The 72,089-nt window shown below is 41.9% G+C and overlaps 4 protein-coding genes across 13 annotated transcripts; 1 reads left to right on the top strand and 3 right to left on the bottom strand.

Moving 5' to 3' along the window:
* Positions 1-1,955: 1,955 nt before the first annotated feature.
* On the bottom strand, positions 1,956-8,001 carry LOC133899669 (protein PAF1 homolog). Its single transcript, XM_062340697.1, has 12 exons — positions 6,934-8,001; positions 6,100-6,168; positions 4,962-5,069; positions 4,686-4,872; positions 4,520-4,599; positions 4,286-4,405; positions 3,919-4,024; positions 3,574-3,660; positions 3,421-3,489; positions 3,262-3,336; positions 3,012-3,164; positions 1,956-2,478 (listed from the first exon to the last, which is right to left on the bottom strand). The coding sequence occupies exons 1-12, from the start codon at positions 7,674-7,676 to the stop codon at positions 2,368-2,370; spliced, it is 1,908 nt and encodes a 635-aa protein (XP_062196681.1). The 5' UTR covers positions 7,677-8,001; the 3' UTR covers positions 1,956-2,367.
* A 7,657-nt stretch (positions 8,002-15,658) lies between these two features.
* LOC133899746 (probable LRR receptor-like serine/threonine-protein kinase At1g56140) lies at positions 15,659-19,940 on the top strand. Of its 10 annotated transcripts, none has more exons than XM_062340804.1 (10): positions 15,659-16,248; positions 16,408-16,557; positions 17,349-17,554; positions 17,660-17,717; positions 18,383-18,486; positions 18,897-18,967; positions 19,077-19,148; positions 19,231-19,302; positions 19,588-19,659; positions 19,754-19,940. In XM_062340804.1, exons 5-10 carry the CDS (start codon positions 18,475-18,477, stop codon positions 19,866-19,868), a joined length of 414 nt encoding a protein of 137 aa, XP_062196788.1. In that variant the 5' UTR covers positions 15,659-16,248; positions 16,408-16,557; positions 17,349-17,554; positions 17,660-17,717; positions 18,383-18,474; the 3' UTR covers positions 19,869-19,940. The 10 variants fall into 10 exon arrangements, 2 of the variants coding, with proteins under 2 accessions (XP_062196788.1, XP_062196787.1); XM_062340803.1 differs by having other exon boundaries at positions 18,401-18,486; positions 19,754-19,924; XR_009906401.1 differs by lacking the exon at positions 18,897-18,967 and having other exon boundaries at positions 18,401-18,486; positions 19,754-19,910.
* A 7,499-nt stretch (positions 19,941-27,439) lies between these two features.
* On the bottom strand, positions 27,440-28,764 carry LOC133898342 (brassinosteroid-responsive RING protein 1-like). Its single transcript, XM_062339009.1, has one exon. The coding sequence runs from the start codon at positions 28,503-28,505 to the stop codon at positions 27,996-27,998; it is 510 nt and encodes a 169-aa protein (XP_062194993.1). The 5' UTR covers positions 28,506-28,764; the 3' UTR covers positions 27,440-27,995.
* Positions 28,765-59,017: 30,253 nt separating this feature from the next.
* LOC133898836 (caffeic acid 3-O-methyltransferase) lies at positions 59,018-62,410 on the bottom strand. The gene is made up of 2 exons (XM_062339609.1): positions 61,882-62,410; positions 59,018-59,982 (listed from the first exon to the last, which is right to left on the bottom strand). The coding sequence occupies exons 1-2, from the start codon at positions 62,307-62,309 to the stop codon at positions 59,310-59,312; spliced, it is 1,101 nt and encodes a 366-aa protein (XP_062195593.1). The 5' UTR covers positions 62,310-62,410; the 3' UTR covers positions 59,018-59,309.
* Positions 62,411-72,089: the final 9,679 nt, after the last annotated feature.

Here is a 72,089-nt window from a genome sequence, read left to right as displayed (position 1 = left end):
CCAGAATACAAAAGGGAGCGTGATACAAGTTATAGTTGATCAAACCTTTTGGATAGCATCAACGACCAGGAGACAGCAGGAACGCATTTGTGGAATTAGGGAGACGTTACATCAACCTTTCATTCCTAAAGAAAACTGACAGGAAGAACGAGAATGATTACACGTCTGATGATCCAACGGACCCAAAGCCATCACAACGCAATATTCCCAATAAAACTAATAAGGTTGCAGTGCCCCCAGAGTTGCATGGCCGTTCTAATCATCATGACGCTGTCCAAACAAAAAAGCATCATTATCTCTTGAGATCGAGATATTTTCCGGTTGTTTATACACCGCTTCTTGAAACTTCTGTGCATCTCGCTGCACAAGGGTCTGACACCAAAATGTTGCGGTGTGATATCACATATCCTGCCACAGATACAATTGGATTTTATCTAGACCATGTTAAAAAAAAAAGGCAACAACTTTGGGCCAACAAACAGAAAGGACAATAAGCAGTAGCATGATAAAGCTGCATTGAAACAATCCTGTATTTCAGACATTAATCCAAACGTAAATAAAATTAGATTCAACATCACACCCTAGTTTCGAATACCAAAAAAGCAAGAACTAAAGAGCATGTAAAATGAAATTGCTTGCAATCCAAATGCAGAAAGATGTAATTAGTAGCCTGCCACCTTGACCATGGCAATAAATTGAGACATATCAGCACAAACTAAGCTGCTTTTAGTTAATTAAGAAGCTAGTAAGTGGTAATACAAAATTTTCAATCAGACATGCACAAACATGAACATTGACAATGAAGTATCAGATGATTCTAAAAACTCAGAAAACCTAAGGTCCAGAATCAAATGTGCAGTATTTATGAACCTTCAATTCTAAGAACCATCAGCACAAATTGTGTGTTATCTACACACCTAAGTTAGCATACAGCGCAACAATGCGATCTGTATATCAAAAGACTGCAAAATGCAGAAAGCTTGCAAGAACCAGTAGAGAAAAACTAATGACATTATCTTAAAGAGCATATGGAACTCTTGTGTTATGTCTAATACCCTAATTATCTGCAATACCATCTGCAGGGATTTGAAATGGCATCTTCCTTTCTGTCCTATACATAGGGACGTGCAGGAGCCGCGCTCTGTCGTGTACGCATCGCTCCCTACGTAAATATTTACGGACTGATATGCCAATCCAAGTATCTTAAATGGCATGTGAGAACAGGATGTCAAACTTTCCAAATACCTTTCTGTCGTCTGAGTAGAACCCAATACCGTCACATCCATCAAACTGGTCAAACCTAATAGCAGGTGACAAGAATGCCATCATACAAAAATTACAAAAAAATATTTGATAATACTAGATGATGAACAAATGAATGAAATGATACCTGGTTGCCAGCACAGACACTGCCTGCTGACTACATAAGATGATGACCAGTAATCTTTGCAATTTGAATTGTTGAAGCTGAAGCAATCATAAAAACAGTCATCTCCTGCATATCAGCTGAAGCCTGAAGAAGTCACTGCTGTTATCACTGCAACTAAGGCATTATCAACAGCTAATACCTGGATAACATATAGTCACCATAGCATGGCCATTTTGTTCAGGAATAAAATTGCAACAAAGGAATCACAAAAAACTGTTTGCTCTCCCATCATCTCGTATACTTCTCCACCATTTTAGACAAAGGACTTACTAATAAACCATTCTATACTAGAAAAGAATATAATTCCTCTTACGTTACACTTGGCTACCATATCCATTTTCCAATTCTTTTTTTGCTTTAAAGTTGAAAAGAATACTATTATCCTGAAATCACATGTGGAGCAGCTGCAATTACTCTTCTCACCATGCTGCTCAATCTTCACTAGGTGTTCATAATGCATAACAATATGAACTTTCTAATTCTAATATGCAAATCATCATGCCCGCCAGAAATGAGACGGCTAGCATAGTACAATCTGTCCGTCCTAACATAAATAAATTGTTGTACTTACACAATCAAATGGGAAAGAAAAAGTAAAACAGATGCAAAAATGGTGTTCTTATCAAAACAAACAGTTGAGAACTCCAAGACTTCAAAGACTTGACTTCTTTACAATGATGTGACACTTCCTACCATCACTATGGAGACCAAAGTCTTTTAAGTCCGGTTCCACTTAGCTTTGCTTCACGTACTCTGCGCTTCAAAAACCTGTCCTTGCCCGAATGCACTCAGGTTGACAGGCATTCTCTTTCCTTTCATCAAGCATGCACCTTATAACCACTTATGAAGGCACCACAGCATATACATATGACATCTTTGGAGCTTCATTTGTGCTGATCAAATTTGTTGGTACAAGATAATAACGATTTATCAATTAATCACTCAGAATATTCTTCTCCGCTATATTGGTCAATATCTTCTACCCGAGAATGCTTTGGATGCTCATCAAGATCATCATCAACGGGAGATCTATGTCGCTTTAAATTCTCCTACAAGGAAGAAAGCCTTGAGTCAAAAGGTACAAGTAATGCATAAAACCAAATATTTCTCCATTCTTTTTTGTTTCATGTTTTCGGAGGTAGAAAGTGTTTTGACATTGTAGGGTTTTGACTCTTTAGGAGAGGGACAACCACATAACTACACCTTCCTAAAGTGCACTAAGATTAACGAAGGATGGTTTATAAGACAAACAAAATTAATGAGGAAGCAAGAGACTGATAATTAATAGCGGTGTGTGGTAACCTTGTGTTTCTTACAAGTATCCTCTAGTGTAAAACATGAAATAAAAAAGAAAGAGAACAAATAATTCTCTAATATAGTGATCACAAAACAGTGCTAATGATAAGAGTAACAATGCAAGTCATAGCACGAAGTCAGCAGTTACACACAGTCGCTGACAAGATTGTCCGCTTAAATAATTTATTAATTTTAACTAAAAGTAGCATGTTGTTTGAAGTGCTAATAACAATTGACTGCACAGCTAGCTTTCATTAAAGCATCTATAAGGAAGAACGAGCCATACATGCATGCCAGAAGATTCTCCATGTTCCATGATACCACCACGAGCTATCCTGCTCACAGTAATTTGAGAAGGCACTGGAAAATGCTCAATTTCATCCCCAGACCTCCCCTCTTTTGCTTTCTTCTTCTGCAAAACTAGCTTAGTAGGAAGAGGCTGCAAAAGGGCATAAAAATGGCATATGTTCACACTAATGTGCAATGAATCATTTCTCATATATCAAAATTAATTCAGTATGCACATAACAAGTTACCAAATATTTTGCACCCTCCTCCTCATCAAATGTGACAAGGTATGTTGTTGGATCATCTTTATCATCTCCTCTTACCTGAATCATGAAACAAGAATATGTATGTAGAATGGGTGAGTATTTTGCCACCAAAACCGCAAAAAGTAAGAAAGTAACACATACTTCCCAATGATATTCTCTAAGCCAGGAGTACTGGATATCATCATTTTCATCATCCAAGTCCCTGGCAAGCTGAAGAAACCATAATAGTTACAATAAAATTGATGTCTTATAGATCACCATTTGAATACAAATGTACCAGCGATGAAGAGATACCTCATGCGGTGATGGGGCCATGTATGCCAAAAATTTCTCTTGTTTTGTAGGATCCGAACCATTGACACTAAAACTTTTCATCACAGCCTGCCATGAAAACATAGAAACATCACAAATAAATGCAAGGGTATTATTTAGGTGGGATACCATTAACATATTGGAGGCATGTCCAGAAGTATACATGTCCAAATTTTACTTGAAATTGGCAAGGCATCAATATGAAATATCAGTATCGGCAGTACCCTACTAAACTGTAGATATACCAAAATCGGAAGGGCATATTAGCATATGTTGCAATTAAATTAGAAGACAAGGGAGAGGAAAATTTGAGGAAATATAACTCACCCGGGATTCACATTCATTACGTACGGGTCTCTCTAGCTTGTTGTACTGCTCAGAATCAGCAGTAGGATCTCCATCAAAATTCACCATAACAAATGGATCCTCGTACCTGTATAGGCGAACAAAAAGGTCAAGTTAAGATCAAATAAATTCTCTAACCTGCCTATATGCATCTAAAGGTAAACTTTTGTGCGGTGATACCTCGGAAAGTAATGGAAAATAGGAGAAATTTCACAAATTACTGTAAAAGATGCATTTTTCCAACCATAATGATTTTGTAGACTACATTATGAGATTATTGCCAGTACAGCATGTCTGATGTCAAGAGTGAAAAATGTACATACAAAAGCAACATCTGAGAAGTAAATACCTGTCGAAATCAGGTAGCAAAGGCATAACCCAGTCAAGTTGCATCCCATGTTTAGTCTGATGAACAGGCAGTGCTTTAGCTGCTCTGAAGGATTCTTCGATGGCTTTGATCTGTTTATCTCTGATATACACATGAACAGGAACATAGTGTCAACAACTGCACCAGGACACCATGTCTGCAACACAAGAAAACCTTTACAAACCAAAGAGGAACGTGAATGAAAGGAGTCCATACCTATCATTAAGATTGTCCAAGAAAGCATTGCGACCCTCCCTTGATTCTCGCCTTTCCTTCGCTTGCTTCTCAGTAAGGGACTGGAATAGCCAAGCGAATTTATTTAATATATATCATTGGAGGAATCAACTGCAACTAAGTTCACAGAAAACCCACTAGGCATTACCGTTTTGGCTGCATCAGTACTGAGTGGAGATATGTATTGTGTTTTGACCAGCCAAGAAACACCTTTGTCAGTGGGCCTCCCCTTTTTCCTTATACCTTCTGGTTTAATAGGGGTGAGGACCTCATCATCACGCAATAGCTCTTCATCTTCTGGAGCCATGGGTGGCTGAACAGAAGGAGGGCTAGGGCTTGTTTGGCATATAAGTTAGGGATGCTAGAAAGAATCTTCAGAGAGAGAGAGAGAGAGAGAGAGAACATATGGTAGTTTAACTCTTACTTGTATACACTCATATCAAGTAGATCAAGAGGTATCCCAAGATCCTCAGGGACAATCATTTTAGGCATGTAGTTTTTCTCCAATGAAGTGATCCTGTATTTAGTGTATCTGTAAAGGCAGTATGCAGCAAAACAGAGTGAGCACAGCTGCTTCCAGAAAAAATTTCAGAGCAAAATGCAGAGTGAAGCACAATCTAGAGAAATATAAAGAGTCAACACATTAATCTTCCGGTAAAATGCGAATAAAAGAAAAGGAGAGCAGAAGGCTATGGACAAACTACACACTAAGAGTAGTGCAAATCACATGGCAATGGCACAGGACCTATCTGTAACAAATAACAGTAAAGTTCTCATGCTATTGCACATGATTATGTTAGCTAAAATAATGGTCATATTTGTGACTTTATGTAAGGAACCAAATATCAACCAACTAATCAGATTCATTTCCTGTGAAGCTCTAGCTCATGATACCATCTATATACATAAGTACCAGAAATAATGTAAATACAAATTTCTCTTTTTAGTCAGGAGAACGATTAGTCCCTGACAGTGGCACCAAAGGACCCTCTGATAGTAAGAATGTTCACTTCATCCCTGTATGGATTTGCCCATATTAATCCAGTAACACCTATCTGGTTATAATTAATTCTTCACATCAATCTAGTAACCATCCCCACACAAAATTATATCAAGCGTAATAATGCAACAGGGATGAATGTGTGTTCTTTAACAATTCCATAGTGATAATATGTGGGGTCTCATGGAACTTTTCTTCAAATGTCATGCAATGACTGAAAAAATTGGCTATACTCTACAATAGCGAAAGGAAGACATTGCATTGTCAACAGAAAAAAAAAACAATGCTGACTTAGATCTACTTTATGCTTTTTGCTTATGATGTATAGGTAATTGATCTCTATCATTCAATAAAGTTTATCTTCAAATAAAAAACAATGGAGTATTAAGTCAGTTGAAATGATCTTCAAGCAAAAAAAAACATTTGTATAGGTAGATAGGCAACATTGAAATATGGTTTCTACTGCACCAAAGATGCCAATTACTAGTGGAGAAGTAGCAGCTGAACAGAGCAATCTGACAAAAAGAAAAGAAAAGGAGAGTACACAAATAGTAATGCATACCGGTCCTTATCCTTATTCAGTGGCAGCCATTTCAGCTGAGCACTTGGGTCTGGCAGTTCATTCCTAAACCTGCATTAACATAAAATAAAAGAAAAGAAAAGGAAACAGGATCATTCATGGTTACAATAACGAAATAGACAAAGAATGCCAAGAATTGAGCATTTGATGCAAATTAGTTTATGTTTAAGGCTCCACAAAACTTGTACCAATCTAGAAACATATGTTAGATACATTCTCGAAGGGAAACTGTCAATTGGTAATAGACTAATAGTGGAGTGATATTTTCAGGACCACTCTGCTAAGACTTGATGTGCCCATTTCAAGAAAGGGCTCCCCTTTCTAGGTCTTAACAAAGAAATAGGGCGATCTATATACACTATTCTCCATGACTGACCAGAACTAAGCAGAAGTGCTTATCTTTCAATGTACATTGAGCGGAGAAAACAGCATATATTTCCAAAGATGACATTAGAAAGCATCATTAATGAGCTCAAGCTACCAAGATTAACCAGTTACAGCACAAAACCCCCAGAACGTATGAAACGAATTCAAGAAAGACTGATCCTTGCATATTAATGCCGCTACAATTCCACCAATGATCTTGCACAAAGTTCTAATAGGCAGCCTGCCTCACTCATTAAACAAGGATTGAAGCATTTAGCTATTGTTCAGGTTGCCAAGTTTTACACACCTAAGGCGTACATGACCAATCAAAATGTTACCCAACAGCAGGCTGAGAATGAAAATTGTGCGCAGACACACACTTTTAAGACCTAAAGAACTGAAACTGTCTCCAATTAGAACTTGCAAAGTCCAAAACTTTGTTCTACTTACTTGTGCTTGCAGAGGAACGTTGTTGGCTTTTTGAGCCGATTCTCGAACCTCTCAACATTCGGCACTGAGGCTGGGCGAGACCCAGTTGCCGCTACCCGGGAGACACCCGGTGGCTGGTGGTGGCGGCTCTGTGGCTGCTGCGCGGCACGCACCTGCTGCGTTTTCTGCAGAATGGTGGCCTGGGTCTGGCGCATCATCTGCTGCTGCTTCCTGTCCTCCACCCGCTGCTTCTCAAACTCGCGCTTCTTCCGTGCGCGCCGCTCCTCATCCGTCTCCGCTCTGGGCAGCGAGGCCTTGGGCTGCTGCTCCTTCGGAGGTGGTGGGGCCTGGGCAGGCAGTGGCTGCACCGGCAGGGGTGGAGGCGGGGGCGGCGCCGAAGGGGGAGGGGACGGCGGTGGAGGCGGCGCTGAAGGGGGAGGAGGCGGCGGGTTGCTGTTCCCGCCGTATGGCGGCGGCGGGGGCTGGTAGTACATCTGCGGGGGAGGCGGCGGAGGCTGCTGCTGCGGGGGCCTGGGGCCGAAGTTGAACTGCGGTTGGTGCGGGGGCGGTGGACCGGGCGGCGGCGGCGGGGGCGCTGCCGCGTGGTACGGCGGCGCCGGTATCCGGCCGTAAGGCGTCTGCTGCTGCTGCTGCTGCGGCGGCGGCGGCGGCGGCGGTGCGAACGGGTTCATCTGCGGTGGGAACCCGCCCTGCGGCGGCGGTGGATGCTGCTGCTGCGGCGGGTACGGCCTGTACGACGCCATCCCACGGCGGCTAGGGTTTCCCCGAACCCTAACCCCCGCTCACGAATCCGACGGCCACCTCTCGCTCCCCCGTCTCCTCCTCCGCCGCCGGCGCGGGAGCTCCTAGAACCGCTCGTTGGAAGCCTACGACACCCACCCACCAGATCCACACGGCGGCGTGCAGGAGCGCACGAGGTGGTCGACGATTTGGCTAGGAGCAGATGCGGGGAGGAAGCAGGGGGGGAGCGATGGAAGTTCGTTTTGCCACAGGTGCTTCTGATTCTGCCCGGATTTTTTCCAAGTATGATTTAATTTGGCTGAATTTTGCTTGGATTGGCAAATCGACTTAGGTTTGGTATTCATTTAGTGTCAGTGTGAGCTGCAGAGGGGAAGGAGGCTTGGGGAGAAAGGGGTGGTCATGGTCCACATAGAGCCAGAATAAAAAAAGTATATATGATCATCCATACGGAGGCTCTTCATGTTAAGAGCACGACTATGAGCGGATTTGGTTGCATCCTAGTGACGGCGGCGCTGTGTCAGATGGATTTGGAACAATTTTGGGGCAACAACGAGATTTAAGATGGCAATGAAGACCTATTTGAGGATTTGAGGCGGTGATGACTGATTTGAGGCTGCAGCAACCGATTTGAGCGATGTCGTTGGGGTTCGATTGGAGGCGGTGATAGCAGCTTCGCCCGGTGTTGAAAGTGACGGTGTGCGGCTCATAGAGAGCGAAATCAAGGCTTGACAAAGCCGACGGCTTCAAATCCTCTCGGATTTGACTGAAACCAGCCGGATTTTTACCGGAAAGCGAGGTCAACAGCGGTCATAGGGGCGACAGTGGTCGGATGGAAAAGCGAGGGGAGAAGGGATTGTGGGGGAGAGGGAGAAAATGGGGAAGTGATGGGAGAGCGAGGAGAAAATTGGTATGTGTGGCTTGCATTGGGAGTGGTGGTGGTTTCGATGCATCATTCCTATGTGGATTGTAATTTTTTTCTATGGCTAAAGTTCATGTATGTCTGCGTTGGGTCTGCCCTAAGGGGTGGCGTGTGGTGACATCAGCTTTGCTTTTGAGAAGAAACTGAAGAAAACAAAAGGAGTGTGATATTTAACTTTGTGTTGGACAAGGTCAATCACTATACTACACTAATGCTAGTGTTAGTTCGAATTCAAACCGCTAATGGTTTGCATTAGAACTAGACAAATCTCTCGTTGTATAGGTTAAAACTTTGCTCTTATTTATGACTTCACCCTTCAACAACTGCCTCATGTGCCAACAACTCAGTGTAACGTCCTAAAATTTTGGAAAAAATTGGAAGTCATCGTTTCAGGTTTCCAGTGTTGAATTGCTCTCGCCGGAAAAGAAAAAAAGAAGGAATTGAAGCAAAATTGCAGTAGTGAATTTCTTTTTTAAAAAAATAACCTAGGGTAGGTCTAAACCGGTTAGCTCAGTCCCTCCCAAAAGGCCTAGCCCCCCCCCCCTCTTTTCCCCCTCCACACGGTAAAAACCAAGCCCTATGTTTCCTCTACTGTGCCACCCTCCCCTCTTTCCCCTGTGTTGTGGCGCCTCCCTACCCTGCCTTAGTGTTGTTGCTGCTTTTGGAATCCAACCAAAAGAGGAGAACAATAAGCAAGGGAAGAGTAGCAAGGAAAAGGAGGAACGGAAGAGAGGAATGGGGGATTGGGGCTTGGGATTTTTTTGCGGTTTGCTTGTTATGGTGCCCTAAGGTATGAATTCATATGTTTTTGTCTTCGGTTGATTGCAATTTGTGGTTTAGATCTTGGTTTAAGAAGGGTTTTAGTTGGAGGAATCATCGTTTCCCCGATTGCTCGTGTTTCTGGAAATCACAGATTGGGTAATGTCTATTTAATGTGGAATTAGTGCACGTTCCTGGTCTAATTAATTCTGGAAAATTATTAGGAGGTTGTAGAGGATTTCTCATTCTTTCCAGATTGGTAAAAAGCATAATTTTTGGTTGAGAACTCCATATATGGATTGTTGAGTTCGGTTGTCCATTTTTCTGTCATGCTTTAGGCCACATTATGATCTTTTCTGAGAAAAATTATTATACCAAAGTTGTAGCTAACTGTGAATCTAGCTTATGTATGAATTTCATATTATTATTATTTTTTGCCCGTGGGGTTTAGGAGATATAACTATCTGAAGTTGTCTGTCTGACATGTTGTTGTCATCAGAAAGTTTGGAGCTTGAGGCCATGATAATGACATTTCATGTAGATCCAAGTTATATAAAAGTTGAAGCTTGTCTTATGATCTACATGTCCACAAGAGTTTAGAATTTTTCAATGAGTATTTCTAGAAATAATCAGTTTTAAGTGATTGTTGTTTGAAATTGATGATAATGTTCCAGAGATGTTTTGATAGGCCGTTTAGGAGATCTTAGAGGTATGGAGAAATTATGTCGCCTCAATGAAAGTTGTAACCCACATTCTATAGTCTCCTAAAATGTATTTATTTGTTATCATATCTGTGGTGAAAAAATAAACACGAAGAAGAGAAGTATTGTTGCTCCTGTCGAACGAATATGTTTGTGCTGTTTTTTGTTGGTTTTGCTTGATTGAGGGTTTCAAGCGTAGGAGCACTCTGTATTCTGTATTTGCATGTTATGAGGAGTGTTGGTGCTGAGTTATGCTTGTGTTTAGGTGGTGGTGCTTCGTCACACTTGAAGTTCACCGTTATCACTGGTTGAAGGCAAGTAAACGTAGTTGTTGTGTTGCTTCTGTTTTAACTTGTTATTTTCATCACCTACACCTTTATTTCAGAACCATGACAAAATTAACTATGATCTGAACTCTGTACTATTCTTTACATTTAAACATGTTTAATCATTGCCTTATGTATATCTTTATATTGCTACAATTCTTGCTTAACTATGTTACTGTTTGATTTGAGAATGAAGTTGAGGTATTATTGGTGATATACTTTAATACAATTGCAGCATATTTCTACCATGTGCACTTGTATTTTCATATGCATTGGAAGTTATGTCGTGATCTTGGAGTCACGACCGTATTGGTACATATCGTATGTTGCCCGAAGAGGGATGCGATGTAAAAGAAGATGTGTCATTACATTCATATAGATTCATGGAAGTTAATAACATTTATATGCTATTGTGGATATGAAGTTATACATGTGGTTGTGACCTTTATTCGAAGTTATTCTTTAATGTTGTTGATATTATCTTAACCTTCTTTATGTATTGAGAAGTCATATATTCAATTGATGCTTAATCAACATGTGATATAAATAGCTTGTCAAAACAAGTTTGCTTACTGAGATTTTATATCTCACCCTTGCTTAATCATTCCAAGTATCTGATGCATGACATGAGGGGATAGGAGTAGCAGCACGTTGCACACTTCATAGTAATTTACTTTTATGTTATCATGCTATCATAAATAAGAAAGTTTCGTCCTTAGCGTAGTGTGCTTGTCGTCTTCTATGAGATAAATGTGTCAACTTATTCTTTATCTCTTTTCCTGTTAGTATGATTATGAATGCTAGAGTGTTATAATTTATATCTTGTTTTATATGTCGTTGCATCCGTGTTGCTCTAAATACAAAGGAGGTGCTGCTGGTTTTTTTTTTTAAGTTCAGCTGTAAGACATGTAGTTAGGTAGCATCCTAGGTTTTGTGGCGCCTGGGGTGTTACACTCAGAGCATAAACATAGAGGACATCTTCCTTCCCAAATGGCAAGTTACACTAAATGCATAAATTTATCTTGAATTTTCAGTAGAACTAGGGGTTGCAATATTATGATATAACAAAGCATTTTAGTGATTTTATCATAATATGAAAATATCCATGGTTTCCCCAGTTGGGGGAAAAGAAAAGGACCTAGATTGTCACCAGTATCTTGACTTTGCCCTACACCCAATTTGGTCCATGAGTGCATCGATGGTGCTTCCAAAAGTGGATCTCAAGTCTAAATAGGTACCCTTGAGGCAATCTTACATATCGCAAGTTATGTTCCTAGATGGGATATCGAAGGAAAAAATATGTAATCAAACTTTATATCCGACCTCAAGCAATAAAATAGCAGGAGAAGTTGAAATTTTGTCTACTTGTGGTTGCTCTTGCCACCATGGAGGTTAAGGAATCCAACATGGCCATCCAAAGAACCTTGAGAAGGGAGAGTTATCACCATGAACGGAAGTGCATGTATTGCTAGATCTATCGAGAAGAAGGAAGAGAAAGAAGAGCTATCGTCGCCTAGAGCTACTAAGATTGTTTGCGGGGAATAATATGGTGGCAACGAGTATGATTTTTTGCCAAGAATAAGCTGAGTTAGGAACATGGGTAGAATCGAGATGTTGTGATAGGGGCCTATATGGATTTGAGAGGTTGAGAGAGAGGAGTGAACCAAAGATAAGGAAAGGGATGACTGCTTTTATTCTCTTTACTATCATAAAAAGTATATTTGGTGGTGATGGTGTTTTTGCCTCCCACTCCTAGCTCATGCAGGTGGGTCCCATGTGTCACCGCTCTTGTCATGTCCCCGAACAAATCCCCTCTCCGACACGCCACCCATCTCCCTTGAGATGTAGCACGCCTCCATCAAATCTTCAAAGGCAGCTTGCTTGAACCATTTGCCTCTACTTCATGGGAATCATACTGATATTGAAGTTAGTAGCATGTGAGTTAGGAGTAAGCTTTGGTGGCAAAGGGGGATTATTTACTCGGTTTGAACTGCACTTATGATTGAGTCTATTGTATGTTAGTTGTTGCTCTTTTATTTGGTCACACACTATCACATAATCAGTGAAAACAGACGGTGTGTCATAGACAGTTTCTTAGGACTCGCCACTGACAAATATTCTCAGACGGTTGCTAAGAGAGGCGTGTCTATAACAAGGCCGTTGTCAGGGTGCGATTGAACTCACAGATGGTTTTTAAAAAATCTGTCTATTTCTATTATATAGACACAGACGACGTTTAGAAAAACATGTCTGTGATATTATCACATACGGTTTTTCGTAAGCTCCATCTATGTCTATACGACAAACACAGACGGATTTTATGAAAACTTGCATGTATTTAAAGACACGCGAACGTCAAATTTAACCGCTCATCTCCTTAGCCTTTTTTGGCTTCTCACACACACAATTCACTCATCTTCTCAGACTCTTTTGGCTTCCCACACACATAACCCACTCTTCTTCCCTCAATATAAAGCAACGAGGAGTGTTCTTCTTCCTCACTCGTCATCCTAGAGTCCATATCTTCCACTGCACTGAGAAGCACCATCCTCACTTGCCATCAGCATCAGAGAAACAAGATTTCGAGGCTAAATCCCTTTCACTGCACCGATGTGAGTATCATATGGTTCTCATCAAGACTTAGTTAGGGTTTATTAGATTTTAATTGCTTCGATATGTGTAACTGATGGCAAAACCTTATTTCTGTCTTAGAGGTGCAACGGCGTAGTTCACGGTAATCAGATGATGGCAAGATGTGGTTGTCCCTATGACTGCTTTGACGGTGCGGATGCTTGGCATCAATTTTGGCCGGATGAACTTTGTCTTCTTCACTGTTGTGAAGCCCACTCTGTGGATCCTGTGTGTTGTGAATCGCATTCTCTATTCTGTTCTTCTATATGGAAATTTTTTCATTATTGTTCGTCACAATAGAGTTATTTTTGTCAACTACAAGATATGCTTGAACGTGTATTTCTTGCTGAACCATGGTTGGTGGTTTAGCAGCAACACAGTCTGTTTCTAGCTCATGCGTAAGCTAGTTAAGGTGCAGCCTGATCCGGATGACTGTGAGCTGCTCATTGAAGATAATGCTTAGGTTGACGTTATTTTGAAACGCAGGAAGCTGATATGATGTCTATCATATCATCTTTTTGAAAGATGGTGTCAATTGACCTAAGTTTGCCGATCACTTTCCATCTTTTTGGAAGACGGCATCACCATGATATCTATCATCTCATCCTTTAAGATAGCGTCGATAATGATGTATAGCTAGTGTCGATGTAGAGAATAAGGGGGTCCCTTGTCAGGGCGGACTCATGCCGATAGATGCCAACTGACAGTTGATATTTTCAAGATCATGGCCCCACCGTGTGACCAGTCCCTTTGATCGTAGATGGAAATCCTACAATCAGCCCTTGCTAGTCGTGGGGTAGGTACATACCTAACAAGTCTAATCACATTTAATATCATTTACTCATGCGTTTTTCTTCCCTAGGTAGTTTTTCGGCGGACGAAGTCGTGGGCCTGTGCAGAGGCAAAGTGACCCATCTCATAGCATTTAATGTTATGGGACGACCTGATAGGCGAGTGTGATGGGCAAGCAGGCAGGCGTGACATCGTTTCGCAGATGTGACAGGGCGTGCAGAGCTACCAGGGGCAGGCCGAGCGTGCCCACTCCCTGTAATGATGACCTAGGAGTAGTTGGACATCCATCGTCTTTAGCACGGTCTGCTTATATGTACACCATACCTCCTGCTATATAAATGGGGAGGGTCAGGCTTGTAAAGAACACACTCTGGAAAAGTTGAACCAACTCCTAAGAAAATACATATGACGTAGGACTGTTATCTCACGGAAGGCTTAAAACTGAATAATTCCTGGTGTTCTTGAGTTCATTCGACACACACTAACAATCACTGAAAACATTGATCACGCAGCCATTGTTCGGCATATACCCCGGATACATTGTCAGAGATTAACTCTCGACACCTAGGGATTGTGTTTAGCTACCTAGGTTTATGCGTTCTGAACAATGTTGATGTGCATCTTTGTGATGCTCATAACCCTTGTGATATGTAAATTATTATGTTTTGAGTTATGTGTTATGAACAATATTTGATTAATGTTTTGAACAATGTGTCAATTTACTATTTGATTTGTGAATCATGAAATATATATACAATATCATGAGAGCAGTCAGTAAGTAAATTTGTTTATAGGGGAAATGATCATATAGATGTATTTTTTAAGAACTCTGTCTGTGATAGTTAATTCAAATGGGTTTAAACAAAAATCGTCAGTGATTCTAACTACTAATCCTTATTACGACAAACGATTTTATAGAAAATCCATATGTGTGTAACTCTATTTCAAACGGTTCTAAAACCGTATGTAATAAGGTCGATATCACATACACTTTTGCAGAGACGGAACATATTATCGCCTGTGATAGGGTTTTAAACCCATCTATAATAATATGATATGAGGTAGTGAAAACTTTGATTAGAATGGTTATGATTTATTTATTTATTAGAAAACACACATGCAAATTAGCTAGCTATCTTTTTGTTATACTTGATTGTGTGCGTAGGTACAGGGTAGGAGCTACTTTAGTACTAGATGTGGTCTCTATAATTGGGCGTAGAGCTCTAACCACCTCGTCATCTGAAAGTTGTTGTCTTGTGTCTTAGTATACCATTATGAATACTTAAGTAGAAAATCACTCTTGCATCCTCTCTCTGCTCCTCTTCTTCTTTTTTTATAAAAAATATCTTCTCTCTCTGCCCCCCTTTCAAAAGAGACAATCTCTCCTGCTTAAAAAAGTTATAATGCATATTGGTCTACCAAGAATATTCCTCTGTCACCCCTCAGATTCCTCTGCCCCTCCACACTCCGCTCGGCCGCACGATCGTCCGCTCGCGTCCTCTCCCACACGATCGCCCTCACGCCGCTCGTTCCACTCCCACATTCCGCTCCTCTCCCAATCTTGCGCTCCTCCAGCGCCGCTCGCGCCCGTGCTCACACTCCGCATCCGCATCCTGCGCGCCGCCACCGCCGCCTCCCGCGTCGCCCTCGCCGTCGGTCGCCTTCCCACCGACGAGTCACCGTCGACGACGTCCGCCGCCGAATATTCCTTCACTCCCCTCGCGATTCCTTCACCTCCCTCGCGATTCCTCTGCCGCGCCCGCGCCCGCGCTCACGCTCCACATCTTCATCCTCATCGCTCCCCGCCCCTTCCTCATCTTGCGCACCGCCGCCGTTGCCTCCCGCGTCGCCCTCGCCGACGAGTCACCGTCGACGACGTCCAGGACCCCACCTTCGAAGTTCCAGTGCCGCCGGCAGCCGTCCTTGCCGTTCGCGCGCTGTGCTCCACCGAAGGGAACCCATTCCTAGGGTTTGGCCACTGCCGCCAATCCGCGCCTTGATCTGCGCTGTTGCGCCGCCACCATCCCCGACTCCGATGACGCCGTCGGTTGCAGTCGCCGTTGCTGCTGCTGGGATAACAACACCGGAGGCAGGAGCGAGGAGGATGCAACAGTGGAGAACACCGGCGTGGGGAGCGTGTCGGCGGCATCGGGGGCTGGCTATGGCGCGGCGTTGTAGAGGAGGACGGGGTTCGGGTGGTGGGACTGGGGTAGACGGCAAGCTCGTCCCCACGCTGCCGTGTTCTGCAAGCGCCGCGTCGCCCTCCAGAACTCGCATGGCATCCCCACGCTGCCGTGTACTGCGAGCGCCACACCGCCCTCCACAACTCGCATGGCATTCACACGTGCCACCATTGCCAATCAGAGGCACCTCAATGGAGAACAACCATGATTCCATGGGCGCCATCCTCCACAACGAACAGAAGAACCTCCCCATCTCCAATAAGGTACGTCTCTAATTGATGCACGCCAGGCACTCGATGAAATCACCAAGAAGGGGTCGTTCATGCCCAAACAATGAGTACATCATCCCCCTTCATTTTTGAAATGCTTGTTAGGTTCTTACCAGTTACCAAAAGTAATGGTTGTTATGGGCATTGGCACAGACTGGGAGTAGCGAGCATTGGTGCTACTGTTGAGCACGGTGCAGCTCACTGTCACTGGTGTGGCTCAGTGGGTCGAGGTGCTTCTATTGTCTGCCTTACCTTAAATTTGGAGCTGGGTCTGCCATTTCCACCAATGTCGCCTCCCCCAAGGTTCGTCTTAACCATTGCCGTTGCCGCCTCCTTTGCTTGTATTGCTCTGGCCAGAGAAATGGTTGCTTGCAAGGTGTTCGATAAAATGTCCACCATGAATCAGCAACCAGATTCACTGCGCTCCACGTCTAACCATTTGCAAGGTGTTGATTAATCAATCAAATTTGTCCACTACTCTGTATGGACAGAGAAACAGAAATGGAACACAAGCTATCAATTGTCGTACAAGAAGTGCTATTTTTTTAAGTGGCTGTCATACTATTCATGCATTTGATTTTCAAAGTTTGTCATTTCCTTTGTGAGATTAGTTCAAACCAGAGAGTTGTCTTTAGTGTAGTCGTCAAAGTTCACAGTGGTAATTGGTTTTGATTTGCTGCTGTATTTCAGTTCATTTGCTATCACTCCCATTCTAATGGTTTAGAAGAAGAGTATCCTATGCTTGCGCACTTCTCTGATAACAAGTGCCTGTCTCAGTCTCTCATTAGCCTGAGGTGTCCACTCTCCCATAGTTTACTGCAACTGAGAAATATATTTTTGTTGTATTGCTTGTGAACAACTCTCCACTCTGTTGAACATAAATTCTTTATTATTGCTACCAAGTGGTAAGCATCACAAAACTATTACATTTGATTTCCATAATTTATTATGCACACAAACTAGAAGAACATTTGTACAGAAATACTGTTGCACTTTATATATCCTCCCAGTAGTACTACTTGAACTTGATTAAGACCCAGCTGGTGATAGGGTACACCACAAGTATTGTTTGTTACATTTTTTTATGTTTCCAGATCTCGACGAGAAATTTGTCTTGGCAGCATCATGCGTAGCCACGGCAAATGTGAGATCGCCGGTATTGGCATAGGAGATATGGATGTCAATAGAAGATGGCTTGATGATGGTGAAGATCTATCATGGTCACCCGCTGAAGGATACTAAGATATGGTAGGAAAATTGGCTGTTGCAAAAATGGTGCCAGACCTGCCAGCTAATTCAAGTACCATTTTTCCTTGTTACTACAATTTATTTGGTATTCTCCTGTTGCTAGGAAATTACTTAGAGCGTATATTTTTTGGCTGAAAATTTCAACCTTTCCATTCAGCTAGCATGTGGACGCTACTGAGTGTTGGAAATTAAATGGCGTCACTATACCCAAGAAGGTAATGGACTTTTTCCTTAATATTTTAAAATCCCTCTTGTTTTTATGAATCTTCTCTTTATTAGTGCTGATGTAAAAAAAGTTACAGTTCATGAAGGAGTTTTATCAGGTCCAAGATAATCTCTCCGATTCATGTTTCATAGGTCAAAAGATAATTACAATTATTTTGATTTTCTGGTTACTGAAAGCAGCATATGATTATGACCATAGTAGGCGGATATGGTCCAATGATTAGTTTCAAGCAGCATGGCAAATCATGTTTAATGTTTGGAACCAATCACTCAAATTAAGATAGCTTGGAGTGGTTCCTCTGCTGTCACTTCAGCAGAGCATGAGAGAAATGTTCTGCGATATTATTTGTGAAAAATGGTGAACTAATTGGAACAAAAGACACTTTGTAAGTATCTTACATATACGATTTAACATGTGGGACTATTAATTTTTTTTGAAAAATAATAATAAAAACAACTCTTTCTGAAAGAAATATTCTCATGACAACTTTAGACCTGACCACACCTCGCCACCAACTATTTTTTTCCCTAAATGTTCAAGCTGGAGGGCTGCACCGAGAGGAGCCTTCCATCTTTCCCTTTGCTATTTCCTCTGTATTGTTTGGTTGGTGTATAAATTTTGGCTGTGACAAGCGCTCTAATTTCTACTGTTCAGTTATTTAACCATGTACAGGATGAGGCTCTGAAGACGGAGATGACTGCCAGAAGAACAGACGCTCTAATTGTAGAAATCTGATCCAGTTATTCATGAAGGCAGAGGTGGCAACACTCCAATTTCTACTCTTATTCAGTTATTCAGGATGCATGTGAATCCCGATTCTTTTTCTTTTTTTTTTTGACAGGGGAAACAGTAGGGGAGGCCTCTACTGTGGTAAAAATATATTATAAAAGGAAAAGGTAACTGTATAGAAATAGGGGGAACCAAACTATACAAGGGCAAGGAAGCCCAAACCAGAGGGACAGCGAGAAGAAATAAATGCATAATCAACATTAAGAATGTCAGTGTTATTTCTCAATTCATATGGAGTTTCATATGTTCATATAAGTTCCAAAAAGTGACTCTTGTGGATTAGATGGCTCATTAAGGCAAAAATCTTGTCTCTTTTCTGCTAATAGCAGCACATGCATATGTGTAATCTCATTCTGAACTATTTACTTTTGCTTTCAAGGGCATTAGCTTGAACAATTTTACCGGCGCACTTCCTTCTGAACTGGGCAACTTGGCCAAACTGGAGCAACTGTAAAATGCATCTTTTGAACTGCCAAACCTCACTTCTGAAAGAACTTCAATTTTGGCAACAATCTTTGCATAGTTCAACTTGATGATTATTGCAATGTTTCAATTGTAGTTACTTTGATAGCTCTGGCTTCAGCGGTCCATTCCCTTCGACGTTCTCAAAGCTTAAGAACTTGAAGACCCTGTATGCTCATTACCACAGCTACAATTGTTATGTCCGATGTAATATCACAAACTTAATTTAATAGATTTTCCTGTGCTTTCAGGTGGGCAGCCGACAACGATTTCACAGGCAAAATGACTGATTTTATCGGGAGCTTGACTAAGTTGCAAGATCTGTAAGATTAATTATCAATTGCTTCACAATATATTCTTTTGTAGAAAGTTTTCCTAACCAGGAAATTGTGTAATCTAAGTTTTCTACATATGTTTTTTCCATATGTGTTAGCACAAGAACGTTTTTCACTTGTCACTCCTAACAGAAATGCAGCATATTTTCATATGGTCAAATGAAACTGATTGACACAACATCCTGAATGTAGAGCTGCTTTTTTGTCATGTTCAAATGACAAATGGACTTTGCATCACCCTGCTTAATAGGGGTTAAAATTATAAACTTGTAGGAGGTTCCAAGGAAATTTTTTTCAAGGCCCAATCCCAGCAAGTCTGTCCAATCTAACCAATTTGACAAGCTTGTAAGTACTTTGTTCTTTGGTACCACTGTTTCCTTGATGGCTGAGAAAGTCAAGCTTATCATGGAAACTGATATGTTAATATTCTCATGTGCAGACGGATTGGTGACTGTAACTTTGATATTACGTTGCGCATGACTTGTGTTTCCGTTGTAACGCACGGTCGCTCACCTATTCTATTGGAAGTTGGCAACCACAACACTTTTTTATAGTGGCCCGAGCTCATGTAGTTCATCCTGAGAAACTAAGAAAGAGAGAGAGAGTGATTTGCCAAACGCAATGATCACATCTGGATCGTATTCTTTATATAACTGCTGATGCAATACGATGTACAACGGATTCAAGATCCTAAGAAGAAGGGCGTGCCTATATACACGGCAACTAACTCACGCGAGAGTTCATGCTGACCACGCCATGCTATGCCAAGGATGCGGTCACCACGCCGCTGGCCAAACCATGATGCGCACCAGACGCACACACTACTTAGTCAGTGGACCACTAAATACAAATTCAATTTCTAACACGCCCCCTCAATCGCAACATGGTTCTCTCAGGTTGAGATTGTGACAGATTGTGTCAAACAGTGATCTTGACAGTGGCTTGGTAAATATGTCAGCAAGTTGGTCTTTAGATGAGATGAACCTCACTTCCAGAGCCTTGCGTCCCACTTGCTCTCGGACAAAATGGAAGTCTACTTCGATGTGCTTTGTGCGAGCATGAAAGACCGGGTTAACAGTGAGATACGTTGCTCCAAGGTTGTCACACCAGAGCAATGGTGGCTTGTGCTGAAAAATACCAAGCTCCTTCAGTAGAGACTGTATCCATATCATCTCAGCTGTGACATTTGCAATCGCCTTGTATTCAGCTTCGGTGCTTGATCTTGACACCGTAGGTTGCTTCCTAGAACTCCAAGACACAAGGTTCGACCCAAGGAAGACTGCAAACCCACTAGTCGAGCGTCGATCGTCCGGGCACCCAGCCCAGTCTGCGTCTGAAAATGCGCTGACTGTAGTTGTTGTAGATTTCAGCAGCTTCAGTCCACGATCAAGTGTTCCCTTGATGAACCTAAGCACTCTTTTTACTGCACCCCAATGAATATCAGTAGGAGACTGAATGTATTGACATGCTCGATTGACTGCAAAAGATAGGTCGGGTCGAGTGATAGTCAAGTATTGTAAGCCTCCAACAACGCTTCTATACTGAAATTGTTCCTTGTCTTTTAGAGTCACACCTTGATCCTTAACTAACTTCTCACCGGATGCCATTGGAGTTGAAATTGGCTTGCATTTCTCCATATTTGCTCTTTTTAAAAGGTCCAAAGCATAACCTCTCTGTGACAGCAGAATTCCATCCTTCTCTGGCTTAACTTCTATTCCCAAGAAATACTCAAGTGGACCGAGGTCCTTTACTGCAAACTCACTACTGAGTTGTTGAATCAACTTACTGGTAGCTGAAGGTGTAGAGCTGACAATTATGATATCATCAACATATATCAGCATATAAATAGTCACCCCTCCTTCATTGAATACAAACAGTGAGGCATCAGCTTTAGATGAATTGAAACCCAGCTGCTGCAGTTTTCCTATCAGTCGAGAATGCCAAGCTCGTGGAGCTTGCTTCAGTCCATATAGTGCTTTCTTCAGTTGACAGATATAGTTGTGTGGATGGTTTGAATCCTCAAAACCAGGTGGCTGCTTCATGTAGACCTCTTCTTCAAGCACTCTGTGGAGAAATGCATTTTGAATATCGATTTGGTGCATTGTCCAACCTTTGATGACTGCAAGTGACAAAATGATCCGAACAGTTGTAGGTTTGACAACAGGGCAAAAGGTGTCAAGATAGTCCACCCTATAACGCTGTTTAAACCCTTTGGCCACAAGACGTGCCTTGAACCTATCAACCGAGCCATCAGATTTTCTCTTTACTTTAAACACCTATCGGCTATCAATCAAATTTATTCCTTTCTTAGGTGGCACCAAATCCCAAGTATCATTTTTTATCAAGGCTGAATATTCAGTATCCATGGCTTCCTTCCACTTGGGTTGCTTCAATGCTTCTTGGAAGTCAGTAGGCTCAGAGACTGCAGACAGTGCTTTTGTCGGACAGCCTACAGTTACTATGTTATTGAAGCTGCGTGTGTTCTCTGAATAATGCACAGTTCCATCTCTGAATTCTTTGGGCTGCACTATGTTGTTGCGGAGCCTGGTTCTCATGGGATGCTGGACATGCTCAGAAGGTTGTGCCTCACCAGATTCGCCATTTTCTCTGTCAAGGTTCAGTTGGCGTGCCACTGGTTCTATGTCTGAACTAATTACTGCATGTTCTAAACTTTCTGAATTTTCTTCACTCCCAGCAGTTGTACCTGTTTGAGAAGCACTAGTACCAGAGACATCAAAGTTAGCATTAGGATCAGATATGCTACCACTCATGAGAGAATTATTCATTGCTAGACCACACACAACATCAGGGAATTGAATGAGCTCATGCTCTTGGTACTGCACAGGTTTTGCTGAAACTGGCAGGATGGTGGGATGATGTGTGGTCTTTGGTTGTTGGGTTTCTGTGGTAGGCTCATTTGCAAAGGGAAAAATGTTTTCGTCAAACACCACATCATGAGAAATGTACACACGACCAGTAGACCTATCAAAGCACTTGTAGCCTTTGTGAGCAGCACTATAGCCTAAGAACACGCATTGCTTTATTCTAAAGCTGAGTTTCTTTGTGTTGTACGCTCGTAGGTTGGGCCAACAGGCACAACCAAAGACACGAAGCAGGGTGTAATCAGGCTCAGAACCAAGCAACCGATGAAGAGGACTATCAAGATTGATTGTTTTACTGGGCATTCTATTGATTAGATAGCAGGCTGTCTGAAAAGCCTCATCCCAGAATCTAAGAGGCATATTGGATTGAGCTAGAAGAGTTAAGCCTGTTTCTACAACGTGCCGATGTTTTCTCTCTGCTGTGCCGTTCTGCTGGTGTGTGTGTGGACAAGAGATGCGATGGCTAATCCCTGTACGATTGAAATAATGGTGCAGTCTATTGTACTCTCCGCCCCAATCTGATTGAACCATACGAATTTTAGAATTAAGAAGAGTTTCTACATGCTTCTGAAACTGAAGAAAGACAGACTCAACCTCGGATTTGCATTTCAGGAAATAGATCCAAACAAATCTACTATAATCATCAACAAAGGAGACATAATATTTTGAATTGTTCACTGATGGGAGAGCTGGTCCCCAAACATCAGTGTGGATTATTTGTTGAGGAGCATTGGTTACATGTAAAGAAGAATCAAAAGGAAGTTGATGTGCTTTCCCTTGCTGACAAGCATTACAGAAAAAGGAAGAGGAAGTATCATGAGCAACATCAATTTTATTGTTCTGCAGAATCCGAGAGACAATTGGCATGGCTGGGTGTCCCAAGCGTCGATGCCACTGTTGTTGAGTCATCTTGGCCGAGAAAAGAGCCTGGCTGGGCCTTTTATTGGGAAGCATGTAAAGTCCATCCTTACACTTTCCTCTGAGCAGAATGGCCTTCGTTGCTTGATCCTTAACAAAGAAGGAATGTGGATGAAATTCAACAAAGGCTTTATTATCAATGGCTAGCTTTCGGACGGAGATCAAGTGTCTATTGATTTTAGGGGCATGCAGAACATGGTTTAAGTAAAGTGGTCGATGTAATCCAGCAATAAAGGAATTCCCAGCATGAGAGATAGACAAACCTGCACTTGATGCAACCTGAATTTGATCTCCTCCAGTGTAGCGTTCTCTTGTTGTTAGCCGCTCAAGATCACTTGTGATGTGATCTGTTGCGCCTGTGTCGACGTACCAGTTGGGGTCGACGGCGTAGCTGTTGGTGACGGCGGCTGCGACTTTGTTGTTGTTGTCGGTTTGGTAGCTGTGGTCGAAGCGATACCAGCAATGAAGGGCATCATGCCCAATCTTGGAGCAGACTTGGCACACGACATCACTGCGTCCTCCACGACTGGACTGTCCTCCACTGGACTGTCCTCCCTGACATTGGCGACCATTGCGGCCACTAGGGGAACGTCCACGATCTCCTCGGCCTCGGCCGTTCCGGCCACCATGACCGCCGCCGCGGCCCTGGTTCCTGCTTGCACTGTTAGCAGATGATGATACCTGGATGACCGTGTTGTTGTGTTCTTGGCGCATCTCGTAGCTGAGCATGTGCGCGTAGATGTCATTGATGCTGTAGGTGTCGGTGCGCGTGGTGATGCTGGTCACCAACGGGTCATAGTCGGAGCCAAGGCCGCGCAACATGTACGAGATAAGTTCTTCGTTTGTCAGCGGCTTGCCGATGGCGGCGAGGACGTCGGCGAGATTCTTCACCTTGCGAAAGTACGTGGCGATGTTGGAGTCGCCCTTCTGGATCGTAGCAAGCTGCATGCGGATCTGCATCACGTGTGCACGCGAGCTCGACCCGAAGTGGTTCTCCAAGGTGCGCCATGCATCTCGCGCCGTCGTCACACCAACCAGAAGCCCAAGCACCTCCTCGGTGACAGAGGAGAGGATGGAGCTCAGAACCAACTGGTCTTGATGATACCAGGTGATGTACTCGGGGTTGACGGCGATCCGGCGAGCACTGCCGGCGTTCTCGTCGATAGGGAGAGTGGTGGTCTGATTGGGACGCTCAATGGATCCATCAACATACCCGAGAAGGCCTTGGATCCTCAGATACGGGAGAACTTGTGTTTTCCACAGTAGGTGGTTCTCCTGGGTAAGCTTCACACTGATCATGTGGCTGAATGATGGCGTGGGCAATAGGCCGGATTGAGCATTGGTGGAGGGTGAGTTGTTGGTGGTGGCAGAGTTTGGAGATCCGGCCATGGCAGCGGGCGATCAGAGTTGAATCGTGGCTCTGATGACCATGAGAAACTAAGAAAGAGAGAGAGAGAGAGAGAGTGATTTGCCAAACGCAATGATCACATCTGGATCGTATTCTTTATATAACTGCTGATGCAATACGATGTACAACGGATTCAAGATCCTAAGAAGAAGGGCGTGCCTATATACACGGCAACTAACTCACGCAAGAGTTCATGCTGACCACGCCATGCTATGCCAAGGATGCGGTCACCACGCCGCTGGCCAAGCCATGATGCGCACCAGACGCACACACTACTTAGTCAGTGGACCACTAAATACAAATTCAATTTCTAACACATCCGACTTAAAAAAATTTAGCTTCTACTACCTGAAATGCTCCTCAAAATTTAGCTTCTACTCAAATTTTTTATGATGGCCCGAGTGGCCGTGTGTCATTTGTGTCTTACAGAACATGAATATTATGTGGTGCAAGATAGTCTTTTGTTGTAGCTCGTTGTATATCACTCAGTTAACTATAGTATCTCGTGAAAAATTTTGACTCCCGTCGTAACGCACGGGTAGATAACTAGTGAAGAGAAAAATGAAAAGCAATGTTTTGTAGGTAGGCTTGTAATGGCCTAATGGGCTGTCCTACGTAATGATATCAGGCCCAAAGAGGACCAAGATCTATTACAACAACTGCAAACAACCCAAAAGCACAGGGAGACCCATATACACAGCCTGCTTCGTAAACTATTTTACTGTTCTCTTATTCCGTTGCTACTTATTTCGCATACCGTTCCCAAAACTTATCAAACACACATATAGAAAAAACTTGTCAAACACAGGAAGGTCTCGTTTGCAACACAGGAATTTCTTGGTTCCCTACCAGAAATGCATTGTTTCCCATGGATTTCCATAAATATCATAGAACTCCTCCGTTTTAGATAATTAATCTATTTTTTAGATCTCTCCGCAATTTTCAATCCTACACCACAACTCACGAGGGTCCGAGCCCAAATGTGCTTTAGCCAAAAACCGGTCCGTCGATCGGCCCGTTTCAACAATCTTGAGTTACTTGTCGCTGTAAGTAGGGATACAATTAGATACCTAATGAATAGTTTTAGATCATTACTTAATTTATTTTTTCTTTCCTACCTTAGCTAAGTATAAGCTAGTTTATTTATTTTTTAGTTTTGGATCGATCTAATAATTCAAAAATACAAAACTTACACCTTTGCTGCAAGTCATCAAAGACGGAGAATTGAATTGATGAAGTACTGCCGGGCAAGAGAGGGCGAAAAGTCTATAAATTGGCTGGCCATTTTGTTTTCCATTTGCAGAGAGGCCAAGAAGACCGTGAAAGTCGCACGCCTGCTAAGAGGGACCCAACAAAACTCTGAAATTCTCTAGAATACTACTGCTACCTACCAGACCCTTGACTTTCAGTTCACTGCGCATCCAGCCCGATCGTGATTTTATCGAGAGATGCTAACCACACTGTTTGCAACTTTTTCTCTCGATCTCACGCAGTAGATTGCGGTTGATCGATGTCGGGAAACACATGAATTTTATTTTTACAGAATTTTTACAGCAAACAGTTGGACTCCCACATGAATCGAGAAGAAAATCTGGTATTTCAAAGATCCTGATTTTCGATAAGTCTCTAGGCAGACGTTTCAGTTGTTTTGATATCTCTAGAGCAAACTAGCATGATAAGTAACTACACATGGACAAAAATACTTCACTAATTGATCACAGAACGCAAGAACAACTAGCAAGAATAGAGAGCCCACCCACCTCTTGGTGTGGAGGTACGATAGCGGAGACATAAAGGTACAACTCTATTAACAGAATTTAAATTATAGTGCTTATGATTTACGTATATACGAATGCTTTTAGTATTATTACTTATAGATATATGATAGAGCCGTACTTATGTGTAGGAGTGAAGTGTGTGCCCACGTCACTTATAATAGGGAAAAAACAGAGGACCCAGTTCGTCGTCTCCCGTACGTCCGGCAGGAGCGTGATGACGCCATCGTCCGCGTGTAATTTGCCTACCGTGCTCGGCACTGTGGATCGAGGAGAGGAACTGGTCTTGGATCCACTTCAAAAACTGGAGAAAAACCCTAGCTTTGATGACACAGCGGCGCTGCCAGATTGCGGGTGTTAAATTGCGTGCATCCGTGGCCGGGCCCGCGGAAAATTGAAGGCACTGTACAAAATTAGGTGCCGGTACACACAGCAATCTCATGAACCAAATTCATTTCATCTCACAAGGACAAAAAATGGTTATTTTTCATTGTGAGGAGAAACAAGGAGAAACTACCAACATGAAGCATTATTGGACACCAAGCGAGGGGTATCATAGAACAGCTCAAAACTAGGTGCATAAATCCTGAAAGTCCTCTGAAATCTTCTCCAAGCTCCACCGCCGAGCATGCACGATCAGGGGACAATCCACCATGGCGGAAGAGGAGGCTCAAGCCCCCTACCATACCCTAGGCGCATCTGAGAGCCTCCAAAGCCCATCTTTCAATTTTCGGACATAGAAGAGAAAGAAGAAGAGAAGACGACGAGAAGAAGAAAGTAGAAAAAGCCTCTAATTGGTGGCTCTAGATCCGTCTCCATATGCGATAATTTTTTTTAGATCTCTGAAAAATAGACCCAGTTTCATCTGATATTTATGTGTGTTCCTGAGTAGTGTAAGGTAGGAGCCTAGCACTGCAAGATGACTGGACTACAAACTCATGCAAGAAGTGGCGAATAATTAAGCACTCGCACGTTGGTTAAGCAAAGCTCATCCTAATTGTCCCCCAACAAAGTACATAATGCCTAATAACCCCCTAATCACCAAACATGAGAGGAACATATCTGTTGGAAACCCCAACTGGAGATCCATACTTACATATATAATCGGCCACATTGCATGCATCACACAAGGAATGAATATATATAATAATATGCTCATGTCAAATTGTAGTACTATCAGATCAAGTTAAACTGGTGATGTGAGAGACAATCATTATTCTTCCAATACTGTCAAGTGGAGGCAGCTATGTACATCTCTCTCTTGCTTGATTCCCTCACTAATTAAGTTGACAATAATAAGGAGAACTCTCAAAGAAAAAAAAAGAAATTAAAAAAAAAGTGAATTGGAGTGGAGAAGAGATCAGCAGCATCTGGATGGTTGGATGCATGGATCTATGAGAGTGTGAGTGTGCATAGGGCTCAGCTCACTCACGCACCAGATCCAAAGCAGGTAGCCATCCCTGTCCTCCTCATAATTAGTGCCTCACTTACCAATAATACTGGATCCACCACCGCACACTGACACCATCCACCATTTCTCTCTCCTCCTCCCACCATTTCATTTTTGCTCCAAGAAAGCTTGGATCCATGGATGGATGGACGACAGGGTCGCAGTGGGCGAGCTAGCTATACTGACCTGGCCTCTCGAGCGAGCCGCGGCGGCTGGCTGGCTTCTTGATTAATTATTGGAGCGTGAGGTCAGAAGGAGAAGGACGAGGAGGAGGCGAGCTCGCCGGCGTTAGCATCGGCGGGGAGGAGGAGGGCGCGGCAGAGGGGGCAGGTGGCCTGGCCCTTGTCGACCCACTTGTCGATGCACGCCTTGTGGAAGGCGTGCGCACAGTTGCCGAGCTCGCGGACGCGGTGCCGCGCCTCGAGCGCGCCCAGGCACACGGCGCACACGGCCGGCGCCGGAGCGACCGCGCGCCGGGTCCGGAGGAGGTCGGCGTACCGGACGGCGGGTAGCCGGGCCTTGATGGCCGCCGGCGCGGGGACCGGTGCCACCGCGGCCGCCTGCAGGGACGGCGGCAGCGCCCACAGGTCCGGCGGCGGGGCCGCGTAGGCCGGGTGCTCGTCGGCGGCCGGCGGCGCCGCGAGGCCGAGCGAGGAGAGGCAGAGCAGGACGGCGTGCCGGAGGAGGTCGAGCAGCTGCAGCACCAGGATGAGCGGCTGCGGCAGGATCACGCAGTAGCACACCGAAGGGAACCCCATGGCCGGTCTCCTTCTTCCTCACTTCCTCTCCAGAGAGAGAATCAGAGAACAGAAGAGCTAGAGAGAGAATCAGAGAACAGAAGAGCTAGAGAGAGAAGGGGAGGGGGGATAATGGAGGAGGAAGAAGAGGGTGATGGAGTGGAGGTGTGGGGTCTATATATACAAGAGAGAAGGACTGAAGAAGGGTTTATTTTGGGGGCATCAAACAATGTTTGGAGGGGGCTACCTAATAAGAGCAATGCAGTGCTATGCGCACAGACAAGTGACAGCAGACGAGCGACGTGCTACATGCTGTTGCAGGAGATCCCAATCATGGTCGTGTTGCAAGCTGCATAAGAGCCGAGTATGAGACCGACATATAGAACAATTAACGTCTTCACTTAAATCGATCGAGTCTGGTTGGTTTTTAAGCCAGCAGAGGTGAGCTAATTAGCCTAGCTCACTCGAACTCAGATAGTTGCAACCATATATATTAGCAATTCTAGTTAACAAGGGTTCGTAAATAAAGTAAAACTTGTTAAGTATAGATAGATCTTTCGATTAAGGATAGATTCATTATGGTTCGGAGGGGTTCGATCCTCTTACCCTAGATGTATTAAGAGTCTTCTAAAACATGTTTTCAATTTTTTGATTTGGAAGAGAAAAAAAAAGAGAAAAAAAGAGGAGAGCTCTCTTAATGATCTTGGATTCGCTATTGCACTGCTTCCTATTTATATATGGATGACAGGTACCTAAACACATATGTCACCATGGTGGTAATAGAGATGAACTGCTACATGGCTTGTCTTACAATAGTTTGTGCTCTCGAGGAATTCTTGGGTACATGTAGTGTTTTCGGGTTTCTTTAAATGGGTTGCACGTACATGCACACATGTGTTGTCGTAGATCGATGAATTCCCCCTCCGTTAGCTGTTGTCGAGCACCGGTTCGTTGGCACTGGAACTGAAATGGCTGGGACTGGATCGAGCATGTGTGTGGGGAGGGGGGGGGGGTCTTCAGTATGTTTACGTGATAGAAAAAAATAGAAAAGTATATATTATACAATATGAAAATATATATTATAAAACAAGAAAACTTATGTCAGAGTGACCGAAAGATATATATTTACATGATTGAAAAAATGCATATTGTCGTAACAAAAAATATATATTGTGTAATCGGAAAATAGCTTGGCGTGACTAGAAATTCACTATTCAATGACCGAAAAATACGTTGATTTATTTTACAACAACGACATACATGAGTACAGATGAATAACATCCTGCAAGATTTTCTCTCTAAACAATAAACCATATTACACAATCATAAAATAATCTTTAGCTAATCAAAGAAAGAGGTAACAGTATGAAAGATTTTTTCTCTAAATAAAGAAACTAATCACGTAATCAGAGAAATAATCTCTATGTAATTAAGAAAAGGGAAAAGAGGTAAAATACTTAAGTAACCATACATGTGGTGCTTTTCTCAAGACGCTTATTATTTTATTATTATGGTCATATATATGATCCTTGAAGTCACTTGTTTTATTATTTTAATCTCGTGAAATCACTTGTATTATTACTATTTGCATTTTTTATTTCTGGTTACATCTTAGATTATTTTCGTAGACAACTGTTTCATTGTTTTTCGATTTTGATTATTATCTTTTTCGGTTGAGTAAAAGATGACTTCCGTGTTCAAAAAAAATATTTCATCATTTCCTCGATACTTTTCGGGTTCTAACAATTATTATTTTCAGTTGAGAAAAGAACAGGAAGATAAAAAATACGGGAAAAACATGAACTGAATTATGTATCCACTCAAAATTGAAGAAAAAAAGAACAATTGTCACCGTATATGATTCAATAGATCTCCTTCTATACTAGAAAAAATCAGAAAAATCACTTAACACATCACAAAACTCAAGATCAAAACTGTAAATAAAAGAAACCAAACTGTAAGACCCTTTTCCCAGGATCTATGCCTCTTGTATTAGTTCTTGATCAAGTAGATAATACTCATAGTACAATATTTTATGGTATCACAGTCATACATCATATATAAAAGATTAAGGTGAGTGCAGAAGATCTTAAATCATACGGTATATTTCAAACCTGGCCAACCGACTAAGAAAAGCATAGGGGAACAAAAATCCAAAGCTACATGCAGCTAGGGTGCAAATGTGACTGCTAACTCTACTCCCCATCCGCGCATTCGTCTCCCGCAAAGTCGGCATCCATCTCCCCATCTAAATAATAGCAATAATAAGTACGGAAGGTACTCAGTAAGTCCTATACTATTAAAGGGATTTGATATATGCATAAAATCTAACTTAAGGATAAGGATTTACGATTTAGTTTTAAGCGTAAAACAATTTATGTAGATATTTAGTTATATTCTATACTGATAAATTTGAAACAGTTTAAATAAGGTAATAAGGTATATCTAAGGTTTTTGGTCCTAGAATGGGCTACACCTCACTCCACGGTCCATATCATTATGTTTGGTGTAACTTTGGTACCATACAGCTCCTGATGAACCGAGCCAGTAACCTCATCATACAAACATCTAATCCACACACTCACTCATCAAAGATACACAAGCCCCGAATTTAACCATTGCTTTGCATGTCCATGATCGTTGTGTCACATCCCAAAAATAGGAAGGGAAAACGGGAATACTTAGAAAGATGCAGCACAAAAACTCCTCTTGCGGTCTGACCACCAGGTGGCAGCCACGTGGGCTTACCACGTGTGCTTGCTGCGATCTAACCGGCACCCTACGCAGTCCGACCACCAGCACACAGAGGCTCAACTTAAGGTGGTCGATTGCCTCTCTCACTCTCTCATTTGCTCTCTCTCTCACTCTCTCCACCCAACACCAGAAGGGAGAGAGATTCCTTTGTCATCGCATTCGAGGGCTAGAGATTGGAGGAGGGCACTGTCACGAGCTCCCAAAGGACTTCCCCAAGTGTCTCCCCCTCTTCTCTCTTACCGGAGACCCGCCGTTCACCTCAAGATCCACCACCACCCCGGGAGTCAATCCGCAAATCGAAGTCTTCCTGAAGAAAAGCCATCCGCTAGAAAGCTTCAATGCATTAAGGTGAGGCTTCCCCTATCTTTTTCCGTTGTTTCCAAGCTTGATTCGACCCCCCCTGGTGTCATTTAGGCCCAAAACTCAACCTAGCCTAGTTCCAATCCATAGGGCATTTTGAGTTTAGCTCGGTGAAGGCAATCCAAATCACTTCAGAAACACTCCAGTAGTCCTATGGAACATTTAGGTACCCTCCGTGATCGAGAGTCTCACCAGAGCTCTCGTCGGCAACCCCATAAGGGTGCTGCCGGTAATGCCTGGCGGTCTAACCATCGCTAGAGCCGGTCTGACCGCCAGTTGGGACCGGAAGGTCTAAAATGAGGGCTCTATACAGGGGTTAGATCGCCACTAGGGCCGGCCTGACCGTTGGTGGGCGGTCTGATCGCTAGATCAACATCAGTTCGATCGCCAGCCCCTAAAACTCTCTGATGGCTACTGGTCTGATCGCCAACCACTGAAGGCTTGGTGCACTTTAAGTTGGCTTATCCGGAGTTTCACGTTTTGAAGCCCAAGTCCCTTAGCGGTCTTTTGCGAATGTTTTCAAGTCTCAGCACTCCACTATTACTTGAGCATGCATTTTATGCATCCTTTTTGTATTGTTCATTTATTTATGCATTGCATCCGTGTTTCTTTTAGAGAGCGTTGATCCGACAGTTCAGGCGAGCGAGGGCAACACCGAGGCACCCCACTTCTGTGAATTCTGTGCAGGTAGCATCAGGTAGCCGGCAGAGCAGCAAGACAAGTATCTAAGCATATTGAACGCTTGTGTTGAATTGAATGAAGTCAAAATTTAATAAATTATGCTATGTATGTTTGCATGAGTAGCGAGTCGATGTCGGACAAAAATGGTACAACCTATGTTGTATTGCATATCCTCTATCTTGAATTATTGATTTTCCTTATCCTTGTCACCTCAATAATATTGTTGATGACTAGCCTAAGAGTTGTTTGATATGCTTAGCAATGCATAGGTCCTCGGTAGAAATCGAGCGATAGTGATACCGTTGTTCGCGAGCTTAGGGCTTACTTAAGGTTTCACACTATTGATTATGTTGTTAAGATGGTTAAGATGTGAGAATGAGACAAGATGTGGGCGGTGTTAGGGGTATCATCTACCCTAGAGGAGGTTCTCAGGGTAGTTTAGGGAGGGAGCCAGGATACCGTAGACCGTCTTGCATTGGTTAAGCATCGACCGTTGGTCGCCCTTGGCTTTAGCACTTACCGTACTCACCACATGCTGATCTAATAGTAAGGTAAGCCGAATACCTCTGTAGTTGTGATCATTTGGGCATGAACATTGATACTGTGAGCGAGCTGGCTTGTAGATGTATCCAGTTTGCTCTGGGAGTAGTTCTGGATACCTCCTCGTCGAGCGATGCATGTATCAAATGGTTGGGGCTTATTGGGAAAGATTGTCACGAGTACTCCTTGTATGGACCTATGTGTTTATGCAAGTCGAATGGTCCTCGTTTCATATGGGTAAAGGAGTGTGATTCTCGTAATCGTATGGGTAAAAGAGTATCCCCTGCAGGATGTAAAAACAGTTTGAACTGCCACACTCTCTGTCATGAGCATGTCTTCTGTCCATGCGCACCATCGTAGAGTCACGAGTTGTGGTTTGTGGTCGGATATGTTGGTCATGGGGAAGACGGTTCGTGTTACATACATGTTCATGATGGTTCCAGTTACATTTATGTGCAGTTGGTTATTGCAGGGTATAATGTTATTATTGTTAGTTAAGTTTAGGTGCCCACATATATGTCTAGGTTGCTTAAGCATATTAATGTACTTAACTTTGAGAACTTTTTCTTGCTAACAGCTAAATGCATAATTCTTAGAGTCGAGCTATTTATATGTGCTCTATATGGATTAAGTCTTGCGAGTACCTTCATACTCAGCTGCTCTACAGGTTTTGCAGGTGAGGAGAAAACGATGTTTGGCTACTTCACGCCTGCCGAGGGTGGCGGCGGGTATAAATAGTGCATCATATTCAGTTGGCGTGCTTTTGTGATAAAGCCTAAGGGCATATGGCTCAATCCTCCTTTTGTCGTTTATAGCTTTAGCTTTCGCTGCATAGTTTCTTTTGTTGGTTAGGAGTTGAGCAGGTTTGAGTCTACTCTTAGCTCTCTTTTGCTGTAAATTGTAATAACTTGTAATATAATGTTAATTACTTGCTCTTTCTTAAGCTGTGTTGTGATGCTATATGTTGTAAAGGTATGTGTTCCAATCTTGAGTACAAAACACATGCCAGGACTACTGGAATGATATTCTGGTTAATCATCGAGGTTGTGATTATGAATGTTGATCCTCCTGGTGATTAATTAAAATATTATTTGGGCGGTTCTCCCATACGTTGACATAATTATTCGAATAGATTTACACTCTACAGAGGTTGTACACTGTACTCACACGATATACTCAGCCTCCAACCATTGCTAGCAGAGAAGTGAATCATAACAAGATATTTCAATCACCTTCCCTTGTTGGACTATACTATGAGACACTCAAGTGCTCCAGGGCTACATAAGGGATGATAGGGTACAACTAGGACCTTCGTAAAGAGTCTGGTTCCATGAACATCCCGCGAAGCACCTGACAGATGCTTGGGTTCTCATTACTCCCCTGGCCCCCTAGTAACATGTCCAGCTTGGTCGAGAGATAGAAAAAGCAAGTCCTACTCATAACAGGACACATGGTTGCACTGAGGTGGCTTATCATGACGGAACAATATTTTGGTACTTATATGGCCGGAAGAGGCATCTTCAAGCTAGCAATGAATACCACATAGGTAACTCAATCCCCTAAGCACATCCTCACTCGAGGACTACTCTACTTCATGAAATATCCCACATGATTATCAAGGATTCCTCAAACATCAAAGATTCATGAAATATGAGTTGAATTGATATTCAGTGAAGCGACATCTCCGAAGAGATGTATTCCATAAGCGACATCTCCAAAAAGATGCATTCAATCTTAATCATACTAGATATCAAAGTGGCTTTCGATGTTAATATAGATAATGACAGGTAATCTAGGGTGAAATGGATTCTAGATAATGACATTTAAAGCATGACAATTGTTTGGTAGGATTTAACTACTGCAGGCAGTTGAAATAGCACAGTACATAACACATGGGATAATAAGTCAAGTTTTAAGTTGATCAATTAGATTGTTGAAAACATGGGTTTAAAATGATCAAGGAGATAGGACTTGCCTTCCCTAAAGTCGTCTTCTAATCCTTAGTCGAAGTCGGGGTCCTCCGTGAAATCCTCCAGTTCTACAAGGCGCGATTACGATTAACGACGGCCTATGACAAATCAAATAACATCAAATAGAAAATCAAATGAGTCATAATGGATATTACACTATGATAGAAATATTTATCTAAAATTAGAACGGAGAAGTTATGATTCCTGAAAGATTTATCTAAAATTAAATCGAGAAAGTACAAAATATTACTATTCATAATTGGGGCCCATTGTACAGTGCATGTATGGGATCGATCTAAGCCTAGATATAGACTTGGGCTTAGGACTGGGCGAAGGCTGGCCCACGAGGAAGTGGCTACAGCCACTAGGCTGCGCCAGCAAGCTGGCCCAGCAGCGGGCCGAGCCACAACTTGCTCGGTCGACTGCTGCTATGGCGAAGGGCCCAGCGTCACGTGCACATGGGCTCGTTGGTGGAGCAGAGCAGTGAAATAAGAGGGGATGATGGCGAGGAATCACGATAGCCCCGCACAATAGATCTCGCTAGCATTGAGTTACAACCAAGGGTTCACGACAAGATATACGGGCTGGGCATCTACGCACGATAGGGAGCTCATTTTGCTATGACTCTGACAGTTGGCCATCGGGGCGAAGCCAGATGGTAGCCGGAGGTGGTCTGGGCAGCGAAAAAAGAACAAGCAGCACCTCCCCTACAAATGGCGTGATCTACCTGCAAGGTAAGAAGACCTAGTGCCTCTAGGACTCCTTGGCACGAAGGCCAGCACACAGGAGGGGCAAGGGCGGCCGATGACGATGAGAGGCTTGCCGCCATGAGCTTGTGGGCCACTGGCCAACAGCCATGCTAAGGTGAGATCTAGCTATCTTAGCGTGCTATGGAGAAGGGCAAGAGGTAGAGATAGGGAGCTCATTGGTGCCTGGACCGAAGGGCAGGACGTCGGCTAGTGGTGAGAAGCTTTAGGTAGCGATGACATCTGCTCGGCCTCGGGTCCGCGTGCTTCCTCCCGGCTTTTGGACGAGGAAGGGCATCCCGAGGTTGATAGTGAGCACCTCATCCTTCTCGGCAACTCAAGGGGAGGAGGCAGCGATGGAGTTGTAGTGGCGGTGGCGGTGGCATGGATTGTGATTGGGTGGAGAAAGGGAAAAGGTGCTGGGCTTCTAGCATTATACATAGAGTGGAAGTAGGAGGTGGCAATGGTGAGGTGGTGCGACACGCGTCTTGGTGGCGGTGCTTACCGAAAATTGCATGGCAGTGGCAGCGCAGGCACCGTCCAATCGGCTCGGTGGTCACCGAAGTCGTGGCCTGCCAGGCCACATCTCGGGTTGCGTGTGCTGACGAAGAGAGAGAGAGAGAGAGAGAGAGAGAGAGAGAGAGAGAGAGAGAGAGTGGAGAGGGCAAGGAAGTCGTCAGCGCATTGAATATGGGAAAACGATGGTGACTAGGAGTAATGCGGCAGCGCGAGCTGAATGAGGGAGAAGAGAGCGATGACGTGGGTCCCGTGTCGGTTAGGGAGAGGAGAGCGAGCAAGCGTTCAACTGGGCTGGCATCCACGAGCGCAGGAGATGATCGGGTGAGCATGCGCTACGGCCCATGCACGGAGGAACGGAGGGGGGGGGGGCTATCGGGCCGGCTAGGTTGTGTGACCGAGCTACGCAGAGCGAAAGAAAGAGAGGGGCGGCTCAAGAAGAAAAAGAAAAAAGAAATAGATTAGAGATTAAATTCAATTATAAGTATTTGAATTTTGATTTGAAAAAGGATTTGGCATTAATTCAAATAAGTTTATTTGAATTAGGATTAGGATTTGGATTTGAAGCCCTGATTTTTGTGAGAGGTTTGAATTTAATTGGATTTCAGCTGAATTGAATCTAAGGATTTAGATTTGAATTTGAGAGGCACTCAAATTCAAATCTCAACTCAAAGAACTAGAAAAATAAATAAACCAAAAATGCATATGATTAATTTATTGCAATGATTAATTTAGAAATTTTAATTCGGTGCTCTTTGGAACATTTAGTGAAAATAATATATTTGAATACACATATATATATATATATATTTCTTTGATTTTATATTGATTTAAATAATTAGAAAAAAATAAAAGGAGGGAATTTTGCTATAATGTAAATGTTAAAGCTCGGGATGTTACACAAACGCTTGGACTGAAACCACGCCACCGCCGTCGGGTCAACTATGGAGACTGGAGAGGCGGGAGCAATGGACGGAGGTTTCGATGGAGATTCCACATGTACAACTGCTCTTGCACCGATGAACGGTGTCTCGACTGGTCGGTGAAGGTCGGGGAACGAGCTTAGCGAGACAGAAAGATTCACGATACTCTTAAATTGCCCCTACCAGCACTGCTATAACTACGGATCTAAAGATCTTCGTCTGTTTATTAGGGATTCAAGGTAGAGAATGTAACAATCGCTATTTAAAGGCTTGTGTGATGTCTTCTTTCGATTATAGAGTAAAATTACTATTTTTCTATTGCTAGATGGTTTTTTCTAGATGACAGTAAATTTACTGTTTTTCCGACTGTGGAAGTAAATAGGGCGTGAAATAATTACTTACGCGCTGGAAGTTGTATATATAGTACAACTAGCGGTGGCGAGTTGGTCCTCGTCCAACCAATCTTGTGTACCCGAATATCCAACACTCAATGTCTTGTCAAGATACGATGAACAACCACCCGAACGACCGTCATGGCCGAAATTCTGTTCCGCGTAAACTAATCGCTGCCGCTGTTGCTCGTCAAGCGAAGATGCCGCCACTGGAGGTGATACAAACAGCACAAAGACCTAGAAAGCTGATAGTTAAACTGACAAGGCATACATGTACGTATGGGCAAGTAGAAGGCTCGTTAGACCAACAGTTCCATGCATGACGCGACACGGTAGCTGAGGTGTATGGTCCTCGTAGCGTCCTTCTATGGTTATTACATGGGGATCTTAATCTAGACTTCAAACTATTAAATTAGTAATACTAGTGACTCACTAAACTCTGACTATATTTGATAGCACACATTGTCAGTGCCAAACCATTTATTTTTGTCCCATACAATGTTGAGACTCGAGGGCACGTAAAACAGGGAGAAATTTATATATACTAGGAGGTGTTTCTTCTGCCTTTCCTTGATGCAGATGGTGTCATTGGTGTGGCAGCAGCGGATCTTCAGCATGCCCCTACAGAGAAAGAGAAAAAGAGAAAGATGAGGAGGTGGAGAAAGAAGATCAGGGTCTGGTCCATGACTTTGGAGTGGAGTGCCCTGTATAAGCTGAGCCTTTGTTTGTGCGGTTGTGCCCCATGCGAGAGGCGGACGTTCGTGAGGGCAGCGTCCGGGGGGAGGGGGGAGGGTTCGTCGGTGGTGGTGGAGAGAGGAGAGAATGAGAAATGTGAGTGCACAGAGATAAGGATGTGGGAGCCGAGGAGTGTACCTGATGGGGTTTCGTCGGTTTCATTGGTCGAGAAGGTTCGGCCTTTAGGATATGCAACGAGCATTGATGCCGGTGTTGTATCCAACGGGGAGGAACGTGTGAACAGTAGCTACAGTATCATGAGGTCTGGGAGGTGGACGATTCTTGACTCAATAATATACGTTATAGACTAGTAAGCGTTTCTTCTGCCTTTCCTGATGCAGATGGTGACATTGGTGTGGCAGCAGCGGATCTTCAGCATGCCCCTACAGAGAAGGAGAAAAAGAGAGAGATCAGAGTCTGGACCACGACTTTGGAGGGGAGTGCCCTGTATAAGGCGAGCCTTTGCTTGTGCGGTTGTGCCCCCTGCCTTGCAAAAGCAGAGCATAAAGCACGCTGGCCGACTCACCCATCACTGTCAGTTAACAAACTCTAGTGTAACCCATCGCAGATGGTTTAAGAGACAAGAGCGAAAGGTGCTTACCTCGACAGGTCGAAACAATGCCAATGCTGCGTGGGCCAACCCAACCCCCGACAAACGGTCATGGCCGTCACTACCCCAAAGGCTACTACCACCGGATCGTCCTCCCCCTACACTACAACCATCGTTCTCAGAACCAAACCTGACGTGTTCAGGTCAATCAAAAACACACAAATGATTCTGTCCAGAGGGAACGCATAAATGATGATCATGTCATCTTCTTTAATCATCTTGCTTTTTACACTATTGTCTTGTTTACTAATTACTTCCTTCCGTCTAAAATAAATATTATTTTGGATTACTTGTAGTTAACTGCTTTAAACTTGAGCTACAAATTACATTTAAATATCGAGTTTGGACACTGAAAATGATATAAGTAGATTTAAATCAAAAAATATTTTCATCATAGTATACCTTTGCAATGTTTTATTAATATACTATAATTAAAAGTAGTAATCAAAATTATATTTTGAGGACCGTATCGATGTAAAAAACGACATTTATTTCAGATCGGAGGAAGTACTTTCCACTGGTATTGTGTTACACTTTTTTGTGTTTCATGATTTTAAGAGGATAATAAGCTACTTACATACCTACTATCCACAAATTTATGGCGTCTTTGGACGAGGTGCTCAGTCTATGATTTTTTTAAGAATTACTTCCGAGTTTGTACTAAGGCCTAATGATTTAGATATTAATCTCCGGTATGCAAACAAGTCCTGCATTTCTCCAATTAATACAAGTAATATTAACACGCCGCAACGGTGTGTTTGCTTTATGTCTAGGTGTAGACACACAGTAGTCTAAACTGCACTCGTTGATTTTTCTGATTATTGAACAAGTTTGGATAATGTTTGGTCAACGAAAACGGGCTCCTAGCCTAGCAGTAAGGCTCGTTGGAGCCTTGCCTGCTGCCGTGGGTTAGAACCCGGTGTTTGTATGCGGGGGTGCTGCCCCTTTGTGACGCGTCCGTGCCTCTGGTAGGGCATCGCTCACCCCGAGGCGCCCCAGTCCTCTGAAGTTGGAGGTGTGAGTCTCGTTCATGAAAAAAATGTTTAGTCAACGAGCAGATCTTTTCCACATTTGTATTCCACGCCATCGTTCTTTCCCGTCATTTTTAGCCCAACTTGAGAATCAAAATATCATGGGACAAGCATTGCACCCTATGGCGGAGGATTGAGATCCTCTAACTTCAGCCGTGTGAAGTCAGAGACGTACAGTAAACTGAGTCTTGGTGAACAATATTTTGCAATTGGTTACTGTAGCATCAAATCTGAACTGTTCACCTTTAATCCAATAGTTTAGATGTGCTTGAAGTTACTAACTTCACAAATGAGTGAAGTCAGATGATCTCAGTCCTATGACGAATGAATAAGAGTCAGGTAGAAATAGCTCATCCATCTCTCTTTCTCTTCTTTATCTTCCTCTTCTTCTTTCTCTCTCTTTTTTTTTCTTCCCCCTCTTACTCTTTCTCTTCTTCTTCCACCTCTCTTTTTCTTCTTATTCCCCGTCCATACTAAAAAAAATTATTGGAGCTCAGGGACTTCATTGACCGCGAAGCAGTAGGAGGCTGGAGGTCCTTGATCCGCCTCTGCTTGCACCCAAAAGGGGGACAAAATTATGAGCAAAACAAAAATGACCCAAGTCTTTTAATTTCTTTTTTCACCTACATATGCGCCTAGCGGTTGCAGCGACGTAAAGCATGAATGAATGATTTTGCTGGTCCCATGAAAAAAGGAGAATATTTAGGTATACACTAGCACATTCGATCGGTGGGCAAGCGAACGCTACAGGCGAATAGATATGCTTGCATGTTAATCAACGCCATCAATGTTATTAAGCTAAGCTAAACTAAGCTACAACTAATCGGCACGTTTCGAATTTTGTCGGATTAGCTTTGCTTTTACTTCTGCCGGCCGGGAATCGCATGAAATGATGATGCCGTCTCCTGCCGGGCGCTGGTCGAGATTAGAGAAGAGCCAAAACCGCCGGGATCTTGTTTATCATCGGCAGTTTCGAGTCTGCGAGTTAAACAAACAAATCGAGGAGACGAGGGGATCTGAACTGCAGCCTGTGTCGTTCATCCCAAAGGCCAAAGGGCACATGCATGTTCCTGAGCCGTCCGTCCATCCAATCATCCATGCACCCATGCAGATGATGCACAAGCAAGTGCCAATTTTTTAAAGTGCAAATTGTACTAGGAAAAGGATGGTTGAATGTAGTAGTAAATTCTCATCCCTGGGTCTATCGATCTCTGGAAGAGGGGATAAGTGTTGACTTAATTTGTTCCTTATTCACACCATAGTGGTAAACAATTTTATGAGTTTTGTTTATAACTTTTACGTTTGATTTTAGCGAATTTCGCTTGCTTACCATAGTGTCCCACAAATTGCTTTTGCGTTGTCCGTACATCCAGGTGCAGGGATGGGGAAAGGAATCGATCGAGTGTGTGTGAATGCACAAGCAAGTGCCGGGATTGAAATTATTCCTCAATTTCTTTAAGTATCAGTAGTACAAAGAAAGAACGCAAACAATCATGTCTACCCTAAGGCCACCGCCAACAGTTTCTCTTCGGGGACGAAAATCCTGTCGTGAAGGGATTTTTATTTCCTTCAGCGCTCCAACAATTTTCCTTTACGGTTCTTGTCACGAATGGATTCTCAAGGTCATTCCCTTCAGGACGGGATTTCCTCTCATTTCCCTTCGCGATTCCCCTCGAAGTGAAGCTGTTGAAAATGAGAGAAAATAAAGGGAATGAGAACGGAGAAAGGAATCGGAAAGAAAATGAAATGGAGAGAATATGATTGCAGATAGTCTAAAAAGTGCACCGGAACAACTTCAGATTATTAACATTATGTCAACATCTAATACATGCAACAACCCAGATTCGATTAATACCGTGTCATTACACTACCACATAAACAATGAAAACAGACAGAGTGTTACATACAGTTTTCTAAGATCAATCACTAACAAAGTACTCAGAGATGATTGCTAAAATAGATGTGCGTGTAACATGATTGGCCGTCTCGGTATGCTTGAAGTCACAAACAGTTTGCGATACAAACCATCCGTGATAAGACATAGAAAGACATGAAGAAAAACTGTCTGTGATGTGTCATAAGACACAAACGAACATTAAGAAAAACAGTATGTGATATGTCGTAAGACGTATACGTATATTAAGAAAAAATCATCTGTGATGTGAAGACACAGATGGACATTAAGAAAAATCATCTGTGATGTAAAGATACAGATGGATAATAACAAAAATTATCTATGATGTGTCATAAGACACAGACGAACATTAAGAAAAAAATCGTCTGTGAGTGTCATAAGATAGAGACGACCATTAGAAAAAAAAATGTGATGTGTCATAAGACAGAGATGGACAATAAGAAAAATTATCTGTGTCTGTAGGACAAATATTTTATGAATTTCCAAATGGCGGGAAATGAAGAAAAAATTATATGAAAATTGTAGCTCTCGACGAGATCTACAATTTTGCAATTTATAATATTTTTATTTGAAGTCATTTAAATACACAAATAATTATCCAAAGTTTTGGACACAAGGGTCAAAAGGATAAAATATGCTAGTGCTATCAGCAATGATATATAGCCATAGTTGACTTGTGTGATGATATGGCATAGGTCGCGTGACGACGTGGCCTACGTGCAAAAGGATTTTCTTATTTTTTTCTACATCCAAAATCATAATTTTCTAAAATTAGTATAACAGGTGGATATTAAGAAAAATCGTATGTGATGTGTCATAAGACACAGACGGATATTAACAAAAATCGTTTGTGATGTGTAAGACACATATAAACATTAACAAAAATTGTTTGTAATATGTCATAAGACATAGATGGATATTAACAAAAATTATCTGTGTGTATCTATATTACAGACGGAGTATTACCCGTATGTGACAAGCTTAACATTATAGATATTTTTAGAGACTAAAAATAAACCTATGTATGATAGAGTTTAACAAACTTATATGATAAACTGTTTTAAGTAGCGTTGTATCCAATAGCCAAGATTGTATTGTCCCTCCGCTTTCACCTCACCCAATTGCGCTAGGTGCACCCAATCCGGTCATGTGCTATTTTTGCTCGCACCCGTGATTGTGGTATTGCTTTCCTTCCTCATTCCTTCCTCACCAGAAGTCCACCCTCATGCTGTAGGCTTATATGTGGCTTATACGTGGCTCCTTCACCTCCAATTAATTTGAAAATCTCCAATCAGTTTGTATATTCAATCAATTAACGGAAACTATCAACATTAAATATCCTTAATACACTATTATTTCATCCCATATATATTGAATAATCAATTAATCTCATTCCAAAATACCGCCCAAATCAATTAATCCTCTTCTAAAATACTACCCTAATTAATTAGTCATGATCAACTTAGAAACCCCTCCTGTCATAAATCTTTCTCACACATCACAATTCTCTCATCACCTCCTCACATATGCGCCTATGCCGATCTCCTACTTCACAACACCTGTGCCACCTAGGGGGGGGGGCATGTGTAGGAAACAAGCCCTTAGGTTGATTGCCTAAATTACATAAGGGCATGTATGTGATTTTGATGATTAATGATAATATAGTCAATAAGACTAACATGTTTGTCAAGTATATGCTTTAGTAGATCTCATGGATGCAACAAAAGAGAAGTCACCGAAGCCGGAACAAAGAAAGGAATGAATTGGACTTGTTCCATGAATTTTGATGTGATCAAATGGGTTGGATTTCTGTATAATTTTGTAGAGTTCTTCACAAGCTTTCAATAGAGCCCAAGATCATCAAAATCGGAGTTCGGAGCGAAAAGTTATGCCCAAAATACAAAACGCAGTTGTGCTGAAATTTGCCTCACCGGATTATCCGGTGCTCACAATGAATTTTGATGTGATCAAATGGGATGGATTTTTGTATAATCTTGTAGATCTATTCACAAGCTTTCAATAGAGCCCAAGATCATCAAAATCGGAGTTCGGAGCGAAAAGTTATGCCCAAAATACAGTTGTGCTGAAATTTGCCTCACAGGATAATCCGGTGCTCAAAATCAACATAACTCCGGTGCTTCAGAGGAATATCCGGTGCTCAAATCAACATAACTCCGGTGCTCAAATCAGCATAAGTCCGGTGCCTCACAGGATAATCCGGTGCTCACAAAATGAACTCACCGGACTAATTTTTGCAGAGAGCTCCAAAATGAACTTATGGGCATAGGATAATCCGGTGCTTTTGTCCGGTGTTAACTAACTCATCACAGGATAATCCGGTGCTCACAGTTGAGTTTGAGTGGGTTCCAACGGCTAGTTTCTCTGATGTACTCACAGGATAATCCGGTGCTTGTACTACTATCATCACAGGATTATCCGGTGCTCACAATTTTCTGAGCCGTTGGGGCAACGGCTAGTTGGCGGGTTTGAGGCTATAAATACTCCTCCACTCAGTCATTTGAAGGGGCTGGAGTCCAGAGAAGTTCATATACACTTGAGAAGACATCCAAGCCACCAAAGTGCTTAAGTGATCAAAATCCAAGGCGATTAAGCACACCATTAGAGAGTGATTAGTGCTTGTAGGCCTAGAGAGAGTGTAGCTAGTTGATAGCTGCATAGAGAGTGGATCAAGAAGTGATCCTAACTTGTACCAAGTGGTACGCCGGCACCTTTGAGTCTTGGTGACTCGCCGGTAAGCTTGTTGACCCTCCGACTTGGTGTGGAGAGGCGGCAAGGTATTTGTGCGGGGACGCGGAGACCCTTGCCTTTGTGGCTCAAGCTCCGAAGTGATCACGGCGGCGAGGAACCGGAAGAGAGGCTAGTGGTGAGACCTTGCCTTGGTGGTTTGGTGGCTCATCCGGGTAGAGGCCTTGTCTTTGTGACTTGGTGGCTCAAAGGCCGTGACCGGGTGCCGACCAGGAGCATATCCTTTGTGGAGCTCCAACGTGGACTAGGGGTGGCATTCATGCCATCGAAACCACGGGATAAAAATCCTTGTGCCGAGTTTGTTCTCTCTACCCTCTTTACACTTCCGCATTTACATTTTGCAATTTACCTTACTAGATAGGTTGCAAGTTTCCTTAATCGGTAGAGTAGACACGCTAGATAAACTTAGAACATATTTAGATAGAAATTGATATAGGTTTATCTTGTGTTATTTTTTGAGCCGGTTTAGTTCTAAGTGTCCTAATTCACCCCCCCCCCTCTTAGGACGTCACCGATCTTTACAAGTGGTATCAGAGCCTCGTGCTCTTAAATTGGGCTTAACCGCCTAGAGTTGTGACGTCCGGGGTTGGGATGGATTTCCATAGCGCTCCACTTTTCGATGGCACAAATTTTCCCCGTTGGAAGGTTCTAATGTCTTGTTATTTGCAAGCTCGGGGATTAGATATTTGGAGAGTCACTGAGGAAGGGATGAGGCAACACATCACCAACAAGGAGAGACAATTAAATGCATTGGCGAAGAGTATCCTTTTATCATCTTTATGCACCGATGCATTTAATCGTGTTTATTCTCTCACCAATGCGCATGATATTTAGACTAGTCTCAATGAAATACATGAGGGCACAAAGGATGTGCGCAATGAGAAATATCATGTGCTTGTTACTAAGCTCAATGGCCTCAAGCAACTATCCTATGAAAGTGCTAATGATATGTATTCTCGTTTGAATATTCTTGTGAATGAGATCAATGGGTTAGGTTTGACGCCAATTGAAGACGATCAAGTGGTGAGAAGAATACTTCAAGCTCTTCTTCCAAAGTACAAGTTGATAGTCTCCATCATCTATGACAACAATGACATCAAGAGGATGACTCCAAGTCAAGTGCTAGGCAAGATCACCGTCCATGAGATGACCATGAACATGGAGGTGGAAGCCCCTACCTCATCCAACACCAAGAATCTTACTCTCACAAGCAAGCAAGCTCAATGTCAACACATGAAGGCAAGGATGAGGAGGCAAGAGCAAGAGTCAAGCTCAAGCGAAGATGATGGTGATCAAGATGAAGAGAGCGAAGAAGAGGATGATCAAATCACATCAAGTGATGAAGAATTGGATCCCAAGATGGCTAAGCTCTTCTCGCAAATAGAGAAGAACATGAAGAGGATCAACGCCAAGATTGATCATCCAATCTCCATTCAAGACATGATCAAAACAATGGATCATATCAAGAAAAAGAAAGAGAAGAAGATCAAGAAGAGGGAGACAAGGAGTAGAGCCAAAGCTTTTGCAAGCATGGGAAGATGGGTGAGTGAAGATGAAGATTCAAGCTCAAATGATGAGAGCCTCACCATCCTCTACCCCAAGAGAAGCTCTTCCTCAAAGTCATCATCACGCAAGTCTTCACACAAGTGCCTCATGGCCAAAAGTATGGATAGCAATGTAAGTGATGATGAATTCGATGAGGATTCCCCCTCCTATGATGAACTCCTTCAATTGATAAATGAGCAACAAAGAGCCATTAAGAAACAATCAAAAGACCTTAAGAAATTCAATGCACTTAATGACATCCATGCTACATTTGTTTCTAATTATGATCAATTATTGTGTAAATTCAATTTGCTAAACAAGGAGCATGAAGAGCTTAAGGCTAAGTGCATTGAATCTCAAACTAAGATCCCTTTGAAGCAATCTACCTCTCTCTTTAATTACAATCCTAAGGTAGATGCTTTCACTTCTTGTAATGATTTAATTGCTTTATCATGCTCACCCCTTTGCAATGAGATGTGTGTTGAGAATTTTGTTGTAGAATCATCTAACAACCTCATTGCAAAAGAAAATATTAAGCTCAAGCAAGAAGTGGAAAAGCTCAAGGAAGACTTGGCAAGATTGAAGGGCAAAGGACATGTCCAACCTCCTCAAGATAACCATGCATTCATGGTGAAGAAGCTTGCGGAGGGGTCAACCGTGACATGCTTCAAATGCCATTTGGAAGGCCACAAGTCCTTCAAATGCAAGCAAGTGAAGAAGGAGACCAAGGAGAAGAAGAAGATGGCTAACCTCTTAAACAAAGCCTCCAACTTCTACACCAAGCCCAACTACAAGCTCAAGTCTAAGAACAACCACTACAAGCTTAAGAAGAAGGAAAATGGTAAGGTGGTTGCACACAAGTTGGGAGAAGAGATTGGGGGAGGAACCAATCTATTTGGGTACCCAAAGAAGTCATCACCAACATGAAGGGGCCCCAATCGGTTTGGGTTCCAAAGAAGACTTGAAGTCCGAAGCGGCTACGGGGATTTGAAGACTTGGCTCACAAGATGAAGATGAAGCTCAAGCAATGAAGCCAAGTGTACAAGATGGGCGCATTGATGAAGATCATAATCATCATATACCCAAATCCCCATCCAAAGGTGAAAGGTACCATATGTTAATTTCTTTCAATTTGTACCTTTGCCTTGTCTAGGATTGCATGTGCTTAATTCAATTTGTTGCAATGCCTAGTGTAAGTTTTCATATGGTAGGTTGCTTGTGTTTATCTTTAATCTATGAGCAACCTACATAGTTTATTAGTTGTAGGTTTAATCAATGGCACTAGTTTTCATTTGATATCTTTTTATGTGCCATAAGTCCAATCTATAGGATAAATCCTCATTGTTATCAATAACAAGTGCATATATCCCTCACAAGTATTCAACACTTGTATACACACATTTAGGGAGAGTATATCCTATGGGTTGTGATTTTGAGACTAACATGTGTTGCAAGTTGTATCTTTTGTAGTCTCATGGAGAAGTCAATAAGTCCCCGAAGGTATGTTATGCACATACTTTTCATTTGGTATCATTGCCAATCCGGTTGTTCATTTAAGCTACCTCCATACATAATATGGTTTAAACTTTCCATCTTCTATATTGTCTAGTTTTGCATATGTCTTTCTCTTATCATATGTATGCACACATATAGGGAGAGTTTAAATCATATTACGTGAGTTTCATGAATTGTGATCCATATGCTTTCTTTGCATTGAATTGGTACCATCTCCTTGATTTGATTTCCTTCAATTGGTATCATTTTCTTTTATTGGATCATGATTTGTGAAACTCTCTCCCATGTGTTCTAATGTTTTCCCTTGAGTTCAACATGTGCATATAGCCTTTTTGGGAGATTGTTGACAAAGGAGGAGAATTATGGTGACCAAAGCAAGAGACAAATCAAATTCAAGTTGCAAGTGTTGACAAAGGGGGAGAAGAAGGAACAAGAAACAACTTGAGGCATCTAGGTTGACAAAGAGAAGAAGCTCTTGCATGGGCCATCCACGAGAGATAGTGGCGATGGAAAAAGGGGAGCCATAACAAAGGGGGACTTAATGGTAAGAATATGCATCCAAGAAATGTGGTAAGGCATTTTGCCTTTTACAATTGGTTTACATTTGTTATCTTTTATTATTTGCCACTTGTTTTGGTTGTGTTGTCATCAATCACCAAAAAGGGGGAGATTGTAGGAAACATGCCCTTAGGTTGATTGCCTAAATTACATAAGGGCATGTATGTGATTTTGGTGATTAATGATAACATAGTCAATAAGACTAACATGTTTGTCAAGTATATGCTTTAGTAGATCTCATGGATGCAACAAAAGAGAAGTCACCGAAGCCGGAACAAAGAAAGGAATGAATTGGACTTGTTCCATGAATTTTGATGTGATCAAATGGGTTGGATTTCTGTATAATTTTGTAGAGTTCTTCACAAGCTTTCAATAGAGCCCAAGATCATCAAAATCGGAGTTCGAAGCGAAAAGTTATGCCCAAAATACAAAACGCAGTTGTGCTGAAATTTGCCTCACCGGATTATCCGGTGCTCACAATGAATTTTGATGTGATCAAATGGGATGGATTTTTGTATAATCTTGTAGATCTATTCACAAGCTTTCAATAGAGCCCAAGATCATCAAAATCGGAGTTCGGAGCGAAAAGTTATGCCCAAAATACAGTTGTGCTGAAATTTGCCTCACAGGATAATCCGGTGCTCAAAATCAACATAACTCCGGTGCTTCAGAGGAATATCCGGTGCTCAAATCAACATAACTCCGGTGCTCAAATCAGCATAAGTCCGGTGCCTCACAGGATAATCCGGTGCTCACAAAATGAACTCACCGGACTAATTTTTGCAGAGAGCTCCAAAATGAACTTATGGGCATAGGATAATCCGGTGCTTTTGTCCGGTGTTAACTAACTCATCACAGGATAATCCGGTGCTCACAGTTGAGTTTGAGTGGGTTCCAACGGCTAGTTTCTCTGATGTACTCACAGGATAATCCGGTGCTTGTACTACTATCATCACAGGATTATCCGGTGCTCACAATTTTCTGAGCCGTTGGGGCAACGGCTAGTTGGCGGGTTTGAGGCTATAAATACTCCTCCACTCAGTCATTTGAAGGGGCTGGAGTCCAGAGAAGTTCATATACACTTGAGAAGACATCCAAGCCACCAAAGTGCTTAAGTGATCAAAATCCAAGGCGATTAAGCACACCATTAGAGAGTGATTAGTGCTTGTAGGCCTAGAGAGAGTGTAGCTAGTTGATAGCTGCATAGAGAGTGGATCAAGAAGTGATCCTAACTTGTACCAAGTGGTACGCCGGCACCTTTGAGTCTTGGTGACTCGCCGGTAAGCTTGTTGACCCTCCGACTTGGTGTGGAGAGGCGGCAAGGTATTTGTGCGGGGACGCGGAGACCCTTGCCTTTGTGGCTCAAGCTCCGAAGTGATCACGGCGGCGAGGAACCGGAAGAGAGGCTAGTGGTGAGACCTTGCCTTGGTGGTTTGGTGGCTCATCCGGGTAGAGGCCTTGTCTTTGTGACTTGGTGGCTCAAAGGCCGTGACCGGGTGCCGACCAGGAGCATATCCTTTGTGGAGCTCCAACGTGGACTAGGGGTGGCATTCATGCCATCGAAACCACAGGATAAAAATCCTTGTGCCGAGTTTGTTCTCTCTACCCTCTTTACACTTCCGCATTTACATTTTGCAATTTACCTTACTAGATAGGTTGCAAGTTTCCTTAATCGGTAGAGTAGACACGCTAGATAAACTTAGAACACATTTAGATAGAAATTGATATAGATTTATCTTGTGTTATTTTTTGAGCCGGTTTAGTTCTAAGTGTCCTAATTCACCCCCCCCCCCCCTCTTAGGACGTCACCGATCCTTACAGCATGCCACCGTCGCGCATCCACAACCCTTCCGTGCCACGAACCTGCACGTTGCAAGGTGAGGCACTTGTTCCACCATTTGATTTTTACCGTCTGTAAGATTGCTTGTGTTCTTGTGTACCAGGTTATTTTTTCTTGTATTTTGCTGGTTCTAACTTTTAAGGACGTTGATGCATATCTCTTGTTTATTGAAATGTCATAATGCTGAGTCCATATGACAAATACAAGCTACGTGAAACAAAAGTTTGTTATTTGCTATGTTATATTTTAGGTGGTCATGGATCGGACGTTTTCATTTTTTTTCTTATTACTCCAAAAGATTGAAATTGAAGAATAACCATGTGTCCATGAAAGATAGTGCAAAACCCTAGCTAGTACTTGGCATAAGATATCATCAGGAGTTGTTTTCACTTTTCAGGTATGAATTCATTTATACTTGCATGATATGCTTTTGTTTAACTTTTGACTATTGTATTTTTCAACAGCCATTTCCATATTTTATTTCAATTAAATTTCAGATGTTTGATTCTTGTGGAGTGATTCTTATGTGTAGGTTTGGTTAAAAGATGGTTAAATATCACAACTATGCTATAGTTTTAATGCATGCATGAATAACATACATAAAAGGCATTATGTTTTAATTAATAGTTAATTTTTACTTCTTGGATTGCTATATCATTGATTGATTTACTACATGATTTTGTTATTTTTTTTGTTTTACCAGTAAATCGTGCTATAAGTTTTTTTTTGTCTTCGCGACTGTAATCTTCACTAGCAACCACACACATGGAATCAATAAATATTATAATGGATACCGAAAATATTGATTTGATGTATTACACATGCACACTTATAAATTTTTTGTTTCTATTATAATATTGATTGATTCCACGTGTGTGATTGGTAGTAGGGAAAGAACAGAAAAGTTTAATATAGTAGTTTTGTGGCATTTAGACATTGCAAACTCTCGGTCTCGTTAGATCCTGGGTCTTCCTCCGGATACAAGCAGGCAGTGGCGGAGCTTCATGGAGGTCATCCTGAGCCGTGGCCCTCCTCCCTCCGGCCCTCCTGCAAGGACCAACTTTGATTGACTGATAGAACGTGTGCAAGAATGGGTTTATCTCTAAGCTTGTCTCTCTGCAATCTTCTTTCTTAGCTTGTCCCTGCAATCTTCTTTGAGCTCCGCCAAGGGATCACGATTTGACGTTTAGAGAGCGATCCTAGCAAAACACATTACCATATGACCCATTGTGATGCCAAACGGAGCCTGAGTCACATGTTTGGTTCATTACATCCGAACATACAACGCGCCAAACTCAAACTCCGTGTGAAGTCAACTGTCACTGGAATCAACTTGGGTCGCTGAGTGTCACTGGAATCAATTGCCCAATGACCATGCATGGCATGTTGCCTGAAACAAAAATAGGCCACTAACACTTTGTCGCCGCTAACACTACTTCCCTTCGTGTGAGGAAAACAAAAGAGATATATATATCTTTCAAGAAAAAGGAGGGGAAAAAGTGTTTTTGCATGAGGTCGACTCCACGGGAACAACCATGGTAGGCTAGTGGTGTCGTAGGCGGTAGGGGTGCAGGAAGGACCGCCTGAACGTAGGTCTCCTTTTGCACGACGACGACGGCTCGCCGCCCCTCGTCTGCCATGGTTGGCGTTGGACTCGCCTGCCGTGCCGACAAAGCCATCCTTGCTCACTCGTAGCACCTGTTGGCTGACTGCTGTCCTATGCTCCATCCGATTCTTAAATATAAGTTCAAATAAAGATACAGTCTTTAACGTGGCACTTTAACTAATAATATTTATAAAAATATATTATTTTAAATATGTATTCTTCATGATAAATTTAGTAACATCAATCTTACATTGTCAATTTATATGATTTTGTAGCAATTGATGGTCAAAGCTAGAAATTTTGATTTAAGATAAAACTTATATTTATGATGGGAGGGAGTACATGACAATAGATTATTAGTCCATACTTGTTTACATTGGTACATTGTCTCACTGCTAAGAATTGCTCAACTAGTACCGCATAGTGGTGAAAACAGTTTAGATAGTTTTTGGCCGATCCAGGTCAGAACTAGAAACTGATAGTGTTTTCATAATCAGCATCGGATATTTTTAGCTTGGAATTGGCATCGGATTTTTTTCAGAATCAGCATCGAAATCAGAATAGCAGTTTCTAACAAAATTTGCATCGGCATCGGATATTCGGACTACCTGAGTCGGATGTTATTCGAAACCTAGGGCTAAAACAACATTCTAATGGTAAAAAACTTCAAAACATTATTAAAATAATCATAAAAAATTCTAATATATATATATAGAGAGAGGATCCTATAGTCTAGCTAAAAAAATATAATCTAGCTAAAAAAATTCAACTCCAAATATGACATGTACAATGAGAAACAAAAAATATAAAAATATAAAATTCACTATACACAGTCTGTGTACAATAAAACTTATCTTTGTTCTTGTTGTACATATCATATATTTTATCTGAAATTTTTTAAGGGCTAAATCATAGTATCCTCTACGTCACCAAAATTGTTCAGAATTTTTCATGATAATTTTGATAGTGTTTTGAATTTTGAGAGCAAGAAAATGAAGTTTTTTTATTCTTAAATGCGTCGTCTATTGAAAGTGCAACATGTTTACTTTTTTTTAAACGGGATGCTTCTATCTCAATCTTTCTTTAGCCACCATAATGTAGCTGTCTCTCGGTTCCCATCCTACCCGAAGGTGACATTAAGACGCTATCCATGCAGCGGTACACTCACTTGAAGAAGACCCTCACTTCTATTTATGTATATATTATCTTTAGTCTTTTACTAACCTTGTAAGTTTACGATGAACTAAGTTTAAATATGTGTACTAAGTTTAAGTATTGTGTATCTGTGTGAACTTGTGAAGTTATGGTGAAGTAAGTTATATTATTTTTTATATTTAAGTGACTAGGTGTATAGGCTATATTATCTTAACTATTGCGTACTTTCTAGTACGAATATGCGATTTGTTTTTATTTTAGTCTTACATATAATTTAAATAGTTTTTAATGTTCTGGTAAATATTCACCGGTCGTATTTGTTTTCGATCTATATTCATTTTGTATTTATTTCCGATATTATCAGTGATCATATTCGTATATGAATTATCCGTATTTGAATTCGTTTTTAGCAAAAAAAAAAATATGGTTTTAAAAACAGTAGAGTCATGCCCCGACCGATTTCTGAGCCGTTTTCACCCCTAGTACCGCGTGTCCGTGTTATAATGAAACAGAGATGGTCTTGTTTGGCTGGCAAGCTTGTGTTAGGGACGGCCGATTTAGCAGAAGAAGAAAAAAGGTAGAACAAGGCTACACGCGTGAGCGTGCATATATATACATACTAAGCTTAGCTATCGAACTACTGGGCTGGGATAGTTATTCTACATCTTGAATGTTGAATATATATATATATATATATATATATATATATATACACACACGGTGGTACTATTCTATATATAGGGCGAAGAATACTATTCTACATTTAGAACCTAACCCACCCAACCATACCTCCTTCAGCTCACCCGCACCACACCCTCGGTCAGCCCAACACGGTCCAGCGAACCCCACGCATGCCACGTGTCCCCGCCTCGCCCCACGCGCCCCTACCCTCGCACCCGCCATATGTCACCCCCACCTGCCCCGTGTCCCTGACCTGCGTGCTCGGACCCTGCCCGCCATGTGTCCCCGCCCCGCGCTCCCGGCCTGGCGCACTGGGATTAGAGATGATAATTTATCTCGATTATCCGTTTACCCATGGGTAAATACATGAATAAGATACGGTATAGGTAGAAAATGGTACCCACGAGTATGTTCATGGATAAAAATACTATCTGACGGGTAAACGAATACGGGATGGGTAAGACATATCTATACCCGCGAAACCCGTATACCCGCCATATAAATATCTCACCTCCAAACCCTAACATTCTGCATCATATGAATACCTCGCCCTGGCCCACTCACCGTGTCGCCGCCCCACGTCGCACCACCCCGGTATGCCTCTTCTCGTTGCTGTCGCCGTGCCTTCCAGCGCCACCCCGTGGCGTCGCCTAGCCCCGCCCCACCCCGGCCCACCCCACCGCCTTGGCTCACCGTCGTCGCCACCCTGTCACGCCACATCGCCGCACTGCCCCACGGGTAAATGGGTATACCTGCGGGTAACAGGTACCTATGGGTAACGGATTTGGGACTGGCTCTTCACCCGTGAGTGTTCGTAAGTATACCCGTGGGTGGGTAAAAAACAGATAGATACGAGTATGGGTGAGCACTACTCGTACCCGTCGTACCTGATTGCCATCCCTAGCTGGGATCCACGCCCGCCACATGCCCTCACTCCGCGCGCAAATATTGACCACTGACACATGAACTAGCTACTGATAACTATTGAAATAAAACTACTGAACAAAATAAATAACACTACTGCACAAACTATTGATACTACTGAATAATTTTATTATGACTTTAAACTAATGAACAATTACTAAACACTTACTAAATATTGAACTACTGATGACTACTAACACAACTAAATATTTTTTCTATTGAACAATTACTGACATAATTACTAACAACTACTGAAGCATTCGAACCGTAGAAAAATTACTAAAAAATTATTAGATGATAACTACCGAAGAATTACAGGACAAAAACTATTGAACAACTTGGGCAACGCTACATTAGGGCGCACGAGGGCTGCTTTGTTGGGCTGGCTATGTTAGTTAGCTAGTTGGTTAGTTGTGTTTGACGGTGTAAAATAATATACTACATTATAGGTATAATATATCACTTATATATATACATATATTTCAAGGTCAGGAGGTCAGCTCTCCGCATTTCGGTAAGCTAGTAGGTAGTAGCAGCAAGTAGAACTAGTTTAACTACTACTAGTACTAGTACCACCAGTACTCCGTGTAAAGCAGCACAGACTGCGAGCGTCAGTGAGGCGTGGGCGATGAAGGCAATTAGCCCGTGGGCGTCACGTGAACAGTGTCAGCCCGTCACAGCGCACCCAAGCTAGCCGACGACGACGGGAACCGGCGGTAGGCCAGGCAAGCGGAAGGGGAAAGCTAGGCGACGACGGCAGGGCACCATGGCGTGGCGTGGCGTTCTCGGGGGGCCTCATGGCCTCGTCTCGCGGGCTCTGGGCGCGCGCGGTCCACCACGCACGGCACCGGCACGTCCGCCTGCTGGGCGGCTGGAGTCGGCGTCGGATCTCGTGTTTCTCGTGTAAGGTGTCTACAATCTACTCATTCCGGCGATTTTATCTTCTTTTGAGTTGCTTCCTTGTTCGACGATTCGGGATCATCTACGATGCTTGATGCGTCTGATCCTGCGTCCTTGGATGATGCTTCGGCTAGTGTTCAGCGGTTCAAATGCATGTCTTTCGATGTGCTACTCGTGGCATTGAAATTTTAAAGCTTCTTTATCGGAAAGGATATCGGCTTCAAGCTGTACCTCCGATCGTCGGTGACGAAGATAACCGGAGACTCTTGTAAGAACCACGATGTATTTTTAATCTTTTTCAGCAAGTTTCTCCAAAAAAAAAAAAAAAACTGCCGCGGCCGCAGCCTATGCAGCGCGCAAGGCGAATACACAGCCAGCCCTCCGACTCCCAACGCGGGCCTTAAATCTCCCACTCTTGGCTACAAGTCGGCCCAGCATGCCAAATCACAATTCCTTTTTTTAAGATGATGGAATAAAATTATCCCAAATCACAAGTACTAAGCAACCAATAAATAGGTTCCTATACCAGGGAGGAAACAAACGACAGTCGAAGATAAAAATCTTCGATACCTTCACAAATGACCGTTGAAGATCAGGTATATTTGCCATATTTGCTGCAGCCTCCAAACTTCATATGCAGGGCCAATGAAGCATCGCATCCCATCGCATTGCATTGCAGCCACACACGTAAACTGAACAAAATTATTTGATCTTCCCACATGATTTTCATCGATTAAAGGCTTCGCTAGCTCGTTGTGGACTGAGTGATCGAATAATATAAAAGATTATCTGAATGAAATCCCTTGTTATCGAGCCTTTTCCTTTTCCATTGCATGTATCTTCGTACATTGCTTTCGATTAAAATTGACGTGGTACCCATAAATAGCGTACAGGTGACTTGACGGCTTCATTGGCCTTGCCAAATGCAGACCTAACATAGCCACTCCTACCGTGTTTTAAGATCATCTTCAATTATATTTTTTTCATTTCGTTTCCTTCCCGATTTTCTTTTTCGTTCTCATTATTTTTATTTTCTCTCATCTCAAACAGCTTACCTTCGAGAAGAATCGCGAAAGAAAAAGAGAGAGAATCCCGTCCTGAAGGGAATGATCTTAGAAATCCTTTCGTGACGGAAATTGTGAAGAGAAATCATTGGAGCACTGAAGGAAATGAAAATCCCTTCACAACGAGATTTTTGATCCCGAAGAGAAACCATTGGTCATGATCTAAGTCCTGAAAATGTTTCAATCTATTTGATTTGCTCCCATACATTTTTCATATCTGATTGTGGCAAAGTTCGTCGAGCCGCACTTTTGTGGCTAAGAAATTGGTCAACACAAACTTGGCTAGAGCCGATTTTGGCGACTATGCTCACGATTCTCGCCAAAAAAAAAAACAATCAACTTTGCAAGGAATCAGAGAAATAATTGCGCTTAGTATTCTAGACACTTGAACTTATTTTTGATCATTCAAATCAAACTGGAATGGAAATAGCCACAACCTACAAAACTTTACTTCTAAAAAGAGTTTCAATATATTTGATTTTCTCCCACACGTTGCAATGTTAATCATGGAAAAGTTCATTGAGCCACACTTTTGTGGCTAAGAAATCGACCGGCCAGGGCCGCAATTGCCAGTGATTATGCGTGACTTGCTTCTGAGTCTGAACACAAACAATTGAGATGGTATGTAATAGAACCAAATAAAAGTTTTGGATCCTTGTTAAAATTGTTCATCTAAAAAGTGTTCAATCTCTGTTTTACAATTTGTACCATGTCTCAACAAATGCTAGCCTTACATCATGACACATGCTATCACATTAATTCTTCATATTCGGGCGCAGACCAAACAGCTACTAGAGCAACTCGTGAACATGTGTTCATGAGAGAAAAACAACTACCCGTTGATGGCTACTGAGGCCTACTCAGGCTCGGTATCATATCATAGTTAATTAGTAACACATATAAAATCCTACAGGAAAGCAGCAAATGAATGATTTCTAAATGTAAGGTTTAAGACATGATAGCAGAGATAATATGCAATAAATATTTGCTTTAGCCAAAGATAAAAAATGATTGTCTAAATGGTTGTCATAGTTAATTAGTAACCCATATAAAATCCTACAACAAAGCAGCAAATAAATGATAGCTAAAGATAATATGCAATAAATATTTGCTTTAGCCAAAGATAAAAAATGATTGTCTAAATGGTTGTCATAGTTAATTAGTAAACCATATAAAATCCTACAACAAAGCAGCAAATAAATGATAGCTAAAGATAATATGCAATAAATATTTACTTTAGCTAAAGATGAAAAATGATTGTCTAAATGGTTGTCATAGCTAATTAGTAACCTATATAAAATCCTATAGCAAAGCAGCAAATAAATTATAGCTAAAGATAGTATGTAATAAATATATGCTTTAGCTAAAGATAAAAAAATGATTGTCTAAATGGTTGTCATAGTTAATTAGTAACCCATATAAAATCCTACAGCAAAGCAGCAGATAAATGATAGCTAAAGATAGTATGCAATATATATTTGCTTTAGCTAAAGATAAAACATCATTGTTTAAATGGTTGTCATAGTTAATTAGTAACCCAATAAAATCCTACAGCAAAGCATCAGATAAATGATAGCAAAAGATAGTATGCAATAAATATTTGCTCAAGCTAAAGATAAAAAAATGATTGTCTAAATGGTTGTCATAGTTAATTAGTAACCCATACAAAATTCTACAGCAAAGCAGCAAGTAAATGATAGCTAAATATACTATGTAATAAATATTTGCTTCAGCTAAAGATAAAAAAATGATTGTCCAAATGGTTGTCATAGTTAATTAGTAACCCATATAAAATCGTACAACAAAATAGCAAATAACTGATATCTAAAGATAATATGTAATAAATATTTGCTTTAGCCTCCTCTTGCCTCTATATAAGCATGTCGTCCTCGCATCTAACATAAGAGCAAAAGTTAGTAACACCATCTCTCATCTAATGGCTCTTGTAAAAAATAAAGATACTACTAGGACTCTGTTCTTGGTGGCGGTCGTGGTTATGGCCATGTTCATGATTTTATCGCCCTGTGTTGCAGAAGGTAGTGTATGCATATACTACCTCCGTTCTTTTTTATACTGTAGATATGGGCAACAATTGCCTTTAACCATTATCTTGTCATTTTGTAGAATGTTTCAGACTAGCAGGGTGTATACATATACTACCTGTGTTCTTTTTTACGATGTAGATATTGGAAACAATTGTCTTTAACTATTATCTTTTACTTGTCATTTTTGTAGAATGTTTCCAGCTGGCGGGGTGCAGTGATGTTTCATGCCCCGCTTTATGTATGACGAAGGGGTATCGCGATCCACGCACTCTCTGCCGGGAACATCGCCCCCCTGAGCTTTGGGACACTTGCTGCTGCTCTATAAGATGATGTGAAAAATCGGATTGATTTCCCGGATGACAAAGCTTGCATTGCTAGCTCTTGCTGCATGTGGGCGCATCGATTGAATAGTATCATTCATAATAATTTCGAAGCTCGATCGAGGCTTAGCTATTCTCTTGGATCCAATAAAGAATTTTTTTAACATGAGCCAGTAATTTAGTTTGATTTCCCTGGCCATCTATGTGGATTGGATGCCTGCAAGTGTAGATTTGCAAAATTTGAAAACGGGCGTATGTGTTTGCAAATTTCGAAAATTAAAAATATAGAAATAAAAAAAATCTCCTGGAACATGCCGAGGCGCATGACTGAGCTGACACCACAACCCAAAAGGCCCAACAAGACACACGAGATCGAGAAGATGGCACGGGCGCACTTTTTTTAAAAACAATATTTGAGATCAGTGGCATGGATACAGTCGATTCACCAAACGAGAGAAATAATCGTGTCATTATATTTCGTATAACCTTGATCATTATTAATGGTACATGGCGGCAGACAACTCCACGACACGTATACAACCATTAGAATTTCAGAGCAAGAAAGAGGTCGAGAAGATCGAAGATAACCATGGAGGCAGGCAGCAGGGGCCAGCAGCAGGAAGAGAGTAAATTAAGCAAAAGTACAGACGCGACAACGGAGCAGCAGCAGCAAGAAGAAGAAGAAGACGACGACGACCATATCATCGCATCGCAAGAATGCAAGAAGATGGGTCTACTTGATGAACTCGATGGCCCATGCGTTGGCGTAGATGTAGGTGGCCTTGAAGCCCGTGAACCCGGCGCCGCGGGCGAGCTCCTGGAACTCCCGCTCGTACCGCTCCTTGCCGCCGGGGTTGTGCGCGAGCATGATCATGTCGACGTGGAACACGCCCTGCGCCTTGGGCGTCGCCTCCGGGTTCACGGGCAGGATGCACTCGACGATGATCACCTTGCCGTGCGCCGGCAGCGCGTCGTAGCAGTTCTTGAGCAGCGTCGCGCAGTGGGCGTCGCTCCAGTCGTGGAGGATCCACTTCATGAGGATGGCGTCGCCGGTGGGCACCGACTTGAACATGTCGCCGCCGACGTGCTGCACCCCCGGGAAGGGGGGAGCCTCGGAGATGACGTGGGGGAGGTCGAAGTTGATCCCCTTGATCTGCGGGTAGTGGGAGGTGACGGCGTGGAGGGTGGCGCCGATGCCGCCGCCGACGTCGACCAGGGTGCCGACGCCCTCGAAGCCGGTGTAGAACTCGAGCAGCTTCTTGGTGATGATGACGGAGTGGTTCTTCATGCCCTCGTTGAACACGCGGTTGAAGCGCGGGTCCGTGCCATGGTACTCGAACGCCGTCATGCCGTACGCCTTGTTGAACGGGATGCCGCCGTCGATCACCGTGTCCTTCAAATAGTACCTGCCGTATTAATATAAACTAACTAATTATCCGTACGTTATAATAAAAATATAAATATTAAATACGATAATATTAATCATAAATTCAAGATACGAAAATATAGTTTCACCATAAAAGTGCTACTGAACAAATACATCGGGAGCCGTAGTTTTATTTCAGATTAGATCTGAAAAAGGAGGAGAAGATTATCCACTAATATTCTCCTTAATTTTTTAATTTATTTTTATTAGTAAAACGTGTTCCATTTTTTAGCTGGTAACGAGGTCGGAGATTGGATGATGAGGTGAATGACAAAAGTAGATAAAATATTTAATTTTAGAGGTTTTTATTAGATAAAAAGAGTAGAGTAAGAGGTGATATAGTAACTAATTCGTGTTATATACATATATTGGCTGATCTTCAATAGCCTGAAAATTTGTCATCTCTCGGTCACGTAAAATTGCATCTACCATTTATGTTTTGCAAGAATTGGGTACTAGACAGGGATTGCGTAGGGATAAGCCATAATCAGAGATTGATGTTACTTCTGAAGCAGTAGCTAGCAGAGTCTGAAAAGAGTGAAGTGATGATGCAAAACAAACAAGGCAAAATTTATTGTCTGAAGTCACTGAGCAGTCTGAAACAGTATGAACTCTGTCAAAATTTGCCTAAACAAGTAGTAGTAGTACTGTTACAAATGTCCAGATTCTACAAGGAACATGGCGAGAATGAAGAATCCATCGACATCAGGCAAAGAATAGCTGCTTGTGGTCGTGTTCTAATTCTACCAAACGCTTATTTTCTACACACAACACGTCAAATGCACCGAGCAAATTGGTCGTGTAGGATTCACCTATATCTGGCGACTAGGTGGCTCGAGCCAGATCAGCATTGATCATTTCTCGCTGGCTTCAGCATGACATCATTGGATGGGTTAGGAGAGATTTCTCCATCGGTCTGGCTCCAGTTGCTACTTTAGAAAGAGAATGTGACAATATTCTTTCTCGAAGGCTCGCAAAGTGTCATCCACTAGATGAGGTTTTATAAGTTGTATCATACAAATTGATAGAGAAATAGTCTAATCAAAGTTATTTTTATTGAAGAAAATTATTTGAATAGTTTTATCTGTTTAGATATGTTGAGCTGAGTTTGTTTAGATATACTGAGCTGAGTTTTTATTTAGTTGATTTAACCTGAGACCACATGTAAATTGTAATTGGTTACTTACGTAAAGATAATTAGTAAATTCGTCTATATAAACAGATATAGTATTCGTATCTGCTGAACTAGAATCTGTTCTTGCTTACTTTTCCTTTGTCTTATAAAAAAAAGGAAAAAATTAATGTTGGTTTCTAATTTTACCACCACGATTTTTCTAGGGTAATAAACTCGTAATACATACTACGAAATACCATCTGTTTGCTTGTAGTTCATTCAGTTAAAAACGGTTGCTACTAAATTTAGTAAAGGGAAAAGTAGTGAAGATTGAGTGGCCCACATGTCAGCAGAGAAAAATTTATCAACGATACAATTCTGATATTTTTGATATTTCCGTTTTATCGATTGGGTTCGGTAAAATTCTTTTATCGTTCGAAATATTTATTTTTTTAAAATCCCCGTCTAGTAGTATAACATTATACACTACTATTGTATTTTTAATCAGTGATACTCTCTTATTTCTATATTATTATATGTAGTTTTTATTAATGTCGAATGATTTGAAGACCATTGATATTATTTTCTAGAGAAATTGAGCTCTTTTTTTCTAAATTTTGATCGAATTTTTTTATCTCCCACCAATAAAATTCTGATAAGTCTGAAAATCCTGTTTATCATAACTCGATAAATTTCTGCTATCGATAAATATGGCAGGGAAAGAAAACGAGCGCGGAGCAGAAGCAAAGCAAGTGGATCACTCACCAGCTCTCCATGAGGACCTTGTCCTGGTTCATGAGCGCGAGCGCCGCCATGGACACGCCGTCCTCGTTGGGAGTGAGCCACTTGCACACCGGGGCCGCGCTGTACCGCCGCGAGAGCTTGCCGTCTTTCCCCTCCTCCATCTCGCACCTCACCACCTCGTAGGAGGCCAGCAGCCGCAGCATGCGGTCCACCATGGCGGGCGCGTCGGGGTTCTTGGGCGAGACGGGCAGCCGCGCCACCACCTCCTCGGGGGCCAGCGCCGCCCCAGCCGCGCCCTTGCCGGCGGCCTCCTGCAGGACCTCGAGCAGGCCCAACTCGATGGCGTTCTTGAGCGTCATGGGCAGGATGGAGGACGACGCCAGCTGCAACGCGTACATGCACGCCTCCTCGTCCGCGACCGCGGCCATGTCGGCGGCGGTGGAGCCCATGGCTGGGTGGATCGAGCTCGAGCTGCCTGTGGCCGCGGGAGGGGTGCTGGCGTCGGCGAGTGAGGAGAAGAAATTGGCGTGTGTTGGGAAGCGGGAGGAGCAGAGGTATGGGGGTTATATGGAAGCTTGAGGCCTCACCAACCACCACACCAACTAAAAGTGTATTTCATTTTCGATTGAATTTCAGGGGGAAATGGGACAAAGAAAGATGGCACTGGGAAAAGCTACTTACGTAGCTAATGCATAATATTGCATGATTGTTAGTTGTTGTTGATAAATGGCTCCTTTTGCTGGTGTTGGTGATAATCAATCTTTAGCTTGTGTGTGTCAAGTGGTGTAGTTCAGTGGAGGAAAATTCCAGTAGTTTTTATAGATATATGAACTATCCAAGCTATTTATTTATATTGAGATTTATACTATAAAGACAGGTGGAAAAAATCATAGAGCTCATAAATAAAATTATAAAAATATAAATATCATTCGAGAAAGATAAAATAACGGACACACTGAGTTGCCTTTCCCCGGAGTTGTGTAGACGTGCTCATCCAACCAGAGGTGCAGTGGTTGTGACTGCTGATGCAATACACAGGAAATTTCAGTTCAGTTGAGATTCCAAGTCAGTAACTTATTTGAGCATGATTTTCAGGGCTGGATAGTTTACGAATAATGGGGTCGGGATTTCTTATTCAAATGGTGCAAGGTCGTCGATTTCTCCAGCCCATTTGCTTTGCAGCTTCTGAAAATTCAGCTCACCTGCAGAGTCAGTGTGATGATCAGTGACAACGATGTATTGCTGATCTCGGCTTGATTTTCAAGGCTGGCCAATAATTTAGGAATAATGGGACTAGGATTTCTTATTTGCCTTGCAACTTCTTAAGACAATTATATGTTCACTCCACGCCTGCACGCGTAGATTAAATAAAAACAATTATATGTTCACTCCACGCCACGATGTCAATAATTAAGATGTAGTCGTGTGTATAGTATGGTTCGAAATCCAGTGGTTTAAAATTTTAGTATAATTTATGATTGTGTTTATTTCGGTTGACAAAGCTATGGAGCAAATTAAAATGGGGAACCTTATGGGTATTGGCTACAACCACAGTAACTTTTAGTTAACACTACGTGAAAAACAGATAAATAATATATAATTTAGTGACAGATCCTTCTACGACCTATCATTTATATAGCCTCGGGTTGGGATTAAATCCGGACCCGTCATTGATAACAGATCATCAGTGACAGGTGATAATGTTACCTATCACTTATCGTATTTGTAACATGTCATAACTACACATGTCACTTATGATTTGATCATAAGTGACAGGTCTCCCTGCACCAGTTATAAGTGATAAGTCATATTATAACCCGTTACTTATTACCTGGTCATTAGTGACGGGTCTCCTTACAACAGTCATAAATGATATGTCATGTTACGACACGTCTTATGACCTAGCATATGTGACGCGTCTCCTTAGGCTAGTCATAAATGACGTGTTATATTGGGACCCGTCACTGATGACTTAGCTCTGTTATAAGAGCTGGCCAGTTATTGTACGCGTCCAACAGTTATATGACTCAATAGTACTGTGCGCACAGTTACATGCAACAGATCTAGTGTAATTGTATGAAACTTTTAATCATATGCTTAATCACACAATTAAGGTAATTGTTAATGAAGAATGAATGTTTTACATTGTAGATGGCAGATAGAAGTTGGATGTACCTTCAGACCTAAACTTGTCCAGAGTACCTGAGCGGGGTGAAGTATTTCATGAGTGCTGCTTTGGCGGATATGAAGATCATGGTAAAACGATAATGTATTGTCCATGCCGCGATTACTGGAATGATAAGAAGTTCCTAAAACCAGACAATGTATGTACACACTTGGTCATATGTGGATTTTAAAAAAATTATACATGTTGGAACAAATATGGTGAGAAAGACCTTAACAAAGGAGAGATGGATCGGAGCCTCCATGCAGACAGTGTGGATCAAGGATTTACACCGGATGATATGGATCATGATCCTAGGGATGAGGACATATTAGGTATCGATAATAATGATCTCGAGGATTTTGTGGACAATGTGGATCAGATGGTGCGGGATGTCGAGCGGCATGACAAGTATAATAGTGGTGAGTTTGCTAAATTATAGGAATTTGTGTGAGATTCCAAGATGTTCCTTTATCCTAACTATAAGAAGAACTACACGCTGATATTTGGGGACCTAAAGCTTCTACAGTTAAAGGCAACCTATGGTTGGACTGACAAGAGTTTCGAAACATTACTGGATCTGCTAAGGGACATGCTACCAGAGGGAAACTTGGTGTCTGAGGGTGTCTATGACGCGGAGAAGATAATTTGTCATTTAGGACTGGGAATAGAAAATATACATGCATGTAAGAATGATTGTATCTTGTTTCGTGGAGATATGCATAGCTGGATCAATGCCCCGTTTGTGAAACCCATCGATATAAGCGTAGAAATGACGTGGGTGACAGGGATGGATGCAAGAAAAGTAAAGGGCCTTCTAGGAAGGTTGTGTGGTATTTTTCTTTAATTCTCCGTCTGAAGCGTTTGTTTGCTAACAAAAAGGAGGCACAATTGATGCGTTGGTATAAAGAGGGTTGTAAGAACGACACAATGATACGACACCTAGCGAAGTCCGTTCAGTGGTGAACTATTGATTCCACATTTGGTTGGTTCGCTAAAGAATTGTGAAATATTAGGTTTGCAACGAGCACAAATAGCATAAATCCATTTGATAACATGAGTATCTTACATAACACCTAGCCTGTTGTATTGTTAATCTACAACCTTACACCCTGACTTTGTAACAAGTGGAAATACATTATGTTGTCGATCTTAATATCAGGACCGAAACAACCTGGCAATGATATCGAGGTGTACCTCAGGTCTTTAGTCAGTGATCATAAGAAACTCTGGTCGGAAGGCGTTGAGGTCTGGGATCAGTACAAGCAAGAGTACTTTACCTTGCACGCCATGTTGTTCGTTACCATTCATGATGTGCTAGAACTTCATAAATTGTCAGGTCAGAGAAAAAAAAAGTGAAGCTTGCCCCTATTGCTTAGACGACACATGCAGTTTGAGGTTAAATAACTCAAAGAAAATAGTGTACATACAGTATCGACGTTTCCTTCTCAGGAAGCACCCGTACCGAAACATGGACAAGAAGTTCGATGGCAAAAGGGAGAAAGTGTTACCTCCAAGGTATTTCAGCGGGGAAGATATCCACAATCAGATTAAGAATATCAATGTTGTCCTTGACAAGCAAAAATGATCCTCCAATGATGATGAACAAAAAGAAATATGGAACAAGAAATCAATACTATTCGAGCTAGAGTATTAGGAAAAATTAGATGTTCGTCACTCTATCGACAACATTCATGTAAAAAAGAATATATGCGAGAGTCTGATCGGTACATTGCTCCAAATGAAGGAAAAAAGAAAGGATCATCAGAACGCACGAGCTGATCTTGAAGAAATGGGCTTAAGGCTGGAACTCCATGCACATGATACGGACAAAGGAAAAAACACATATCCTCAGCAGCTATCACTCTCTCTAAGAAGGAGAAAAAAGAATTCTACGAGTTATTGCACAGTGTGAAAGTTCCCTCCGATTACTTGTCCAACATCGTAAGACTTGTTTCGGTGAAAGAGCTGAAAATGAATTTCACCGTGATAAAGTCTCATGATTACCATGTGATAATGACGTCACTGCTTGCAGTAGCTATGAGAAACATCTTCCTAATTAAGGTTCGTGAGGCTATCTTGAGCTTGTGTTTTTTCTTCAATGCAATTGAACAAAAGTTGCTCAATCTAGACTTGTTGGTGGAGCTAGAAAAAAAGACACTTTCAGACTTTATGTATTCTTAAGGTGTATTTCTCACTATCCTTTTTTGATATCATGGCACATCTCACTGCTCACCTTATGAAGGAGATACACTACCTTGACCCCGTATTACTGTATCACATGTTTTCATATGACAGATATATGGGCATTCTCAAGTCATACGTAAGGAATCGATTACTGGTTTAAACATGATGTATGATATTTTTGCTTTTGAAATGCTATCATTTTCATACCAGATCATGTTTTCTCTATTCTGGACAGCACCGATACATATTCATATTTGCTCGATGATGAGTTGATACACTGAGTTTGTGCATGTTTATGAGTACAATAGTCTAAGCCTATGATCTCTCTAGTTGTTTGATACATCTGATAGCCCTAGAGATTTTAGTTGATGGTATTTTCTGGTCTGTCCTTGTATGCTGAGATTCATTTTTATCTACTGTCAGTACATATTTTGAATCTTGTTGTTCTCTCTGTATTTCTGTCTCGATAGCAAACTAATAGTTCTGTTTAGAGTTTATGCTCTCTGAATTGGCATAGCAGTTTTGTCCATGATATTGTTTGTTCTTGAGGGCCTTGTCCAGGTTCTAGTAACTAGTTGATAACTTTATAAACTGCTCAGTCAATGATGTACTCAATAGAACAATTAGGGGGTAGGACCTTGATTGTCGTAGGGCCAACTACTATTAATTTTCTGAGAGCAATTCTTTTTACATCTACCTGTTGTTCAGTACTTTATTCTTACATGATGGATGGTGCTCTTTCTTTTAAACTATTAACACATTCTTGCAAGATCATGTTTAACCATTATTGATGTTCTGCTCTTAAAGTAGTAATATTCAATATAGAAGGTAAGGTTAGTTTGGTAATGAAATCCGTCTTTGATATAGCATGTCTTTGATATACCATTGTCTGTCTTTGATAAATGTACCATGCACCATAATGTACATGATAGTTCGACTAGTAGATTTAATCACCATGATTATATTACACTTGATCAAAAGAAAATCCTTTGAATCTACCCTGTTCTTAACCTTGATTCATTTTCTTTCCGCTAAGAAACCATGGGGCAGAAGAGAACTGTTACCCCTAAAAACTACAAGCACAGAGGATGCTCACACTAGAGGCTATCCTGGTACAAGATGGGCCGGATAGGAGCCCAAGCCTGCAGCTATCCTCCTCCTCCGGGAACAGCGAAAGCCAGCCCTGTTCCGTGTGAGCAGGAGAGCCGACATCGGGCAAGTAGCTCCGAATACGATCCCGCTGAAGAGGTATTGATATGAGTCGATGCATTTTATACTCCCCTTGTTTTCTCTTTAGATGGAGGAAGCGCACTTTCTAAGCCAGACGGCTGGTAGTGGTGCACGAGCCCGAAAGCCAAGGACACAAATATAGTGGCCGACATATAAGGTTACCATCATAGGAATCGATGCTAATGGGCTGCCTATGGATGAAAAGACCTTGAATAGATTTCGGAGGGTTGTAGGGCTCATTGCTCAGGAGAGGGTGCCAATAACAACTAAGTTCGATAGCCTCAGTAACGAAGCGAAGAGAGACATGTTCGATAATATCATCAAGGAGTATCTGGAGTACCCTAAAAACATGAGTGAGCATCAAACTATTACCACGGTCAACGCAGCAATGAAAGTGATCGCGGAACTTCACTGAAGCTTTCAGAGCAAACTTATTAATCGGTACTTGGCTAAAGGGGTGGCGCCCTTCGAGAGCTATAAGCACTTGAAAGAGAAAGTTTGGGATGCTTTTATGCAGATGAAGAACTCAGAGCAGTTCAAAAAGGAGAGTGGGGTGAAGAAGCAACTTTGGGCTAGGAACAAGCACAACCACAGGACCGACGCAACTGGGTACGTGGGGAAATGGCGAAATGATAAGCATAGGATGAAAAGTTAGCCAAAGAAGGCTGTGAGAATCCTTGGTTGCAATTCCCAGGGCGATCACGGTCATATTTGCGTGCAAGGGGTGAACTGTCCGAAAGAGGAGAAATCACATTTAGAAACAACGAAATCTAATCAATTGCAGACAAAGTAATAGAAAAGGCAGCCGAAGCTAGCCAAGGTTCTTTCACTGACGTCAGGAACATGATGTTCTCTGAGTGGCGTTGAGAAACTCAGAGCACCCAGGTCGAGTGCGAGGTGTATCCGGTTCCCAAGGCTGGAAATACGGCTTTTTCGAAGACCTCGAAATATACAAGAAGAGGAAGATTGCAAGTGTTGTGGACGTGGATGCATTGACACGGGACATCACCCGGAAAGTTTATACAAACATCATGCAAATGCTTGCAGCACAGGGAATAGATATTTCCATCCCAGAGGAAGCTAGCCCCGGAACTGCACAAAAGAGTAGCTGCGCCTCCAAGGAGGTCGATCAACAAGTAGCCGTCGTGACTGAGCCAGATACGATTAAACTGCTAGAAGGGTCCATGCCCTGCAGGCTTGTAATTAGGCCTGACAGGTATTACATCAAGGTTGCAAGAGGTTAGGTGCTTCCAAACATCCATATCTTACATACTGTCCCGATACGTGCTGGCTATGCCCCCCCCCCCCCCCCAATGATGAAGTCATAACTCTGAGTGAAGCTCTTCATCAAAGGATCCAGTGGAAGAGGAACGACATCATGGTCTCTAATGCATCCCAGTCTAGATGAGCTTCCTTTAGAGAAGCCGACTTCACTACCTTCTCCTCCACATCCGACGGCCTCGCTTCCAGCTCCAATTCCGTCTCCCCCCAAAGAGCCCAAAGAAGAAGGAAAAGGGAGCCGGGAAGAAAATCTCTAAAAAGCACATACCGAAGAGGTCGAAGACCATTGTACCGGCAAAGAAGTCCGCGGGTATTAGAGCAGCATGGACTAGTACCAACACAAAATTCTAATATGGGAAGTCCTTGATGACGGTAGATGACCTAACAAGGGCGGGACAAGCATATGTTGACCTGCATAATTACTACATACATACTTCTGAAGACATCAAGGCTCAATCCATAGTCATTCAGTACAAACGACGATACTTCTTAACTGAAGATAACTATTTCCTTGTGTGTTTCAATGACTTATATGACATCTTCAACCTTGATGCCTTGGACGTATCGTTATTACAGATCTTCACATTATAAGTCCCTTGAAACTGGATATTCATTAATTAATACCACTAAGTCTTGAATCTAACTATATTCTTATACGTAGACACTTGATCAAAGAAACAAAGAAGAACAAGGAGCCCATCATATTTCTTGACCCTAAGGCCATTATAATCTCGGTCATCCAACTTCATAGCGACTACGTAGTGGACTACGTGGCCAGGGCAATGCAACAATATTCCAAAATAGACTACCTGTTAAGCGCCCATAACACTGGTGGCCATTGAGTCTTACTGGTCATTTGCATCAAATGGAACTTGGTGTGGTAACTCGGCTCATCAAAACCAGTAGGATCAAAAGGCAAACCTACAGAGAGTGATTACAACACTGTAAAAGGACTCCAAGATGTGTAAGTTCTTCCTGGCTTAGTTTACATATTTAACTTTTCTAACATTCAAATGTTCTCTAATCGATCCCTTTTTATGCGGGGCTTTTGACAAGTACATTCGAGCTGATCCTGACTACAAAATGAAAGACGACCGCAGACTGACACACAAGACCAGGTTCATGATAAATGATACCAAACAGATTACCAAATGCTCTCTATTTTTTTTCCTTTTAATCTACCAGTAAATTTTCTTTTCAGCAATGCCACCAACAACCATCGGGCAACGCTTGCGAATTCTATGTTGTGTGGAACATGCTCCTCAAGATCCGAGCAAAGGATATTAAATCCCCTAATGTAAGTTCAATACAAGATTATTCGTAACTAATTTCAGTAAATAGTTTATTCCATGATAACATGATATTGGTTACGCGTCAAGATTTTTCAGTTTGTTTATTTGACGATGGTGCACTCCCGGAGATTCGACAACAGATGGTCGAGTTTATGATGCCTGAAGTCATCAACCTACACTGTGAGTTGCACTATAGAAACCATAGATTGTGAGGTCTAATGTAATATGAATTGATCGAAACTTTGTAACATTTGTGATTCTGTGATGAATTTATTGGAACTTCGTAACCTTTACGATTTTTTGATGAAGTGAGTTCTTCTATAAGTGTGTTTGTCGATATGAATTTGGATACATTGTTGTTGTTTACTAGAAGAAGACGGCTGCCAAATTCTGGCTATGCTCTAAGATGCAGCCAGGAAACAGGACAATCCTGCTCGGTAACCTACATATAAATGACGGGTAACATCTTTATCTATCACTTAAGTTATGTAATAAGTGACGGGTAACCTTGTTTTTCATATAAGTGATAGGTGAAGAGGTTACCCGTCACTTATGTCTTTCTCCTCAGCACATGAGAGACGCACGTTAGTAATGGGTCGCGGTTATGACCCATCACATATGGCTTCATTGGTGGCGGGTCTTTACTCGTCATTTATGACTAGTCATCAGTGACACATTCGGGTGACGGGTGAGGGAACCGTCACTCATGACGGTTATCACCCATGGCCTTTTTTCACGTGGTATGAACCACTCCTTTTTTATACCAAGAATTATTATAAAATAGATAGTAGTCTTAGCATGTCTGAACACACCGAATTGTTGCCTCTGCCACTAGTCTATACTAATTTACTAGCTAAGTATATATGTATTATAATAAAAATACAATATTAGACGTGATAATATCAAACATAAACTCAAGGTATGAAGATTTAGATACACTATAGGAGTACTGCCAAACAAATACATCGAGAACGATGCCGTAGTTTGATTACAGATAGGATCCGAAAAAAGAATAGGATATTATCTGCTAATTTCTCTTCTAATTATTTTCATTAGTAAGATGGATCATATATCTGTAACTTGGTAATGAACCGGAAAGATCGGAGGATAAAAGTGGATGACAAAAATAAATAAATTATTTAAATTTAGATGAGAGAAGAATAAGAGAAGATATGATTCAGCAACCAACTTGTATTATATATATACATATATATATATATATATATATATATATATATATATGCTATTCTATATTCTAGGTGTAGTATATTATTTTATATCTACTGAACAAAATTTCAATACTACCGAATAAAATTTTAATAGTAAAACGCGATTCAGTAGTTACTACTAAAATTTTGTTCAGTAGATGTAGAATAATACACTACACCATAAGTGTAAAATAGCACTATCATATATATAGAGATGCAATTGTATCTTTTTATTATGACAATAAGAGTTAATGAACCTTTCTTTATTGGAATACATAAAAAGTCCAATTTCTTCTCTCATTGTACTCTATACGCACATCTAGCTAATTATATACTCCCTCGTTATTTTTTGTTTGCAGTTGTTAACTGTTCATGGTTTTTGAGTTACGCCTTTGACTACTTACTTTATGCAACTAAATATTAATGTAGACTAATAAATTTGTACTTTTATGAAAGAATTTAAAAAATGAATCTAATAGTATCATTTTATACAACAATTATTGGTAGGTTTAAACGTATTAGTGGTCAAACTTAATAAACATTGATGGCATGGATCATATGACTACAAACATAAAAGATGGGAGGGAGGGAGTATGATTAAGTTTGATGATTGACGGCGGGCTTCCTAAACAAAAAGAGGTGGATTCTTTAGGTAAAAACTCAGCTCCAATGTTTTGGATTGGTCAATAGTGTTATCTTTGGTGTCGTTCCCTCTTTGAAGGTATCATCCAAGAGAGATACTCCTCGCGGTTTGGCTTTCTTCTATTTCGGGCATCGTCGAACATCTTAGGCCTAGTCTAGATAGGTAGATGGTTAAGATTTGGGGTCGTCTTTGTGGTGATCTAGGCTTAGTTTATCTAGGTAGTT

Source organism: Phragmites australis, chromosome 18 (genome assembly GCF_958298935.1).
Source record: "Phragmites australis chromosome 18, lpPhrAust1.1, whole genome shotgun sequence".
In the NCBI taxonomy this organism is placed as follows: domain Eukaryota; kingdom Viridiplantae; phylum Streptophyta; class Magnoliopsida; order Poales; family Poaceae; genus Phragmites; species Phragmites australis.
This window is presented reverse-complemented; position numbering and strand designations above follow the sequence as displayed.

What these genes read in the sequence shown, in the direction of transcription:
- LOC133898836 (XM_062339609.1), bottom strand. Translation starts at nt 62,309, where the DNA reads ATGGGCTCCACCGCCGCCGACATGGCCGCGGTCGCGGACGAGGAGGCG. An exon ending in AAGGTCCTCATGGAGAGCTG is followed by an intron (nt 59,983 to 61,881) that starts GTGAGTGATCCA and finishes TTAATACGGCAG; the next exon opens with GTACTATTTGAAGGACACGG.
- LOC133899746 (XM_062340804.1), top strand. An exon ending in TTGGCCAAACTGGAGCAACT is followed by an intron (nt 18,968 to 19,076) that starts GTAAAATGCATC and finishes TTTCAATTGTAG; the next exon opens with TTACTTTGATAGCTCTGGCT. An exon ending in CTTAAGAACTTGAAGACCCT is followed by an intron (nt 19,149 to 19,230) that starts GTATGCTCATTA and finishes CTGTGCTTTCAG; the next exon opens with GTGGGCAGCCGACAACGATT.
- LOC133898342 (XM_062339009.1), bottom strand. Translation starts at nt 28,505, where the DNA reads ATGGGGTTCCCTTCGGTGTGCTACTGCGTGATCCTGCCGCAGCCGCTC.
- LOC133899669 (XM_062340697.1), bottom strand. Translation starts at nt 7,676, where the DNA reads ATGGCGTCGTACAGGCCGTACCCGCCGCAGCAGCAGCATCCACCGCCG. An exon ending in ACGTTCCTCTGCAAGCACAA is followed by an intron (nt 6,169 to 6,933) that starts GTAAGTAGAACA and finishes ATGTTAATGCAG; the next exon opens with GTTTAGGAATGAACTGCCAG. An exon ending in TTAGAGAATATCATTGGGAA is followed by an intron (nt 3,337 to 3,420) that starts GTATGTGTTACT and finishes TTCATGATTCAG; the next exon opens with GTAAGAGGAGATGATAAAGA.